This window comes from Salvia splendens, chromosome 13 (genome assembly GCF_004379255.2).
Source record: "Salvia splendens isolate huo1 chromosome 13, SspV2, whole genome shotgun sequence".
Taxonomy (NCBI): Eukaryota; Viridiplantae; Streptophyta; class Magnoliopsida; order Lamiales; family Lamiaceae; genus Salvia; species Salvia splendens.
In genome coordinates, this window is record NC_056044.1 from 30,065,618 (window position 1) to 30,137,308 (window position 71,691).

At 38.5% G+C, this 71,691-nt stretch overlaps 5 protein-coding genes, 1 long non-coding RNA gene and 1 pseudogene across 10 annotated transcripts in view; 5 read left to right on the plus strand and 2 right to left on the minus strand.

Moving 5' to 3' along the window:
- The window catches only part of LOC121760067, a 2,566-nt pseudogene extending 289 nt beyond the window's left edge, over positions 1–2,277 (plus strand).
- Positions 2,278–6,633: 4,356 nt separating this feature from the next.
- Positions 6,634–9,382, plus strand: LOC121762306 (zinc finger protein GAI-ASSOCIATED FACTOR 1-like). Of its 2 annotated transcripts, none has more exons than XM_042158141.1 (4): positions 6,634–7,205; positions 7,297–7,693; positions 7,768–7,988; positions 8,304–9,382. In XM_042158141.1, exons 1-4 carry the CDS (start codon positions 7,103–7,105, stop codon positions 8,990–8,992), a joined length of 1,410 nt encoding a protein of 469 aa, XP_042014075.1. In that variant the 5' UTR covers positions 6,634–7,102; the 3' UTR covers positions 8,993–9,382. The 2 variants fall into 2 exon arrangements, with proteins under 2 accessions (XP_042014075.1, XP_042014076.1); XM_042158142.1 differs by having other exon boundaries at positions 8,310–9,382.
- Positions 9,383–27,559: 18,177 nt separating this feature from the next.
- Positions 27,560–29,362, plus strand: LOC121762907 (scarecrow-like protein 15). The gene has a single exon (XM_042158933.1). The coding sequence runs from the start codon at positions 27,709–27,711 to the stop codon at positions 29,122–29,124; it is 1,416 nt and encodes a 471-aa protein (XP_042014867.1). The 5' UTR covers positions 27,560–27,708; the 3' UTR covers positions 29,125–29,362.
- Positions 29,363–29,970: 608 nt separating this feature from the next.
- Positions 29,971–34,915, minus strand: LOC121762728 (G-box-binding factor 1-like). Of its 4 annotated transcripts, none has more exons than XM_042158703.1 (13): positions 34,582–34,915; positions 33,221–33,372; positions 32,773–32,829; positions 32,570–32,656; positions 32,367–32,456; positions 32,041–32,213; positions 31,845–31,902; positions 31,659–31,707; positions 31,564–31,584; positions 31,382–31,461; positions 30,630–30,707; positions 30,414–30,539; positions 29,971–30,310 (listed from the first exon to the last, which is right to left on the minus strand). In XM_042158703.1, the coding sequence occupies exons 2-13, from the start codon at positions 33,278–33,280 to the stop codon at positions 30,212–30,214; spliced, it is 978 nt and encodes a 325-aa protein (XP_042014637.1). In that variant the 5' UTR covers positions 33,281–33,372; positions 34,582–34,915; the 3' UTR covers positions 29,971–30,211. The 4 variants fall into 4 exon arrangements, with proteins under 4 accessions (XP_042014637.1, XP_042014636.1, XP_042014635.1 ...); XM_042158702.1 differs by having other exon boundaries at positions 30,630–30,710; positions 34,582–34,914; XM_042158701.1 differs by having other exon boundaries at positions 31,382–31,584; positions 34,582–34,914.
- Positions 34,916–55,287: 20,372 nt separating this feature from the next.
- On the minus strand, positions 55,288–56,396 carry LOC121760074 (homeobox-leucine zipper protein ATHB-40-like). The gene is made up of 3 exons (XM_042155676.1): positions 56,255–56,396; positions 55,827–56,158; positions 55,288–55,668 (listed from the first exon to the last, which is right to left on the minus strand). Exons 1-3 carry the CDS (start codon positions 56,325–56,327, stop codon positions 55,459–55,461), a joined length of 615 nt encoding a protein of 204 aa, XP_042011610.1. The 5' UTR covers positions 56,328–56,396; the 3' UTR covers positions 55,288–55,458.
- Positions 56,397–60,577: 4,181 nt separating this feature from the next.
- LOC121760076 lies at positions 60,578–62,085 on the plus strand. Its single transcript, XR_006041817.1, has 2 exons — positions 60,578–60,940; positions 61,738–62,085. It is a non-coding gene; the product is annotated as an uncharacterized LOC121760076 (long non-coding RNA).
- A 7,574-nt stretch (positions 62,086–69,659) lies between these two features.
- The window catches only part of LOC121760073 (probable NAD(P)H dehydrogenase (quinone) FQR1-like 2), a 2,157-nt gene continuing 125 nt past the window's right edge, over positions 69,660–71,691 (plus strand). The window contains exons 1-2 of the mRNA XM_042155675.1: positions 69,660–70,305; positions 71,361–71,691. The exon at positions 71,361–71,691 is cut by the window's right edge and continues 125 nt beyond it. Of these exons, the coding sequence (XP_042011609.1) occupies positions 69,788–70,305; positions 71,361–71,589 (747 nt within the window). The 5' untranslated portion in view covers positions 69,660–69,787 and the 3' untranslated portion in view covers positions 71,590–71,691. The remainder of the gene's footprint in view (positions 70,306–71,360) is intronic.

The following is a 71,691-nucleotide window of genomic DNA, read 5'->3' on the forward strand; positions in this document are numbered from 1 at the left end:
TTTTACCTCAATTTGCTGAATTTCTGTAGCTGAAATAGGAAAGGTTTTGCAGCGCTGAAATTTCTTCAGCACTAATTTTATGCGCTTGAAGATCAATAGATTCGTTATTTTACTGCTTTAGAGAAATCTCAGCGCCATGAATGAGTCGGCAGCTTCTGGCGACTCTTCTCCTGGTAATCAAACGATCTCTCCCCAACCAACTGTGAAGAAGAAACGGAATCTGCCTGGAACTCCAGGTACGTGGACGTGGAATAGAAGCTTCGAGAGTTGATTTTGTTAATTTTTGTAAGTAATTTTGAATCATTGAGGTGAGGATTTGTGTGTGATTGGATCAGATCCTGACGCCGAGGTGATTGCCCTATCGCCGAAGACGCTGATGGCGACGAATCGATTTGTGTGCGAAGTCTGCAACAAAGGCTTCCAAAGGGATCAGAATCTGCAGCTGCATCGGAGGGGTCACAATCTGCCGTGGAAGCTGCGGCAGAGATCGAGCACGGATGTGAAGAAGCGTGTCTACGTTTGCCCCGAGCCGAGCTGCGTCCACCACGAGCCGGCGCGGGCACTAGGCGATCTGACCGGGATCAAGAAGCATTTCTGCAGGAAGCACGGCGAGAAGAAGTGGAAATGCGACAAGTGCTCCAAGAAATACGCAGTTCAATCCGACTGGAAGGCGCATTCGAAGATTTGCGGAACGAAAGAGTACAAATGTCAATGTGGAGTCGTGTTTTCGAGGTGGGGAGTGGCTTCAATTCCATGGCAACTCAAGTCTTGAAGTGGAATTGATGGCTTATTAATCTGGTTTTGATTGCAGGAGGGACAATTATATCACTCACAGGGCATTCTGTGATACTTTGGCAGATGAAGGTGCAAAAAAAGCTCCGTTGGCAGCCGAGCCTGCTGCTGATGCGGTTAAAGATCTTGAAACTGGGGTATCGTCGGCACCACCTCCACCGCAGCAGGGGCAAGCCCCTGCACCTAAAGATCCTTCTCCAGCTGCAGCTGATGTTACATCCAGCATAGTACCTGATAACAGCAGTGATGATAATAGTAATCATGGTATATTAATACAACTTGGATTTGTTTGTTGTTTTATTCTATTAGTTGTCTTTTCCTCTATACATTTGTTGATTTGGACAAAATACAATAACATTTGTTGTCTACTTGTCTTTGATCTTGAAGTTGCTTTGTCTGTTACTGGTTTCTGTTGTTATCTGCATATTATTTGGACTATGTTCAAGAACTATATAGTATTAGAGAAGTTGTTGGTTTCTGTTGTTATCTGCATATAATCTTGAAGTTGCTTGTTATCTGTTACTGCTTCTTTGTTTATTTTCTGTTTGTTTCTTGATATTGTTTAGTGACGGAGTTGCTGGATAGCACCACTGCCAATCCCAGTAGCAGCCAGATTTTGGAAGAGTCGCCTAACGCCACAAGCTTGGCCGCAAGATGCAGCAGTAGCAGTTGCTCCGGCAGTAGTGGAAGCTCAAGCAGTAATGTATTTGCCAGCCTATTCGCTTCATCCACATCTTCAGCAAGCTTGCAACCGCAAACAACTGGATTCACCAACTTATTTCAATCAATTGCTCGCCCTGATTATACCCCTGATGCCGCACCCTCTTCATCGTCCGAACCTGTAGCTCTCTGTCTGGCTGTCAATCAAGGCTCATCAATCTTCGGAAATGCAGGACAGGAGCGCAGGCAGTATCCCCCAGCGCCACCACCTGCTCTCTCAGCAACAGCATTGCTGCAGAAGGCCGCTCAGATATGCGTTGCTGCACCAAACATGTCATTGCTGAGGGGTCTTGGGATAGTTTCGTCTTCTTCATCTCCCACTTCTACCGAGGAGTGGAGTCAGCAGAAAATGGAGACAAGTGGGGGATCATTAGCTTCCGGGCTTGGGCTCGGACTAGGCTGTGATAGTGGGTCTGGTTTGAAGGAATTAATGTTGGGAACTCCATCTGTTTTCGGCCCAAAGTACACTACTCTCGACCTTCTCGGGCTGGGGATGGCTGCTAATGGTGGCTCAACGGCAGGTTATCAACTTTGATGAGTTCCGTTAATGGTGGTGTCGACGTTTCTGCAGCAGCATAAGATTTGTCTGTTTGAAGGTTTGTTGCTGCACCATATTTATCTCTCTCCACAGAAATGCTAGTAGCAGTTGTGATATGTGATTACTGATAAGTATAGTTCAAATATGTAATTTTACTACGTAGAACAGTATGTTGGATAGTCAAATATATAAATAATTAGAAGTTGAATTATTTACTTTAGTGATCACATCTGATGTGCATAAATTGTTTATCTAATAATGACTAGGTTGGGGCAATGTGAGTAGTAGAAGGTGAAGCAGATGATGTAATGAAATAATGCTAATTTAAAACCATCTTAGAGTAGGGATGAGTCAAATTTGATAGGGACAGATGAATAAAAGTTTTTAGGTGAATATTTATGTCATGATAGTGGCGTGCTTGATTGAAGCATCATCTCTCACACAACATGTTTTATTTTTTAAAACTTAATTAGGATGAGGATAATGTGATGTTGAATCCTAGTGGGTGTTTGATTGGTGTGGGTTAGAACAAATTAAGCAAATCATTTAAGGTTAGTACTGACTTGTCATTATATCATCTTGATTTGCCATAATCCCACTTGATTATCAGGATAGGTTCTGTATCTGTTTCTAGGTGTGAGAGAGAGACGTGTTTAAAGAAAATATTGATGTTCAATTAAATATATACAAATTTTATGAAAGATGTCTGATTGAATAAATAAGAAAGATATAGTGTATATTTAATCTCGGGAGAATGCCATGTTTACGAACACTTCAGTTTACTAAATATTTGCCACAATTTCGTTTCGGATCCGAAAATTTTGGTACGGCCATTTATAAAAGTGGGATCTACATAACTCACTATTTTATTACCTTTCGTCGCCATTATTTACAATGTTTGTTACTGATGTACACCTTTAGTCAGAGTGAGACACTTGTGCTATTCACAACACTATCAATCATTTTATCAATATAATAATGTCATTCACAATATGACAATTTTGTCGTGGGTGTAGAGAGTACATGTCTAGAAAAAATATAACCAAGTTAAAAACTGATAATGATAAAATTATGTTAGTTTCAATTTCTAAATTATTTGGGAGTAAAATTATGTTAGTTTCAATTTTTAAATTATTTGAGAGTAAGCTTTAGAGCATCCTCATCCATATTCCTGCCATCCAAAGAGCATGGGTGTAGGTCCGGACTCACTTTTATTAATTTTTTACTGTCTGCTTTTCTCCAAGAGAACAACACCCACAATCTATGCTCTTCCGTAAGGACACACTTAAGGGTCCCACCATTCCATTATTTAATTTAAATACTTCAATTATTAAAAACATTTCTACAATATAAAAATACATTAAAAATACTCGAACTACTATTACAAATTTAAAAAATATATAAATTACATAATTAAATCCTAAAAAATAAAAATTACAAACTTAAAATCCTAAAAAAAAAAATACATAATTAAAATCCTAAAGAATAAAAATTACATAACTACAAATTAAAAATTACATAATTAAAGGCTAAAAAATACCCCCGTGGAAGACTAGTTCTCCGGCCCTATCCCCAATGTTTGTCGGACACCTCGTATCATTGTCCGATGCGCTTCAAGTTGCTCGGGAGACATGTGAGATGTCTCGGCCATATTGAGTTGAGCCAATAGGGTCCACAACGAGTTGGTGGGGGGTTGAGGTGGCATAAAGGGAGCGGGAGCAGGAGCGGCGCGACGGCGGTTGGCCGTCGCCTGTTTCCTTCCTTGCGGCCGGCGTTGGGAACTACTCAGGCCGACGTCGGAGCTACCCAAGTTAGCTCTGGCAAGCTGGCTAGCCACCTCATCCTCGCCGGCGTCGGATAGGGATACGACCTCGACCGTTTGCTAGAGGACCTGGAGGAGGATGATACGTCTCCCTTATTCTTCAGATGCACACGCACCTCCTGCCAAGCGCTGAGGTACTTGAATGGTTTGTAATGTTGGGATTGGTAGGTCGCCATGGTGGCACTGATGATGTCGAGCTCGCTCATGCCGCTCCCTGCCGACCGCTCTTCCTGGAGGTAATACCCCTAGAACTTTTAGATTTCTTCGTTGGCTCTGAAGATGGCATTGTGCACCATACTCTCATTGCGCTCGATGGTTCCATCCGGTCTGTTTTCATTGTACCGACGAGAGACGCGCCACCAAAACCTATCCCCTCTTTGGTTCGTGCCACCCTCCGAATCTTCGGAGATAATCAAATAGCCTTTGAATAACTGATCCATCTCCACTGGAGTGTACGAGGTGCGAACATGATGACTGTCACCGCCACGGCCCTGAACACGAACACCACGAGGAGTAGGAGTAGGAGTAGGAGGAGTTTGAGTGTCGTCGCTCCCTCCTGATCCGGGTTCGGGTGCCCACCCGTATTGCCCATCGGGGGCATCTTGGTCGTCGGGTAAGGCCGGTAGCCACCCGGAATTTGAGAACTTTGGGTTTGAGGAGGGGCCGAGAATTGCATTTTCGGACTAGGGAATGGTTGTGAGCCGAACCATTCGTGGTTCCAACCGCGGGAGTCGGAGGGGTGATCGCCGGAGCCGAACATTTTTTGTAAGAGTGAAAGATTGAGAATTGATGAGAGAATTTAGATGAGAATTGTGTAGTGTAGTGAGAAATTTTTTGTGTGGAAATGAGAGTATTTATAGATGAAAATGTGAATTTTGGGGAAAAAAATTGAAAAATAAATTAAACGTGGGGAGAAAACGGATATAATTTATTGGGAAGTGGAAAAATATTTTTTTTATTTAAAAATGATTTTTTAAATTAAATTCAAATTTAAAAAAAATTGAAAATGCCAACGGCTATGCCGTTGGCCAATCCTGTCGCGCCACGTCAGCCTGCTCAGCGGCACGGACGTGCTCGATGCATCAAGCAGCGTCGTGCCAGTAGCAAGAGCGCAGCGGCGGACAGCGCATTGCCGTGCTAGTGAAACGGACGCCGTCCGTCCCGAAGATCACCAATGCATATGCTCTTCAGTTGAAAATATTGTAATAGAATTGGTAAGTTCAAAGAATTGGAGTAGACTAATTATAAGAGCTGAAATTTTTGATAAAATTGACAAGTTTAGAAGATTAAGATAAAATTGATAACATTACTAAATGTATGAATAAACTCTTATCACTAATTCTTAAGTATCACAATTTTTTAATTGTTTCAATTTACTATCGGAATTTTTTGTCATCGGTGAAGTCACGGTTCCAAATTATGCCAAATATATTGCTATGAAAAATAAATTCTATGCATTAATATTTCCTTTTATTTTTTAGTTGATGGGTACACAATACTACAATAGATACAGATTTTAAAATAAAGATACACTACTCATTGATAAAATATCAAGGTTTAATTGGTATAATTGCTAAATATTAAAATATAGTAAGTGATAAAATGAGATGGAAACTTTTCAAAATTGTTTAATTTAATTTTCAATTTTGTAGCATGGCATTAAAATACTTTGCACTAATAATGGGTTGTGGTTGTGGCCGAGGCTAAAATGTAGGGATATCAGTGTAGCCCGAAACCCGTGAGTTGACCCGAATAGTCCGCTAAATTTATAGGGTTAGGGCTGGAAATTTCTAGCCCGATAAAATTAAAACCCGATTAGCCTACATCCGATTAACCCGCAACTCGTTAGGGCCAGACCCGAAAACCCGATGGGGCTGGCACGAAACCCGATAACATTTATATTATTCTACTTTTTAAATCCTAATTCGACACTTCATTGATTAATTTTATAATATAGATAGCTAAAAAATAACTTTTAATTTTATATTAAATATACAAATTATATATTAGATTTTTATTAATATAGTAATTGATAAATAAATTAAAAACTTCAAATTCACTAAAAAAATATTTAAATTTCTAAAATATGCATTAAAATTTCACGAAATATCTCAAATATTAGTATTTGATCATGTTTATAATTGATTTTAAGCATATATATCAAATTTATCATAATTAAATATTTTACATTTTATGAATATAACTAATTTTTATAATTATTTATTGGATTGATCGCATGTTAATCTTATCGGTAGTAACCTGATTAACCCGCTGGGCTAGCCCAAAACCCGAGCTTTTAGGGTCAGGGTTGAACTTTTATAACCCGAAAGAAATCACAACTCGATTAGCCCGCACCCGATTGACCCGCAACCCAATCAGGGTTGGCCCGATACCCGACGGACCGGCCCGATTAATATCCCTACCAAAATGTCATCATCTCTCTAAAATATGATTTCCCATAAATTAGGGTGACGGGCCGACCCGATTAATAGCCCTACCAAAATGTCATCATCTCTCTAAAATATGATGTCCCATAAATTAAACAATAGTACAACGATATGATACTATTATTAGTTTGTAAGATTTACTTTTTTTTAGTATACAAAGCTTCCGACACCTCAGGTTCAGGTATTTACGTATAGAAAATGGAAAATAATAATTATAGTATAGTACTAGTAATTAGTATACTTATTCAGTTACATTAATAACATTCATTAATAATGTGTCATCAAATAATATTTTTTGAAGACCAAAAAAAAAAAAAAGACTTGTTCTCCCACTGACTCTCTCTCTCTCTCTCTCTCTCTCTCTCTCTCTCTCTCTCTCTCTCTCAAGCCGCCGACTCAAATAAGCCACCGCCCTTCCAACTCGCCGGCAGCTCTGAACCGCAGAGTTCAAATGAAAAGGTGCAACAAATTAAGCTCTGTGTACAACCTCCCCCACCCCAACTGCTTCATTTCAACACAGTAGCCGCCAATCTCTGTAACTTTTCCCATTCCAACCTCAATAATTTTGGTCAAATCTCAACACCCACCTGATTTTCTCCGTTTTTATCCACAGCCCATTTCCGCAAACTCGTAAATTATACTTCTTTACCACTCTATTTTGCCGCCATTTTACCGGGGTTTGCAAAATCGCCGCCGCCGCCTTTTTTAGGGCACGCATTTTTTCCGGTTTCTGAATCAATTTAGTTAGATAAAATTAGTAAGAGCTCAAAAAGAAGATAAAAAATGAACGACTCCACAGCCTCCGGCGACGATTCTTCCGGAATTCAAGCAGCGCCGCCGCAGAAAGCAATTGCGAAAAAGAAGCGGAATCTCCCCGGCATGCCCGGTGAGAGTTGAATTTATTCCACCTTTTCTTTATCACTGTATAGTTCAAAATATGCAATTCAATTGATTTGAGAATTATTTAATTTGATCAGATCCTGATGCTGAGGTGATCGCTTTATCGCCGAAGACGTTAATGGCGACGAACAGATTCGTCTGCGAGGTATGCAAAAAGGGGTTTCAGCGCGACCAGAATCTGCAGCTGCACCGGCGTGGCCACAATCTGCCATGGAAGCTGCGGCAGAGATCAAGCAAGGATGTGAAGAAGCGCGTCTACGTCTGCCCCGAGCCGAGCTGCGTCCACCACGAGCCGTCGCGGGCGCTTGGCGATCTCACCGGAATCAAGAAGCATTTCTGCCGGAAGCACGGCGAGAAGAAGTGGAAATGCGACAAATGCTCCAAGAAATACGCTGTTCAATCCGACTGGAAGGCGCATTCGAAGATTTGTGGAACGAAAGAGTACAAATGCGACTGTGGGACTCTGTTCAACAGGTTGAATTTGGCTTTGTTTCGAAATCGAATTGAATTTCGCCCCTTTTTCTTGATTGTGATTTTGTGGTGTGTAGGAAGGATAGCTTTATCACACACAGGGCTTTTTGTGATGCTTTAGCAGAGGAAACATCGAAGCCGGCCTCTGTTTCACCGCCATCGCCATCGCCATCGCCATCGCCATCGCCACCTTCACCGGCCTCATCGCCTCCACCGCCGTTGCCATTGCCATCGGAGCATGAAGATTCTACTCAAACTGACGTGGTATCTTTGTCCTTACCAGATAACAACAATCATGGTAGTTTGCTAAATCCTGATTTGTCCTTTTCTGTTGCCTTTGAATCTTGGATTCTGTTTTGTCTGTTTATGGTTTTTGTTGCTCTCTGCATATGGTTAGCTGTTTTTATATAGCAAGAACTAGTTATTAATGGACAGAGTAGTGGGAGATTGATTAAAAAATTAGCATACTTTATGTAAAGCAAACAAGCATTAAGATCCAAGAAGTGGAAGTGTGATTTTTCTTTATGCATAGAACCATTTATAAGGAAAAGTTATAGCTTGTTTTGCTGTTTTAGTTGATTTTTTTTTTAATTTTCATGTTAATTTCTTGAAGTCACAGAGATGCTGGAAAGTGCGAAACCTGATTCGACCAGTTGCCGAGTGTTGGAGGAGACACCCGTGATGACAAACTTGACGAGTGGCTCAAGCTGTAATGGAAGCTCTAGTAGTAATGTCTTTGCCACTCTGTTTGCTTCATCCACATCTTCTGGAAGCTTCCAATCTCAAACAGCCAGCTTCTCAAATCTATTCCGTTCAATTGCTTGTCCTGACCCTACGCCTGCTATTGCCCCGTCTTCATCTTCAGAGCCAGTAGCTCTCGGCCTTGCAGTGAATCAAGGGTCGTCAATTTTCGGAACAGCCGGGCAGGACCATATGCAGTATCCTCCAGCACCACTGCCATCTCTCTCAGCAACGGCATTGCTACAAAAGGCCGCTCAGATGGGGGCTGCAGCATCAAACACATCGTTACTGAGGGGTCTCGGAATTGCATCCTCGTCCTCGTCTCCTAGTGTTTCTCACGACGGGCCGTCATTAGCTGGTCTCGGGCTGGCCTGTGATAGTGGTTCTGGTCTCAAGGAACTAATGTTGGGAACTCCTTCGATTTTTGGGCCTAAGCATACTACCCTGGACCTTCTTGGCTTGGGGATGGCCGCCACTGGCGGCTCCACTAGTGGACTATCAGTTCTGATGAACGGTGGTCTCGACGTTGGTAGAGACTTCGGTGGCCAAGATATAAGATGAAGCTCACCAATGCTGTTGATTGTAGTGAAAAATCCTGAGTTTTAAAGTTTTAGATGAGATAAAGCCATTTTGCATTTCATTGGCCTAAGGCCTTTGATGAAAAGAATTACTATTAGTATTTCTGTTTTTCTTTTTCCAGTTTCGAATCGGAGGTGGAGTAGGCGGCCACCATACTTCGTCTCATCGGGTGATCATACGTCCAGGTACGAGCTCGGGTACCCGCCTTAGAAAATGTTCGATCTGAGATATGAACCAATTATGAGTCTAGGTTTGTTGTTGTATTAAACTCACATGCTACAAAGCTTTGTGTATATATTTTGTCACATTGAATTAGTTAGATAAACATATGTAATAATGATTGTAGCTTGTGTTTGAGGATTCCCTTTTTTATGTTTGGCTGAAAAAATCTTGTTTATTAAGCACTGGAAAGATGAGTTTAGGTGAGTGATGTTTAAACGTGACGGGGGTGGTTGGGGGGCAAATGTCAGTCAATAAATTAGGTCTTATCCAAATAAAAATGAAGTGAGAAGCATAGCAACAAAGTTTAGAGGATGATGATATCTTGTTCAATCACAAGTGAAATTTTGTGTAATGTACAATTGGATTGATTTCTAGCAAAATAATGCAATAAGACTAAGATTATAGTGGTGCGACATCATGAAAATGACATGAAACTTGTCAATATATTATTAGTATTGGTCAAAGTGTGAGGCCGGCAAGTTGCCACCAATTAAAATATGAGTTCAAAAAATATCAAATGATGGGCTTGAAAGCATGTATCTTTACGTCAGATTTATTCATAATTATATGATGGTTTATAGTATATGATTTTACACTAGGATACAACTTACATTTACACAATTATATATATGGATGATGGTTTCGGAAGAAATTTGAATCCTTGAAATCATACGAGTAAGAAAAATTATGGTTATGCAATCGAATTGTTTAAGCTCTCGAGGCTTATGCAATCATACGAGTAAAAAAAATTAAAATAAATCATACGAGTAACTAGTCACTTGTCCACTATAAACTAAGGATGTCGTTGGCTCTGATCCGTGTAGAAATCATGGTATTAAATATGCCCGGTCAATGGATTTTGACCAAATAATAAATGTGACGAGACATTTAATTTTGTGAAATTAAATGACATAGCATCGATCTACATTTTACGTAGATAAATGTAGTATATTCACTTTCACAAATCCGATTTCCGGTGAGTGAGAAATAGTGGATTAAAGTTGGGCATAATTAGCTTTTAATTAAAGCTTGGAGTTGGAGCTTAGGGAATAATTAACTAGTGTTAATTATCCCACATTGGAGGATTAACACATCTTTTAATGTGTATAAATTAAGTGACTTTATGTTACTTAATAATTATAGTGGACCAAGATGGGTGAAAGAGCCCACACGCGCGCGCCGCCGCCGCCCGTGCCCGTGCTCGTGCTCGTGCTCGCGCTCGCGGCCGCGGGCCTCGGCCTCGATCTTGGGCTTTGACTTGGACTTGGACTTGGCAATTGGTCTTTGGGCTTGGCCCAAACTATTCTTTTTGGACCACCGCCGAGTCAGCAATCCAAGTGGCTTGACACGTCGTCAAGCGAGGCACAGTCACGGCTGCCACGTGAGAAATCCACACGCTCCACATGCGAAAGGCACACGCCTGCCACACGCTCGTAACCGACGTCGGTTACGAATCTGCCATGATGAGCCTTCATGGCTCGGTTGACCCTGCATGGTGGCTTGGCCTATAAATAGGCTAGCCATACCACTGCATTAGGACACACATACAAGCATTCTCTGCATAAGCTCTCTCCCTCTCTCTGCATTGTCCTTCTGTCGAAGCTCTGCTCTCTCCTCCATCCCGTTCGCCGGAGCTCTACTGATTGCGGTGCTGCATCAATAGAGACGTAGCCGTTTTACCTTTGGGGACGACACGCCAAACCAAAGAGCACTACCGGGGCGTATCTCGTCTTGCGGGAAGAGGCCTCCTCGACACGGCTAATCATACTGGTTTAGTAGTTTCGATTCTACGTTGTAATTTTTAAGTTCAGTTCCTCCTTTTCTTTTCTTTTGGGTTGTATTACGCCCGGTTTTGTTATCTCTTGTAATCCAGAATCCAACAATCGCAAGACGAGATAACTTGCCTTTGAAGGGATTTGGACCTTTTAAACTGAACTAAAAACTTTCGAAACTTAAACCTTTGCTGGAGATGTCGACTGAATCCAACAACGCTGCTGCCACCACCACCGCCGCCATTCCCTCCACCATGGCGACCACTGGACCGGTCAACACCTCATCGATTCCCTCGATGATGCCAACCCCCGGCTTCCCAGCTGCCTCATCCACCGTCCCTTGGGTTTGGGACAACCCCTTCGGGGCGTCCACTGGTTCCACCTTTGGTGGTTCGGTTGGTTCCACTTTTAGTGGTTCCTTCGGATCCTTTAATGGATCGAGTGTTGGTGCCTTTGGGCTCAATACTGGTGTTGGATCTTCCGGGATCAACACGAATGTGGGGGGCACTATGCCCAACACGAATGTGGGGGGCACTATGCCCAACAAGAACATGGGGGGCTCTATGCCCAACCAAGTTGTTGGCTCCTTCGGGGGCAAAGGAATTGGTTCTTTCAATGGACCAAGTGCGGCACCTATGGCACCAAGAATGATGCCACCCGCCGAGAAGCCACCAAAGTTTGGAGGATCTGACTTCAAGCGGTGGTATCAAAAGATGTTGTTCTACTTGACAACATTGGGCGTCGCCAACTTCCTCACGGAGAACGAGCCGCCCGCGCCAAGCGACCAAGAGACTAGGCTCGAAGTCATGGCGGACTATGAAGCTTGGAGAAAAGGGGATTATCTATGTAAAAATTTTATTTTAAGTGCATTAGATGATAGCCTCTATAATGTATACTCCAATGTAACCACATCTAAACAAATGTGGGAAAACCTAGAAAAGAAGTATAGCATAGATAATGCTGCAGGGACGGAACAAGTTGTAGCATCCAAGTTTATGGACTACAAAATGGTCGACTCTCGACCCGTCATGGAGCAAGTCCAAGAGCTCCAAATGATCATCCACTCATTAGTGACTGAAGGGATGACCTTGCCCGATAAATTCCTAAGGTGCACGATCATTGACAAGCTCCCTCCAAGTTGGAAGGACTTCAAGAGTTATCTCAAGCACAAGCGAAAGCAGATGACCCTTGAAGACTTGATCGTGAAGTTGCGCATCGAGGCCGACGTGCGCAAAAGTGATCAAAAGGCTAAGGGATTCGCCCCAAATGAAGCCAAGGCCAATCTGTTGGAGCGGGGCGGACCCTCCAACAAACGCCCTCGCCCAAACCGTCCAAATGACAAAGGGAAGGGAAAGCAGCCTTCAAAGAAGTTTGAAGGCGACTGCTACAAGTGTGGCAAACCAGGCCACTTTGCCAAAGACTGCCGCAGCAAGAAGAAGAAGCCGGCAGCCCACGTCGTTGAGAAGGAGTTCAAGGACTGGGATGAGAACGACCTCATTGCAGTGGTCACTGAAGAGGTCAACCTTGTTAACAACAACAAGGGTGGCTGGTATATTGATACCGGCGCTACTGCACATGTTTGCGCAGATAGGAGCAAGTTTGCCTCCTACACGGCTGTTGAAGGAAGGAAAATTAACATGGGGAATCAAGCATCGTCCGAAATCCTCGGCGTTGGCAACGTGATTCTCATGATGACGTCTGGCGTCACAATCACTTTGAAGGATGTGCTGCATGTCCCGGACATCCGCAAGAACCTAGTGTCAGGATCAATACTAGTTAATAAGGGGTTTAAACTTGTATTTGAGTCTGATAGGTTTGTCTTGTATAAGTTTGGAAAATCCCTCGGAAAAGGTTATGTAACCGATGGGCTTTTCAAGCTTAGCGTAGCAACTCGCAGTGTTGCAAAGCCATTGGCTAATAATAATAAAGCATCTACTTCCTCTTATTTGACCGAGTCTTCAAATTTGTGGCATTGTAGATTGGGACATGTAAATTCAAAAGCGATTAAAAGATTAGTAAATTTAGATTTACTAAAGGCTAATGAAGTGGATAATCAAGATAAATGTGAAATTTGTCTTGAAGCAAAAATGACTAAGTTGCCGTTTCATTCGGTTGAACGAAGCACAAAACCCCTTGAATTAATTCACACGGATGTATGTGATTTAAAGATGGTGCAAACAAGAGGTGGTAAAAAGTACTTTATCACTTTCATAGATGATTGCACAAGGTATTGCTACATTTATCTTTTAAGAAGTAAAGATGAAGCAATAGAAGCGTTCAAAAATTATAAGAACGAAGTTGAGAATCAACTTGGTTGTAAAATCAAATCGATTCGAAGTGATAGAGGAGGCGAATACGTAGCCCCGTTTGAGGAATTATGCAACGAAAGTGGTATAATCCATCAAACGACTGCACCATATTCACCACAATCTAATGGTGTTGCAGAACGCAAAAATCGAACTCTAAAAGAGATGATGAATGCACTGCTACTAACTTCAGGATTACCACATAACATGTGGGGGGAAGCTGTTTTGACAGCCAACTATATCTTGAATAAGATCCCTCTCAAAGGAAAAGATGTCACTCCTTATGAGTTGTGGAAGGGAAGGAAGCCATCCTACAAATACCTCAAAGTGTGGGGGTGTTTGGCAAAGGTGATGGTTCCTCCGCCCAAAGAAGTTACAATCGGACCTAAGACGGTTGATTGCATCTTCATTGGATATGCACTTAACAGTAGTGCATATCGATTTGTTGTTCACAAGTCTGAAATATCGACTATCACAGTAGGAACAACAATTGAGTCGAGGAATGCTGTATTTCTCGAAAATACATTTCCTTGCAAAGACAAGGAAAAAATCTCAACCAATTCTGAGACAAGAATTGAAGAAGCCACTAGTTCTAAACAAGTGGAAGAAGAAGCCACTAGTTCTAAATCAGCAGATGCGGAACCTGAATCGCGCAAGCGTGCAAGGCCCGATCCAAAAGATACAGTACTAAGACGTGGTAATAGAGTCAGAACACTAAAAACTTTTGGTCCTGACTACATTGCTTTCATGTTGGATGAAGAATCAACATCGATAAAAGTAGCCTTTGCTGGCCCAGACGGGCTGCATTGGAGAGAAGCTGTTCAAAGCGAAATTGATTCAATTTTGCTAAACCACACATGGGTGTTGGTTGATTTGCCCGAAGGTGCTAAACCTTTAGGATGCAAATGGGTTCTTAAAAGAAAGTTTAAGGCCGATGGAACAGTTGATAAGTATAAAGCCCGATTAGTAGTAAAGGGTTTTAAACAAAAGGAAGGACATGACTTCTTCGATACCTATTCACCTGTAACAAGGATTACATCTATACGAGTGCTTCTCGCTATTGCTGCATTGCACAATCTTGAGATTCATCAAATGGATGTAAAGACCGCGTTTCTAAATGGTGAACTAGAAGATGAAATCTATATGGAACAACCCGAAGGGTTTGTAGTACATGGACAAGAGAAAAAGGTATGCAAGCTCGTAAAGTCCCTATATGGATTGAAACAAGCGCCATTGCAATGACACTTGAAGTTTGATAATGTGATGTTATCAAATGGGTTTAAAATCAACGAGTGCGACAAATGTGTCTACATCAAGAGCACTAATAACGGTCATGTTATAGTGTGTCTCTACGTTGATGATATGTTAATCTTGGGTAGTAACACTCAAGTAATTAACGATACAAAGGCCATGTTAAAGAGAAACTTTGACATGAAAGACATGGGTCTAGCCGATGTAATTCTTGGAATGAAGATTCTAAGAACGAATGATGGAATCATCTTAACACAATCACACTATGTTGAGAAGATATTGAATAAATTCAAAGCCTATGATGGCGCGCCGATTAAGACTCCAATTGAACTCGACGTTCACTTGAGCAAGAACAAAGGCGAGCCCGTTGCACAAGAAGAGTATGCACGGGTCATCGGGTGCATTATGTACTTGACTAATTGCACTCGACCTGACATTGCTTGTGCCGTGAACAAGTTGAGTCGTTACACGAGCAATCCAAGCAAAGAGCATTGGAGAGCTCTTGTGAGGGTTTTGAGATATTTAAAACATACTCAAAATCTTGGGCTACACTTCTCGAGATACCCCCTGGTACTTGAAGGGTACTGTGAGGCCAATTGGATATCCGATAATAGAGACCCACTTTCAACAAGTGGATATGTCTTTACTATTGGGGGTGGTGCTGTATCGTGGAAATCTACAAAACAGACCTGTATAGCCCGATCAACAATGGAATCGGAGTTCATTGCCTTGGATAAGGCTGGTGAGGAAGCCGAGTGGCTTAAGAACTTCCTTGAAGACATTCCATGTTGGTCTAAGCCAGTGCCACCAGTGCTGATCCACTGCGATAGCCAAGCAGCTATTGGAAGGGCAAACAATGGCTTCTATAACGGTAAGTCTCGACATATACGTCGACGACATAACACCGTGAGACATTTGATCACAACAGGGGTGATTACAATTGACTATGTGAAGTCAATAGATAATCTAGCGGATCCGCTAACCAAAGGGTTAAACCGTGATCAAATGAATAAGTTGCTAGAGGGAATGTGTTTGAAATCCACAAACTAAAGAACTATCATAGTGGTAACCCAACCATGATGACTGGAGATCCCAAGAACTTGGTTCAAAGGGACAACTAAGCTATGAGAGTTCATGAGAAACACTCAACTATATCTATTCCCTAGAGAGCAATAGAGTGTTGGAGAGCTTGCCTAGTGGTAAAGGCTAAGTCTATGACTTTTAATGGTTCTTAAGGATCTCAAAGAGATGGAATTCTCAAAGAGACCAAGTATGGCAAGGTACTTGACTAAGAATCACCTATGTAAGTGCGAAGTGTGGTCGCTTCATAAAAAATGCACTTATGAATCCAAAGTGGTGTCCAAGACCGCAATGGACACAAAACGTGAGAACGGATGAGGTTGAGGTGTTTAAGCGTTAACACCATTGTCTCGGTGCACGCCGTGGGGGATTAGTTCAAAGCATCGCGCTACTAAGCCGCCTGTGTATCCGATGGTGTCGACTATGGAGGGTTCAAAGTCAACAACTACCTATCCTTATGCTTATATACCTCTCGAGGGTTGAGCTTGTGTCTGCATGCATATGCATTTGGCTATTTCCACATATGTGGGGGATTGTAGAAATCATGGTGTTAAATATGCCCGATCAATGGATTTTGACCAAATAATAAATGTGACGAGACATTTAATTTTGTAAAATTAAATGACATAGCGTCGATCTACATTTTACGTAGATAAATGTAGTATATTCACTTTCACAAATCCGATTTCCGGTGAGTGAGAAATAGTGGATTAAAGTTGGGCATAATTAGCTTTTAATTAAAGCTTGAAGTTGGAGCTTAGGGAATAATTAACTAGTGTTAATTATCCCACATTGGAGGATTAACACATCTTTTAATGTGTATAAATTAAGTGACTTTATGTTACTTAATAATTATAGTGGACCAAGATGGGTGAAAGAGCCCACACGCGCGCGCCGCCGCGCCCGCCCGCCCGAGCCCGAGCCCGAGCCCGTGCCCGTGCTCGCGCTCGCGGCCGCGGGCCTCGGGCCCGGGCCCGGGCCCACGCTCGATCCCGATCTCGATCTCGATCTCGATCTCGATCTTGGGCTTGGGCTTGGACTTGGACTTGGGCTTGGATCTTGGATCTTGGCAATTGGTCTTTGGGTGGTCTTTGGGCTTGGCCCAAACTATTCTTTTTTGGACCACCGCCGAGTCAGCAATCCAAGTGGCTTGACACGTCGTCAAGCGAGGCACAGTCACGGCTGCCACGTGAGAAATCCACACGCTCCACATGCGAAAGGCACACGCCTGCCACACGCTCGTAACCGACGTCGGTTACGAATCTGCCATGATGAGCCTTCATGGCTCGGTTGACCCTGCATGGTGGCTTGGCCTATAAATAGGCTAGCCATACCACTGCATTAGGACACACATACAAGCATTCTCTGCATAAGCTCTCTCCCTCTCTCTGCATTGTCCTTCTGTCGAAGCTCTGCTCTCTCCTCCATCCCGTTCGCCGGAGCTCTACTGATTGCGGTGCTGCATCAATAGAGACGTAGCCGTTTTACCTTTGGGGACGACACGCCAAACCGAAGAGCACTACCGGGGCGTATCTCGTCTTGCGGGAAGAGGCCTCCTCGACTCGGCTAATCATACTGGTTTAGTAGTTTCGATTCTAAGTTGTAATTTTTAAGTTCAGTTCCTCCTTTTCTTTTCTTTTGGGTTGTATTACGCCCGGTTTTGTTATCTCTTGTAATCCAGAATCCAACAATCCGGAACTAGTGGTTATGGTTTCATGGAAAGTGAAATCATAACCGGCTTGACAAGTAAATTAATGGTTCCAGTTCAAAACTCGTGATGTTTGGGCGATTAGTCCTCCCTTAGTCGTAGGACGCGTGCCTCGAGTTCTTGGGTCCAACCTTTGTTCGACTCCCATTCCCTTAGAAAATGTACTTACTACTAACTGATACTCCCTCCGTCCCCAAAATATAGGTAAACTAGTATCTGGTACGAGTTTTAATGTGCAATTAATAAAGTAAGAGAGATTGAAAAAAGTAAGAAAGAGAAAGGGGAAAAGGTAGTAGAAGTAGTGTTAGTGGATTGTAGGATCCATATTATTAGTAGTGTGTAATTGGTTAAATTTTTTCATATTTAGACGTTGTCTAATTTTGAGGAACGACCCAAAATGGTAAAACTAGTCTATTATTTTTTTACGGATGGAATATTTTTTAATCTAAATTACAACGGATAAATTGATAGAATTCCGTATGTCGAAAAAGCCCATTTCGAAATATTTCAGATAGCTAGGCAGCCCAAATAAAAGCAAATAAACATTTGGTAGATTTTATAACTAGTCATCATGTGTTATCTTTAAACATGATAATGTTCAAAAGTTTTTGTAATAATATTAAACGACACAATATCTTCTTTGCCTAGCTAGATTGATAGGAATTGGGTCCACTATTTAAGAAATCAATGAAGGAATCGAATCATAGGAAAAAAAGTCCATGAATCATAGGGTATTTTTTTGGGATCGAATTAATCACATATACTACAAAAATCTAAGGATGGTAGTCTTTATGTAGTTAAAATTATACTTGGACCACCAAGTAAAAAAAATTTATAATTGACTCCCATCTATAAACAGAGTCTTACTTTTTCTTCGTCGGTACAAGTTTTAAGAAACATGAACAATCTGTGATTATTTCATTGTTAGATTATCAATATTGAACTTTGATCAGTCACGATAACATTTTGGATTGGCTTCAATCACATATTATATATATCTCAACTATAATGGATATTATACGTTTAGTAAGATCTCGATGGATGATAAATCAACTTCAAATAATTATACTTATACGTGTACATTTTAGTGTCCACATTTACTATAAGATAACATTAATTTTATTAAAGATCCATATATACTTTCTTTAATTGTCATGGCCGATTTATATCCACTGTTTTTCCACACCTAAACAATACAGTGTGTCTTTGCTTTTGAGAGTTGGCTATTAATCCTTTTTACGAATAGTATTAGTCAGAATCTCAACCCCTTATCTTTTGTATGCTTCAAGACTCTTCTTTCTTTTTTCTTTTGCCTAAGAGCACCCACAATGGGGCGCGCGATGGCACGCCCGATGACATCTATCGTCCTCGGGCGCGGACGATGGCACCATTGTGGGTGCCTGGCATCGGGCGCGCGCGATGCTCACGGCCGATACATCGTCCGCGGCGTATAGCGCGGACGATAGCCTATTGTCCGCCGCATTGTGGGCTCCGCGGACGATGGTCGCGGACGATGGCACGCAGTTTCATTTTTTTATAAATACCCTTCATTTTTAACATTTCATTTCGCGATTCCACTCTCGAAACACATTTTTTATTACTACGAAATGGATTCATCAAGTCCCAACAGTCTGATGTTCAGTGGTGAGGCGCGTCGGCCGGGTACAGAACCAGGCCGCACCCGCCAAAAAGAAGCGGACCCGGCATCGCTCGTACAAGTTGCCACCTCCGGAAGTATGTGAAGAGTACCACCCGGCCGTACAAACTACCAGCCGGATGAAACCCTCTTATTGGCGAGGTGTTGGGTGGATATATCTGAGGTTCCGATATTCGCGAACAACCCAAGGCAGATCGCGTACTGGGAGTGCATCGCCGAGCGCTACAATGAGGCGAAGCCGCCGAGAGCGTACAAGCGCCAACGGGAGCAGCTCCGCAAGCACTGGGACCAGGTGACGAAGCAAATCAACCTGTTCTCGTACACTCGGGGGGGGGGGAGGAGGTTGAAGGCCACCGAAGCTGGTGGTGGCACGAGCAGCGATTGCGGGAATCATCCGGTAGACCTCAACCGGACGTACATGGAGGACGATATTACCGGCACACCGATGTCCTCCCTGCGTTCCGTAGGCGTCAAGGCTGCGAAGGCCAAGGGGAAGGCTACGGCGACATCATCCTCGACCGCAGCAACCCCATCGCCGTTCCCGGCCCCGACCCCAAAGGCCGCCGCCTTTGGTCGTTGGCAATAGCCTCGACGGTGAGGACGTTGTTGCAGACGCACAAGGCCCTCAAGAAGTGTACGGACCCCGACGAAGCCGAATATCTCCGGGCGTTGATCGATGAGCTGCGCTGGAAGTTAGGAATTGCGTAGATTAGCCGGTTTTTAGTGTAACTTGAATCGTGTAACTTTTTCTGTAATCAATATTCGACGGTTTTTAATTACTCGTTCTTTTTTTGTTAATTTTCGTTTGCATACTATATTTGAAAACATTTAAATTAATTAAACAAAACAATAGTACAACTGATGACGTGGTGCGCCTTAGGGCGCCCCACTGCAGGTGGAGGGTATGAGGATAAAACTGATGACGTGGCGTGCCATAGGGCGCCCCACTACTAATGGTCTAATTTATTTATTTATTTTCCGTGTGTATGAACAAAACTTAGCTTCTAAGTTCATCACTTAACCATTGCTTTTGTCTCCATAATATTATACTACTATATATTTTAAATATAGTTTAAAGTTAATTGTATGCCTGTAAATTAAATTAATTAATCATCATCATCATATTATGTGAATAAAATAGCCGGCAAATCGATTTGATTAAGACCCTTTAATTTATAATTCATGAGTTAAGACACGTAGATTAACAATTTAGAGGTGTAATTAAACTCTAACAAATACAAGCCTTTGCCATGACCTATATTGGATTTCAGGCATCTGATATGGTTAAGGGGTAAAATCGTGTTCTATTATATTTTTTGGGAGGTTTTCATAGAAATTTCAAATTAACCATTTATAAATAGTAGTTTTTGTTGTTTTACAGTCAATTTCAATCGTTATTAATATATTTCGAATTTAAGACATTAAGATTTATCTATTTGTTCGGTCATTTTCATGTCACGTTTTGCATCATATTGTGAAATAGTATAGTTTTATTAACGAAAATGTTTAGGAATTGAAAATAACTTTAGTTTACGTCAGTTAATTAAAAAGTGACTTGATTTTTGGAAAATATTCGAAAAGAAAGATGTGAAGTGGCACTATGGCTGAATGAAACGACGTCGCTTTCTCCAAATTGATTTAGCAATACATGCATCGTCGTCTCCACCAGTTTAACTGCAACTTTTTTTTTTCTTACCTTTATTCAGAGCTCAAACTTTTCCAATAGTTGTAAAGAAGTTGTCAATTATGTGAAGTTGTTTTACGACTATGTATGGTCCATTAAAAGATGTAAAAACAATAAAACTACGGCACTGAATATTTCGAAACGTGGCGTGGGGCTTTTATATGCTCAAAAAGAGGTAAATAGATAGAGTCAAAACTTTATATAAAGTAAGCCAATCCATTACACTTACACGCTACTTGTAACTTGAATGAAATAATTACTAATTGAATTTAATGGCGAAAAAGATTTAGTCAATTTACCATGTCTACGATTAAGCATTGGTGTGCCCAAGGGTGCGATAACGAGACTAAACGAGGCTCTGACTCCACTGTTGTATTGCCTCACCCTCGATTGGCCTTTCTCGGGGTGATAGTGGTTGACCTCGTCGAGATGTTAGGGCTCCTTGATGACACGTATACACGGAGAGCATACACACTAAAGGCAACCAAGGAAGAACTAAAAAAAACAAAACAAAAACACGCAAAATACATTCTTATTGATATTTGTATGATCTACTGTTGTTATAAAAAAATGTAACCATTTATGTAATATTAATATGTTGAAAGAAACATTGATATGTATGACAAATTATTGTTTTATGAATAAAAGTTTAAACTAAATAAAGAATAGTTTTTACGATTTATAAAAACATTATAAAAAAGGGTATTATTATTGATATGATTGAGGAGTTTAAAAGGTTCAAGAAATCTTATACAAAGAGAAACATAATATTCCACTTTTTTCATACGTAAATTTAATGTCAATGATACATGTTTACGGTTTTAATGTTCTTAAATAAATTAATTAATAGTACTATAAACTTGTGGCATATTAAAATCAATTATCACCCTAAAGATGCTTGTTGGACAAGATTTATTAATGGAATTTCAAACTCATTACCAATGTGGAACACTAAAGCAAGTTCACGACAAATCATATTTGCATTTAATGTAAAGAAAGTAGGCCGGAATCCTTTAATAATTTATACCCTAGACATATATTTTTGACTTTTTACCAAAAAATAAAATAAAAATGCAACATACATGCAAAAGGAAAACGTTCAGGTTTGACAGCTTTATCCTTGTGTGAGTTGTCTGTTTTTGTGCTGGTGTTTGGCTTGTTTTGTCACTTCTGTAGGTTTATTGTTGGGACTCTTCTCTTGGGCGACCTTGTTTTTGTTTTTGGTTTGTATGTCGTAGTTGCTTGGGCTTTTGCTTTTCCTTGTTCTCTGTAACTTTTTCTGGCTTGCCTGGAAGGCTTGAGCATTTTTATTTATAAAAAAAATGAGTGGTATTATTAGTAAGAGTTTGGCACGTCGATGCGAGCTTCTCTAGAAATCAAATTTCACCGTCTTTTCTAAGTAAAAAATATAGAGTTTGGTATGAACGCATGTGTGTTTTCCTAATGTAATTAGGAGGAAAAAAAGTGGACAAAAACACCTTTAAAAAGGTGAATGCTTTTACAACTAAAGTTGAAGGTGGAAAACAAATTAAAGGTAGGGGTGGGGAATAGGAAGACCAATTTCCTTAGTGTATTTCCTTTTGGTATTATAATTGCAGAAGCATATATTCTTCTACTTCAGTTGCTTTCATCAGGCCTATGACATTTCCTTACCCAATTACACACATATAATTTTGTGGAATAATTGAAACTACAAGTTTTATTTTGTGAATTTCGGTTGAGTTTGAAATGATGAAAGTTTATCTTCCACTAATTTCTCAGGAAAAATGTTTTAGTTGGATGGTATTCAACGAAGATGATTAAAACAAGAATATTAAAATAAATAGGACAAATTATTGGAAAAATTAAGAATATTAGTAAAATTTTGATTCAACCCACAACTTTAAAAATTAGCTGAAAAAACATGAAGTGTGGATTTGTTCGCAACTATCCTACGTGTAATATATTATGGATGTTTTTAAACGATAACGTTATCTTATATGAATAGTCAACATTGTTTACTTCATTTGCAGTGACGTCGAAGTATTACACAACTATTATATCAGATACAATTTTACCAATAAATTTTGTTATGGGATGATTGTGAATAAGTTCAAACTTAATATTTTTTCAGCAGATTTTTAAAATTGCGGGACAAACAAGATTTGATCACCAAACTTTATTTTGTAACTTAGGTTGAGTTTTCCTACATTATTTTGTAACTTAATTGAGTTGAGTTGTACATTAATTAAGTTCGACTTTCTAATTTTGTTAAAGATGAACCGAAATTCATTCAATTTATAAAAATAATTTTATGTATATAAATAATCAATCATATGAAACTTGAAAGCATAATCTTTTTTGTATTTCCCTTTTGATCTTGTAATAAATTTGTATAGTCCACTCCAAGATGATAAAAGTTACCAACGAAACTAACAACTTTGGGGAAGATTTTGGACCATTATGGACGGCGTATAATTGAGTGGAAGAAATTTTTTTCCCAATAAAGTTGATTGTAAATCTCTAAATTGAAATGTTTTTTAAAGCCATATTATATTGTGATATAGGCATGTATATGTATATAATTATACATCTTTATACTTACAGTGGTCCTAGTGAAAGTGATAAAACCATGCAATGCACCCACCTCCTCCACTCAAATACTATCACTTTGTTTTAATAGTTGACCTAGCTAAAATCACACATTAAAAGTTCCAAACATTTTTGAAAAATAGATTCCAAATTTCATAAAAATGATGTTATGTTATCAAAATATAGCCCTTTTCTTCTCAATCAATTTGTGGTCCTCATCGTGCATGCATGTTAACATAGTGTTCCAAGCTTTATGGAATTATATATACGGAGTACATTTTAAATTTTTTAAAACGACATAATTTGAGTTATTTGGAAATTTAATTTATGCATTATGATTTATGGATTTAGATCTATTTATTTGATATGGATGAAGTAGTATTTTTTGTAAACATTTTTGAAAATGTAGCACAAAAGAATTATCGATCAATAAATTATTTTATTTATTTATTTTTTTTGTAGTAGTAGTAGTGGAATTGCCTTGTTCGAATATTAGAATCCTTATGATGATTGAGTATATATCACAAATTATATCTTCTCTCATCTTGTAAAGATGAAAATTTTGGGATGCTATCTGTCTATGCATCTTAATCAGCCAATCAATTTCTTGAATCTTAGCTTTTCCACAGATGTTTCTTCCAGGGATTTCCACGAAAATTCTTAAAGCTAAATTGTAGGAGATAACTAATTTAGAGCCATTTTTTAATAAAAAAAATTCAAATAAATACACACACGAATATATAGAGAGCGTAATTGCAATTAACGTATATAAAGTAAAATTGCGCTTTCATAGTTTTATAAAATTATTATGAATTGGGCTCTATGGGATTAGAACACAAGACCATGATTACTCAATTACGTCATTACTACTTATTAGTTACTTTATCCATCGGGGTAATTATGGTTTATAGTTTTTAGGTTAAGTAGAAGTGCATTTTTAGTTAAGATAAATATGTATATATGACTACCAATATCATTTCATAAATTGATGGTTGTAGAATATCAGTTTTATTAATGATTGAGTAAGATGACATATACTCTATGACCTAGTGTAAATTGTAGTAAAAATCATGAATTTTGGACAAATTCTGGTACGTCCCGTAAATTTAAGAATCAGCGGTAAATATCATGAATTTTTAAAATCAGTTGGTTCGTACGAAAATTGAAAAAAATGTTTAGAAATTCATGGTTTTTACTGTTGAATTTTAAAATTGTGGAGCAAACTAAATTTGAGCAAAATTCATGATTTTTCTTGCAATTTGTCCTAACTTTAGTTTATAATAAAGTATAAAGAAATTTGTATACATTGGAAATGAAATAGATGGTGACTTCACCTTCAACCCATTGTCCTAACTCCTAAATACTTTGATTCTGATCAAGAAGCATTTCTACCTTTTCTCAGTACTAGGCATGCACAAGGGTCGAAAACCGCCGGTTCAGGGTCATGAACCGGCGGTTCAAGGGTCGGGGAATGTATGAACTTGAACCGGCCAGCCTAGCTCCCGGCGGTTCCGGTTCCGGTTCAAAAAACCGGCGGGTTACGGGGCGGTTCAAAACCGCCGGTTTTCGGCTTGAACCGCCGGTTCCGGGCCGGTTCGACGGTTCGACGATTTTTTTTTTTTTTTTTTTTGCATTTTTCAACTTTTCAATTTTAATCAACTTACATTACACTTTTCAAGTTTGTTTTTTTATGAAATGTGAGTAAATAAAATTGAAAAAAATACGGATAAAGTTGCAATTTTATTGAAATTGCATGTTTACAAATTACACGTTACAAGTTACAACAATTACAAATTGAAAACATATGGCGGTCTTGAAGTCTTAAACAAAATTTAAATACAAATGAGACTACTAGTGAAGAACTAATTACAAATGGCAAGAAACGATGTTGAAGTTCTTAAACGTATAAGTGTATTATATATATACTCTTAACCGGCGAAGAAGATCTTTCTACATAACTAAATTAAGGACACCTTTAGCAATTCAACTTTAAATGTTGAGTTTCGTCTAACAATCAACAAATATAGTAGAATTGTCAAAAGTTTCCCTCATTTAGCCGTATAGAGAAATATACTTCATCGACTAGAGTATATACAAATACAATTATGTAATTGTTTTTGCATATACAAAAACATATGGCGGTTCAACCCTAAACCGGCGGGTTGTCCACGGTTTCCGTCAGAAAACCGCCGGTTTTTGACCGAAAACCGGCGGTTTCTGACCGGTTTTGCAGGCATACACACTGACCCTACGGCCTAGCCTCTGAAAAGTTGCCGGAACCGTCAGAAACCGGCTCCTGAACCGGCGGTTTACCCCTCAAACCGGCGGTTTACCCCGCGAACCGCCGGTTCCAACGGCTATACTAAACCCCTACGCGAACCCTACGAACCCCTAACCTACGAAACACTATTTAACCCTTTGAACCGGCGGTTCGAACCGCCGGTTTTGAACCTCCGGTTCAGGTTCAATATATTGCCGAACCTGAACCGGCCCTTCCGACCCTTCAACCCTTCTGCCGGTTCAACCCGCCGGTTCCGGGCCCGGTTCCGGTTCATGAACCGGCGGGCCCGAACCGGCGGTTAACCGCCGGGCCGGGTCGGTTTGTGCATGCCTACTCAGTACTATGTGATCAAGAATTTAGAGACAATTGTTTTATATGTGACATGCAAAAAGATTTATTCTCCTTCATTCGCTGATCGTTACCGAAACTAAATGAATCTTATGAAATTAATGTTTATACTATTTTCATCTTAGTTAAGAAGCTTGATAAAAAAAATTTGTCACCTATAGAAAATTGATGAATAATTAGTTATTAGCATTGATTTTGATGTCATTTGATACTTTGGCCAAGTACAAAACTGGACATTTTTTTATATATGTATTTCAGCATCAAAATGCGAAAAAAATACTGGTATATACTTAGATACTCGTGTGCACGAGTTGAAATATGTGTTTGACCTTAGGCAAAAGGCTTTTTTAACCATATAAATATAATTCTTCATATTCTATATTCTTTGAGCTATGTCATGAAGAAATCAGCATATATCCCAACAAAATTTCATTTGATCCAAAATTATATTCATAAAACCTTATATTGAAATCTAATTGACTTTTATGATGCTAAAATTAAATTTTTATAATGCAACTCTTATTTTTTTTAAAAAATAAATTGGTATAACTTTATTTATATGTAATTATATTTTTCAAATATCAAATAAATTTAAAGTTAATCAGTGGATCCCTCAGAATTACATAATATATAGATCATCCTAACATTATTTTCGTTAATTTATCTAACCTATCCCCTATATAAATTTAACCACAATGCTAAAAGTTAACTTGTTACTCCTTCCCTTGTGCATCAATACCTTACGAAAAAAATACGTAGTAATATTAATCGGAACATATATTAATCCAGCGTGGTTCACGATAAAACACAAAAATTACAAAAGCAAATCTCATATATGTTTCTCTAAATCTTTTACATCTCTTTTCAATCATTTATCCACACGCATAGTCATAACGACCAAAATTTTTTTATGATGTAGTCAAATAAAGAATTTGAATATTGGGAAATAGAAAAAAGAAAAAGAATTCAAAATGCTTTTATACCAATTCCAAGGATTCAATGTCAGTACAACGAACTAATTCATTTGCATCTAATAGTCTACCAACCTCTATAGTCTATACTAATCTCAAGAGAAAGATATGTGAAAGCACTTTCTTTGATTCCAACAATATCTATTCTCCCATTTTTCATGAAAAAATTAAACTACTGTATAAATAATTAAGACACTAACTAAAGAACAAGTGTCAAAAACGTGAAATTAAATCAAGTGAAAAGTGGCTGGAAAAATAGCTACAATAATTAGTGAAGGAAAGATGAGAATCCAACAAAGTAAAGACACCACAATAAAGCGTTTTTACTTGTAAGTCTTCGTCAACAAGCTTCAAATAAATACATAACCTTCTCACTTCTTGTTGCAAGATCTTACTCCGTAACCAGACTGAAAATGACAAATTTTCTTTTTTGATATATCTCACAAAGATGACCAATTTTACAAATAGAAAATTTTCTATTTTTAGTTTACCTCTCTCCACTTAACACATGAAACCGTGCTTTATAAAATCGCATATCACCTAAGAAATTGGCCTCCGGAATAATATTATTTTGTTTTTGGTTAAATCTTTTTTTTCAGCCCCCACTGGACCCTACCACCATGCGTCCATGCCATCCCCATGTACGCAAAGTTATATAAAGGCAACAGTTATCACCCACAAAAAGCCCTCATCTTACATTTCTCAACTCCCAATTTCAAGAAAAAATAACCTATATGAGTATTGGGAAAGAGTTTACATTTGCAAGAAAACAAGACAAGAAAAGATCAAAACCAAACCCCCTTTTGCTTTCTTCATCTTCTTTCCCTTTTGTTTCAACTTTCAAGAAATGAAACTACCCTTCCCAACAAACAACCACAGCCCTAAAACAATCGCCGCCACCATCTACGCCGCCAGCCCGCCCTACGAGCCCAAATCCGTCCTCGATCTCCGAGGAAGCCCTAGCCCGGCCGCGGAGCTGGAGGATCATGTGCTGATCACCCCACAATTGGAGGAGTGGGATTCTTTGATGAGAGAATTGGGCTTGCAAGATGACCCAAACCCTAGCCCTAACTCAAACCCTAATCTCCCCGACTTCCCTCCAGCCACCAACGCCTTCGACTCGTCTCCCTTCTTCACCACCGACTTCGGCCTCCTCTCTGGCATCCCCAACTACACTCAAAACCCTAACACGGCCGACGTCAACGACTGGAACCCTGGATTCGACTACGTGGATGAGTTGATCCAACTCGCCGAGTGCCTCGAGACGAACTCGCTCCAACTCGGCCACGTCATCGCGGCGCGCCTCGACCAACGCCTCCAATCCCCGTCAGGGAAGCCGTTGCAGCGAGCCGCCTTCTACTTCAAGGAAGCCCTCGAAACCCTACTCACCGGGTCGACTCGGTCCCCCGACCTAATCCAGACCATCAAGGCCCAGAAGACATTCTCCACCATATCGCCGATCCCGATGTTCTCGGGATTCACGGCCACCCAGGTCGTGCTCGACGCCATGGACGGCTGCGCAACAGCCGTCCACGTCGTCGACTTCGAGATCGGACTCGGCGGCCACTGGGCCTCCTTCATCAGAGAGATATCCGAAGAGCGTGGGAAGCCTGCGCTTCGGATATCCGCTCTGGTGACGGAGGACTTTTCCGCTGAGTCGACTCTGGTTAGGGAAAACCTAACTCAGTTCGCGCGCGAACTTAACGTCGTTTTCGAGATTGATTTCGTGCCAATCAGGAATTTCGAGTGTTTGTATTTCAAGTCCGTCAAGTTCCATGATGGGGAGAAGGTGGCGGTGGTTTTATCGCCGGCGACATTCCGGCGAGTGGGGACGGGGTTTCTGAGCGATCTGCGGCGGTTGGCGCCGCACGTGGTGGTGCACGTGGACGGAGAGGGGTTCGGGGCGGTGTCGTATCGGGAGGCGGTGATCGAGGGGCTGGAGTTGTACTCGACGGTGATGGAGTCGTTGGAGGCGGCGGCAAACTTGAACGGAGGAGGGGAGTGGATGAGGAAGATAGAGGAGTTTGTGGTGTATCCGAAGATAGAGGAGAGGGTGGGGAGGATTGGGGGATTGGGGTGGAGGGAGGCGATGGTGGGGGCGGGGCTGAGGAAGGTGGGGATGAGTCAGTTTGCCGAGTTTCAGGCGGAGTGTTTGGTGAGGAGAGTGCAAGTGAGAGGGTTCCACGTCAGCAAGAGACAGGGGGAGATGATGCTTTGCTGGCATGACAGGGTGCTTGTTGCCACGTCAGCGTGGATGTTTTAATTTTATTTTTGTTAATCATAAATTAGGAAGTTAATCAATCCACATGGCTTATCCTGTTTATGCTAATTATATTAATAATAGCATGTGGTATTGTGAGATTCTCTTCTCAAAAACTATTACTTTAGGCTGGCATTTTCTTTTATCCAATTTCCCTAAGCAAATCAGTAGTGTTGTGAGATTCGAAAATCTTGTAAATAAATGCATTAACATTTTATGAAATTGAGGAATTATGTGACAATGACGGAACGCCCTGAATAATCGTCCCGTTTGCCAAGTAGAGTCTTGCGAAATCTTCGCTCTTTGCCTTCAATTACATGTACACCGGCTGGTGTTTGCTACATAGACGATTAACCGTGTTCAAATTCAAATAAATGAATAACGATTATTTTGAATCACAAAGTTTTAGTATCAAATTTAAATTTTGAAGATGTATTTTAAATTACAATTTTAATGACATATCGTCGTTTAGAACATCATAAAAGGAGATCATTTTATACACGGACGGAACAACAAAGAAGAATTACTCTTTCAATTTAATAGAATATTACATTATCTAATTTCAGAAGACTGGCCATAATTTAATTAAATTTCTCAATTCAAATGATTATTATCACCCAAAAAAAATACTATATTGAACTAGTTAAATTTACGAAGAACCATTATTATTTTTGAAAGATTTAATGGGAAAAAAGAATTGAGAATAAAATTTATGATGATAGTTAGACTTTTGTAGATATTACATCTCCAAGAAGAGAAGAAAGAATTACATCGCCGTATGAGTGCTTTGATCTAGTGGTAGAATTGATAATGACCGAGACTCTCCGAGACCATTGTGACACTGTCTATAAAATTTCAGTTTATTTAACGATCCAAAAAAAAAAAGAATTACATCGTGGATGCTCAAGAAAAAGAAATAATACATTTGGTTTGAAGCAAAAAACTAGTCCAATACTAACTTAAAAAACATGGGATCCTTACACCTCTGGTATAACTAACGTAAACTAAGTATTAGTAGTACAAAACAAGAGTATTGACTGAGTACAAACTAACTTGAGAAAATTCTACACAGATTGTCAGTTTATCCCTATCAGTTACCTTCTTCGTCCCCGACACCCTCGTGCATATTGGAATTGCCATTCTCTAGTTCACTTACGGCATCGGCCCCAAACATCTTAATCAACTCGTCCTGTTCACCGCCAAAATAACAGACTCATCTCCAAGTTTCATCATCATATAACTCAAAAACGTTACACGACCTGGTAAAACAGAGCCGGGAAACGAGAATGTACCTTTATAGAGTTATTCTCTGATACAAGTTTCTCACATTCCTCAGAGAGCCTTTGCAACTCGTCTGTGAGACCACGATTCTCACCATTTAATAAGTCTACCCTGTGTTGTAGATCTTCACACTCAGCCTACCAATAAAATACAAGAGGATTTTCAGGACCACAAAAGGTTCGCCATGCAGTAGCAAAAGGCACATTGAACTAAAGAAATGGACATACCTGCTTACGTAATCTTGACCTCCGAGCAGACTCACGATTAGATTGCTTTCTCTTCTGTTTTTTTATTTCACGTTCTTCCTGCTGGAAAAGAATTCAATTTATTTTTTCTCAGTATGGATGACTAATTTTAAGGGCATTCTTTCTCTGTCATTGTTACTTTTTGTTTGAAGGATGAGAATGAGAGCCAGTTCGTGAACAACGAAAAATATAAAAACACACAGCTGTTACTTCTAAGACAAACTAGAGACAAAGTGAAGCGTATAAAACTCAAGAAAGAAAAGTAAATAACCTTAAAGCCACTATTGTAGACATAGTCCTAGTTATTACAATTTCTAAGTAGAGATCCGCTAGAATTTCTTTAGAAAAAGATTAGTGGTTAAAACAAAACATAATTTTCTTTGCTCGGGAGTAAAGATCCATATCAGGGATAGAGCTACGCTGTTCTAAATGTACTTTTATCCTGCTCATACTTCATGCTAATGAAGCAACTGGCACGGGCTTAGAAAATTAGTCAACCCAGTTACCTATGTAAGCATATAGGGGATATGTAGGATAGAAATCTCCCACCATGAAGGTGAAGTCTTTAAAGCAAATGGATGATGTCCCACAATGGTGTTTTAAGGAACAAATTATCAGAAAAGCAAGTCATAACCTACCTATATAGGACTTAACAAAGTCGCCACAACAATGTGGAAGTCAGGATAAATGAAATCAAACAAGACTAGTAGCAATTCAAAGGAAAGAATGTATACTTGAATCCACTGATCATTCATCATGCCAGATGGAGCAACACCAGCTGAATTTGGTCGCAGTTTCATGGGCCCAGAACCAGCTGCAGTAGTATTCCACAAATGCATGCCAATATTCAAGTTAGTTGCAGGGACAGATACTACAGGATTGCCAGGTACAGAATTAGGGAAATTAGTAGGGACACCATTGTTCTGCGCGTTAGCCCCTGATATAAAAGCATAATCTCATCAATCCAAAGAAATTGCAAAATAATGTTGATGGGCATTTGAGAATCCTAACCATCAGCAAGCATCTGGTTAAAGCTTCCTTTCTTGGATGCAGAGAAGTCCTAGAAAATGTGTAAAAATGTATGCTTCAATAACAAACGTTCACTACATACGCCAAAGAATTTTAATGTAGCCATTGAACTCTAGAATATATACATAGGATAGAACATCTATACTCCGTACAGGTTGAAACATTGACCTGGTTGTTGTTTTCATGGCTAGCATCTGATGAACCTTCATCACTACTGCTTTCAGCACTACTCATGGACAAATTTAACAATCAGAAACTGAACATCAAATGGTACCACATGTCTACATGCTTTTGATCATAGAAGACAAAAAATTTACAGAATATGCATAACGAATGTTGCAGCATCAAATATGCATCAGATCACCTGTGGGTACCATCGTTTCCAGAGCCAGAGGCTGTTTTCCCACCACCTCCGCTCTTCCCACCAATCATTCCATGATTGGCTGAAGGCCCCTTGGACTTTTTGCTTGACGGACGATCCTTCCCATCAGTTCCTTTCCCTTCTGATTCTGCAGTTCCATGTACAAAACCTGGTGGCTATAAGATCAACAATGAAGAAAGAGGTCATGTGATGCTTTTGAAAGACCTGAGAAATTATATTGACAAACAATATGGTAGAAAACCGTAAGAAAAAAGGTGTTAGAGTTCACTCAAATCTATTAGACACTAAGGCTGAGATATTTATATTACCATAGCCATATTAGGATGAGCATACATTCCCCCAGGAGGATATAAAGCAGGATATGGAACTGGGGTCCCATAAGGTGGCATCATAGGATGCTGAAAAAGTAAGTGAAAGAAAATAAAAGAAAAAAACATGAGGATTGCCAATCTGAAACGTAATTTTTATAAACCATGGGAATAGATGAAACTAGACATTCCAGAATCCTCACCAGGCCTCCCCACATGTAAGGATGGGTAGTCGGAGAAGCCACTGTTGAAGCAAAGAAAGGTTGAGCTGCTCCAGCACCATAAAAAGCCTGGAAAGAAGAAAATCCCAAATGCGCTTTAGAAAGAGGATGGTATTTTCTTCAATCTAACAAAAGAAAAAACTTAAACTTCATAAGAAATGAAAGACAAGACAGATATATTAGACCTGCATAGAACTTGGCCAATCAGGATACACAGGCGTTGTTGGTGTAACATGTGCTTCCTGGAATTCAACCACCAAGCACAGTGATATTAATTTAGGAAAAGTTTAGCTATTATTTATTAATAACAAAAAAGTTAAAGAGAGAGGACAAGGTTACTTGCTGCTAATGCACACCCTTTCCCCAAATTTTCAACTTTTACATAATTTTGAGAAGTTGCAATTACAACACCACTTCCAGTTTTTTTAATTGCAATATCCTTAATTACTCAGGGGTAGTAGTGCACAAACTTATCAAAAAATTGAGAATGTCATAAATGCAAAAGGTCAAAAGCGAATGTTGCATTTGCAGCAGTTTAAAAAAAGTGGTAAAACTGTAATGTTGTTTTATTTGTGGCAATAGACCCAAAAGGAATACATATACTCCATATTTAAAGGTGGGATAAATTAGGACCTGCGCTGACGATGCAGGTTTGGATGATTTTGATGGAGTGCTTTCTTCCCCAGTCTCCATTAGACCAGCAGCAAATTGTGCCCAAAATTTCTAAACCTGAGTTCTGGTGATTCTTTTACAGGATCTTGGTATTTTACAATAAAAAATAGAACCTGGAGAAATTGCATATTTGCATTAAGGTAAAAATAGTCAAAACCTTGACACAGGGAGGCAAGGCAATGAATGAAAGAAGCCAACATTCTTGATTGTAGATTTCAAGAAATAGAACAGATAAGATACCACAATGGACATCCAGCAAAGCTGCCTGAGCACCTAGTACCAAATGCATATAGATATTCTGACCTACAGTTTAGCATCTTGCAGGAACTTCATTTATTAAAAACTTGCGAGAAACTTAATAGATAGCATAACAATATTTTTAAATCTAGTTGTTGGCCATCACATGAAGCCATTAATGCATCTTAGACTTAGATGCCAAAATTCATTCACATAAATCAGTAAATATTATACTCAACAGAAGTGATCAGTCCATACATATTCTAAGTTTTCACAAGTCTTTCTTTCCTTTGGCAGATGAAGGGTAGTTTAGTAAGTTGTCCCACACTAATGCACAAAAAACTTGGATAATGACTAACACAGAAATATAGCCAACTTCTCTAAGTTTCTAACTCTCTTACATCAATACATTGTGATACATACCCTATGAGAGTATGCAATCATTCTTGCCACTACCATCACAAATCAATGTAGACTGCAAACATCGACCCCTATACATTTCTAGCTTATGGAAATATCGTTGTAGCTCAGTGAAAATTTTGTAAATATGGATAATGCAATCTAGAACCAATCTGATCAAAGCAAATAAGAAATCATTTTCTAAGTTTAAAAAAGCCTCAGAATGGCAGAATGTCAGGAAATAAGATAGTAATCACGATTAAAAGATCTTACGGATGCATAGGGAACACAAATAAGTTCACAATTGAGCTCATGAGAAGAACACAATGCAGTTGCCTATAATGATCCAAATTAATAATTCACAGTACTCAACAATGATAATAAGCTGTATGAGTAAATCGAACCCTTTGATTATGCAACATAAAGAACTGAATGATCAAACATAGTGGTAACTCCACAACTTATTGAGCAATTGCTCTAAAAAGATTGATCTCAAGCAGGCACTTCAAACTGAACTTCGTCAAAATAAAATCAAATTCCAATTAAACGCATCAAATTCAAAGCCATATTCCAATTCCCTGAACGGAAAACCCCATTCCCTTAACAGAATTCGACAGCGGACATCTAGCTAGTATGAATCTATTGAAAAAAATAGCAATAAAGAGAAACAAGACGAGGCGAGTGACCTTGAATGAGGTTGGAGGTCCAATTCGGGCGCGCGAAAAGCTCAATTTCTGTTGTTGGTTGCTGTTTTTACAAGTCTACAAAAAAAACGAAAAAAAAATACACTAGACAGACAGCTGTGAATCTCCCTGAGATCCAACGGTAGCAAAATTAAGATTCTATACCAAAACCCCCAAAAATAAGAGATGTGGAAAATTCCGAAAAAAACTCAATTGCTGCGCAATTGACGAAGCAGTGAAAAATTCAAGTATCGCGGAAGAATCGAAGAGTAATAATGGGTGGAGGTGGAGGTGGAGGTGGTGGTGGAGTACGGTTGCGGAATGGGTGGGTAGGGTAGGGTTTTGGAGGGTGACACGTGAGGGGAAGAAGAGAAATCCAAGTGGTGGAAACTGATTGGACAAACATGATGTGTTGGCGATGACTCATGCCAACCTTTTTGTTTTTTTGTTTTCCTTTTTTCAATTTGTATTCAGATATATATCAATCTATATATTCTACCGTAAGATTTTTCTCTGTATTTTACCAAAAAAAAGTCTCTCTATATATTTTAAGCAAATTATCTCTCTTATTGCATTTTTCTTTAATTCTTTATCTTTTTGTAATTTTAGAGGCAAAATAAGTAGATATCAAGTCTTATGTTTAATTTACTTACTTTTTTATAATTATAATAGCTTTCAATACAACGAAAAATTTTCCAATTCATGTTTTAATTTTCAAGTTTAAAACAATTTTCTTAAAGCGACATTTATATTTATTTTAGTTACGACTATTTATAATGATGTACTACTCTTATGTTTATAAATTCACCATTATCTCATTTTGTGAGTATATCTGTGGGGGGCAATAAATTATAAAGCCCATTCGTTTGTGTTGGTAAAGGCCCAATTCCCCCTGCCTGGATGGCCCAAGAGTGAAGCTATGGTAGCTATCTCTGAAAGATGAGAAGGATATAATGATAATTTCAGAAAATAAATTAAAAGTTTGCATAGAAGGAAAATTGAATATGAAACTTTTAAAATTTCGTGACGTGGCATTTTGGGTTTTTTTTTAATAAATTACGGTAATCTCATATGTAGGGATGTCAGTGTAGCCCGAAACCCGTGGGCTGACCCGAATAGCCCGCTAAATTTATAGGGTTAGGGCTGGAAATTTCTAGTCCGATAAAATCAAAACCCGATTAGCCCGCATCTGATTAACCCGCAACTCGTTAGGGCCAGACCCGAAAACCCGATAAAATTTATATTATTTTACTTTTTTTATCCTAATTCGGCACTTCATTGATTAATTTTATAATATAGATAGCTAAAAAATAACTTTAAATTTTATATTAAATACACAAATTATATATTAACTTTTTATTAATATAATAATTGATAAATAAATTAAAAACTTCAAATTCATTAAACAATATTTAAATTTCTAAAATATGGATTAAAATTTCACGAAATATCTCAAATATTAGTATTTGATCATGTTTATGACTAATTTTAAGCATATATCTCAATTTATCATAATTAAATAATTTACATTTTATGAATATAACTAATTTTCATCATTATTTATTGGATTGATCACATGTTAATCTTATCGGTAGTAACCCGATTAACCCGCTAGGCTAGCCTGAAACCCGAGCTTTTAGGGTCAGGGTTGAACTTCTATAACCCGAAAGAAATCACAACCCGATTAACCCGCACCCGATTGACCCACAACCCGACCAGGGTTGGCCCGAAACCCGACGGGCCGACCCAATTGACATCCCTACTCATATGTACATTTACGATTCGTAATATAAACTCAATTCGACCTATTACGTAGGCGATATGTAAGTATGGCCCCAGCGTGAAAATTAACAAATTAGATTGTTGAATTATCATTCTCATTCAACTTATCTTCTCCAATGTTTACACGCCTTTAAATAGGCTTAGGAATACAATAATTAAGGTAAAGATTTACCCTAATTTACTAGCCTAATATATGGTAAAAATATTCACATAATCAATTACAAATCTCATTGATTTATTCTTCCTTGATTTGATCTCATTTGATTTCTCTCCAACACTTCCCCTCAAGTTAAGTAAGGGGATCACCCATACTTGACTTGCCTAACACTTCATGAAAGTTCTTCGAGTCCACAACCTTGGTGAGAATATCAGCGAGTTGGTCTTCTGATCTGATGAATGGTAATTCCACAATCTTTACTTTTATGTTATCCTTGATAAAGTGACGATCCACTTCAACGTGTTTCATCCTATCATGTTGTACTAGATTCTCAGATATACTGATTGCCGCCTTATTGTCGCAAAACAATCTGCAGGGCTTCTTTGGCATTAACTCCATTTCTGTCATTAGTTTCTGTAGCCACAAGACTTCAATCAATCCACTTTTGATACCTCGAAATTCTGCCTCAGCACTTGAGAGAGCTACCACCTTCTGTTTTTTACTTCGCCAAGTGACTTGATTACCCCTAACAAAAGTGAAGTACCCTGCAGTTGGCTTTCTATCATTTGGATTTCAGGCACAATCAGCATCAATGAATCCATGTATGTCCATATGTCCATGCTTCTCGAACATAACTCCATGACCAGGTGCCCCTTTCAAGTATCGAACAATCCGCAGAGCTACTTTCCAATGGGCTACTTGTGCCTTGTGCATAAACTGACTTACAACACCAACTGCGTAAGCAATGTTAGGCCTGGTGTGGGATAAATAGATCAACTTCCCGACTAGGCGTTGATATCTTGCATGCTGAGTGGGTTCCACCCCTTTTACTATCTACAATTCGTGATTTTGAGCCATTGGTGTATCGGCTGGCTTACAGTCCAACATCCCAGTTTCTGCCAGCAAGTCAAGAACATACTTTCTTTGATTAATAAAGATGCCCTTCGGTGACCTTAGTACTTCAATTCCCAGAAAATACTTCAACAGAGAACATGACTCTGATTGTGCTCATCTTGGCAACTGGAGAAAATGTCTCAACATAATCGACCCCATACGTCTAAGTGTATCCTTTTGCTACCAGTCTTGCCTTATACCGTTCAATTGACCCATATGGTCTTCTTTTGATGGTAAAGACCTACCTGCACCCACTGTTCGCACACCTTCTGGTTTCAAACTCACTTTCTGTTAGGGTTTGTATACTAGAAATCACCTTTCGAGTGATTGAATACTGTAAAACTCTAATGATTATTTACCAAGTAAATGCAACAGATTATTTTTGTCATAATGTTGTTATGTTTTACATTTAATGGATGTTTATTGCATATTTAAATGTATAAGCGAACGTAACAAAGTCTAAGTCTTTGTTTTAGTAGACCGGTTGTGGACCACGTCCAATTTAAGGTAACACGGTCAGTTCTGAACAAAGAAAACTAAGAATTTCACAACCTAGGTAGGCCTAGACTACCTATCGTGAAAGGTTGCAATGTCAGTCCGATTATTTCTAAGCCTTATTGAAATAAGATGACGTTGGTGTGGTATAGCACTGAATTAGATCTAAACGGCAAGACGAGTCTTTATTCTATCTACTGAAAGACGAGATCTTGATAATTAATTTCTTAATCAATGTACGTTAGCATTGAGCATACGATATTGGGTACTACTACTTTGACTTACCAAAGGTGCGGGTTTTTCATCAACCAACGATCCAAGTATATTGGGTAGTGGTGATCATTATCTAGCGGTGCTAGGATTGCTATTATGTTGAATCGTGCGCGAAGAGAGCCTCGTTTGATAACATCCACAAGAGGAGCTCGAAACATGGTTTTATTATTCGGAACCTAGCTAGTTGGAGTTAGATTACTCTATGAATAATAAATAAGAATTTCTTGCTAAGTCCACTCTTGGAGATTAAAATATGTTAATTAATTAAGTCCATAGCAGACATTGATTAATTAATGGAAATGAATGTAACACACTAAAAAGAAACCCGGAATACTTGTAATTTCAGATTTGGAAAGGCAGTGCAATATTACTTCTGTAGTGGCTGCTTGTAATATTCCAATATAAGCTTGTATTAAATTGTGGGCTCAATTTAATTAGTGAAAAGCTAATTGGGTGAGGCCATGTCCAAATTCTTCCTTAGAGCATCCGCAGCGGTGGCGAAAGACGCCACCGCCGTCCGCGCCGTTGGCAAGGCGCATGAACGCCGCCGCTGCAGCCGCGCCGCTGGCACGGCGCTGCTCGATGTATCGAGCACGTCCGTGCCAGCGGACGCACACGTGGCGCGCTCCCATTCGTCAACGGCATAGCCGTTGTGTTTAAACTTTTTTTTTATTTTTTTTTAAAAATCGGTATTTAATTATAAATAATGCTAAAAAATAAAAAAAAAATATTTTCCAAATCCCAAAAATATGGCCGTTTTTTTCCCGTTTTTTCTGAATTTTTTTTATTTTTTTTATTTTTTTTTTCCCCAAAATCATCTATAAATACACACATTCATCATCCATTTATCACATCAAATCATCTCTCATTCATCTCTCATTCATAATTCTCATACAAACTATCAACACATTCATCCCCCACTCAAAATCTCAAATGGATTTCACCCATATTATGGCGGAATTCGGCAACGAGTAGTGTCATTTTTAATTTTTAGGATTTTAATTATGTAATTTTTAATTTTTAGGATTTTAATTATGTAATTTTAATTTTTAGGATTTTAATTATGCAATGTTTAATTTTATTTGTCATTTGTAATATTTATTGTGGGTTTTAAATGAATTTTAATATTATGGAAATGTTTTTGTGTAATTGAATTTTATATTAATTGTGCTCGTCCTTGCGGAAGAGCACAGTTGTGGGTGTTGTGCTCTTGCCAGAGAGCAGGCATGAATAGTACCGCCCGAGCCCACAACCGTGCCGCTGGCAAGAGCACGGTTGTGGATGCTCTTAGATCCCTGACTGGGCCCAATATGTGACTTAATATAAATAGGAGAATAAAGGAGACAGAATTAACACTTTTTCCACATTATAATTTTCGTCCCCCTCATCTTTGAGAAAGGATCGAAAATTGCTCTCCTTCCGTGAGCAGATTTTTGTCTTCATTATTTAAGTCCTAGAACACTGGTGAGATTTGCCCACACAAATATCAGTCTACAGTTTGGGACACCAGTCAGAAGATCCGAGGTCAAATTCTCAAGATCTTCACGTGGAGATGACGCAAGCCATCTTCGATTCTTAAGTGAATCAACGAGGTAAATTGGCTAACTCCGTAGTACGCATGTTTTAGGGATTATTTGTACTAAAACGTGTTTAGAATTCAAGTTATGAGCAGGATACATGTGATCATTGCGCGAATAGAATTTATCTAAATAATCTGCTAAATAGATCAGAATTATGTGATCCGTTAGAACGTACGCTTCCCCTGCCAACCCCTTCAATTGGTATCAGAGCCATCCTTTGGCTCTGATTGTTTGGATTTAAATTTCGTGAAATTCATGTATGCATGTGTTATTTGATTACGAAGCATGTTCTTGTTGTTTTTGTTTAATTTTTATGCATGTTGAACTCAAGAACAATCAAATCAAAGAACTTGAATTTTTTTTATTGTACGAGACGTGCGATCCGTCGGTGCTCGAGCCGAGATAGATCGCACCACGCGCGATCGAAACAGGGATGTCGAGACAGTGGGAGCGTGGGAGCTGCGATCACGGGGCGACCAAGACGCTGAGACGTCCCCAGGTCCGAACCCAAGGCGGAAGTTGGCCGAGACGAGGCTCCAGCCGGTGGCCGAGAGCCACGCGCCTTCGTGCGCACAGCTGGCCAAGGCAGTGGGAGCTTTGGGTCTCGGTGTGGCAAGACTGGCGACAAGCGGCTGGCGCTGTGCTGGCTGAGAAGGGTCGCGCCAATAGGGCGTGCCCCTGGCCGAGAGCAGCTGCGCCACCCAACGTCCTGCTGGCCGAGAATCTGCGACGCACCGAGACATAGTCAGCGGTTGGCCAAGAGCGGCGACGCCTGTGCGCGTCTCACTGGCCGAGAACTGCCGAGACCCCGACGAGCCGGTGTGCGAGCCACACTGCCGAGAGCAAACACGACTCTGTGTGCTGCTGGCTGATACGCAATGTGCGTCGGATTTTCGTCGTTCATCGTTCGTGAGAACCTCGTGGGATGAGATAACGATGAAAGATTATTTTATTAAAAGATATCATTAAAATATTATTATTTAATGGAAATAAAATCTTTTTAGAAGATTTACCTAGATTTTAGGAATATTTTTATTATTATCTATATCTATGGAAATAAATAATATTATTTTATTCTTAGATGATATGGATGAGAATAATTTAATAGTTTCCTAATATTTATATATCTAGAATCATAATAAGGATAGATATGTATGAATACATTAAATAACAAATCTTCTCTTCCTAATCTTGAACATGGAAATAATTTGAATTTAGTTTTTCATGTCTTATTAAGAATTAAATAACTTATTTATTTTAGATATATCTTTTAGTAGACATGAATAAGAATTAAATTCTAGAATAATAATTTCCTAATGGAAGATACCAATAAAATAAAAGATTTAATATCCAGCATATTAAATACCAACAGAATTTAATTAAGCCTTAAACTGCCTCAAGGCTAAGGATAATTAAAGAAAAACCATAACCTAAAATATCTAAGCTATAATTACGAACTCAACGTTTGTATATGGTCTCCATCAATTGGTCTGCAATTCATGAAGCCTTTTTCTAATATTATCGCCACCTGCTCTGTGGGGACAATAATCCTAAGAAATAGTGGGAGCGTGGGAGCTGCGATCACGGGGAGACCAAGACGCCGAGACATCCCCAGGCCCGAACCCAAGGCGGAAGTTGGCCGAGACGAGGCTCCAGCCGGTGGCCGAGAGCCACACGCCTTCGTGCGCGCAGCTGGCCAAGGCAGTGGGAGCTTTGGGTCTCGGTAAATTGGCTAACTCCGTAGTACGCATGTTTTAGGGATTATTTGTACTAAAACTTGTTTAGAATTCAAGTTATGAGCATGATACATGTGATAATTGTGCGAATACAATTTATCTAAATAATCTGCTAAATAGATCAGAATTATGTGATCCGTTAGAACGCACGCTTCCGCTGCCAACCCCTTCACTTCCCATGTCTTGCTTTTCATTAGAACCTTCATTTCTACTAACACCGCCTTCCTCCAATGCGTTATTTTCATTGCTTCCTCAGCAGTCTGTGGAATCTCTTCTTCCTCATACATGGCAGTTGTGAATGCTCTAGCCATTTCTGTAAGGTTGGCTTTGGCAAGGTTTGCCATTGAGTATCTACTTTTGGTCCCTAATTTCTTAGGACTGTATCTGTTGGGCGGAACTCTATGAGGGCTCCATGGAGGAAGGATATACCGGCCAATATCACCATCAATTGCGGTGATCTCATCTACACTAGAATCGTCAGAAGCAATATTTGTACTCTCAAGATCGGGTCTAGCTTAGACATTATTGCATGAGGTGCCGAGTTCGAGCCCTCTTGACATCAGTTGTAATTTCCTCCTATCTATTGTATAGGAGTTTTTTGTAATTTTCTCCCTTATATAGGAGTTAATTTTTTTTTTAAAAGATCGGGTCTAGGATTTACCTCGGATATCACTGGAGAAGAATTAGACTGAGACGTGGTTGACTGAGGAGGTTCTACAGTGGACGTGACCTGCTCGGCGGTGGCACTAGCTTGTTCTGTTGGTTCCGCCTCGGAGTTACTTGGCTGAGGTGCCGACCAGATTTGGGGTCCACATATACTCACTTCCCTCATGCTAATACTCTCCCCCTGACCCCGAAGTTGGTCGTGATAAAAGTACTCACTCTCAAGGAAGTTAAAGTTTATTGTAGTAATTATCTTCATAGAAGATGGATCATAACACCTATATCATTTCTGATTAATTCAATACCCAAGAAAAAACACATTTTACGGCACATGCAGAAAATTTGGTTCTCTCGTGTTTTGGAATATGCACATAGACGGACCACCCAAAAATTTTAAGCGGAAGGGTGAGAGGTTCAGGAATTTTTGCTAGTTTAGAAAGTACTTGAAGGGGTGTTTGCATGTCGAGAATTTTTGTAGGGAGATGGTTAACAAGATATACGGAGGTGGCTAAAGCTTCAGGCCAGAGAAACTTTGGGACGTTTGAGTAAAAAAATAAGGCTCAGAGTTCACAATACACATTAAAAGCACATAGAGTTCACGTACTTGATCAAGCTAGACAGGCAATGGATCAAGCTAGCTACTATCCGGTTGTTGGTATGCAAACAGAGAGACTCAGGACCTTCAAGACCTTAACTCACAATACTATTAGACTAGTAAAGGGAAGTAAGGGTCGAATCCCACAGAGACAGATGCGAGTTTAGTTGTATTCGAGACATTTGGGAGGTTGGTTGCGGCCGCGCTTTTGAGTGGGTTAAGTTTAAATTAAGGAAAAGGGAATTGATCAACTGACTACACTAAACTGATCAAGCTAGACTAGACAGGCTCGTAACTAGGGAACAGGTAACTTGATCAACTAAACTAAGGACGGAAAGGTAAAAGTAATTTGGGACCACTGACACAAAATATACGCACTACTAAAAAGCTATAAACAACGAAAAGGTGACAGAGACTGCAATCCTAACAAACTACTACCTTCTTCTTCGCTAAGCAGCTAAATAAGAACAACCAAAGCAGATCTAAACAGAGCAACAACCATAAAATCAGAAATCAGACAAATCGAACACAGATCCATATGAAATTGACGTAAAGAAAACAGATCTAAAGTATCTAACCTATTCTCATGCAAGTTGACGAACTAAAATGTAAATCTACCTACGAGAAAACATAAACAAGGCGGAACTAAAACAAACGAAAGCAATTAAAGCAGAGAACATCAGATCCAAAACAACTTGAATTAAAAACTCCATTTCATAAACGATTTTCAGTAAACGTAACTAAAACAGACCAGACAAAGATTTAAAGATCGATTAACGACGGAAAGGTAACTAGAGTAGCAACTAGAAGAAAAACATTTAAACTACTAAGCTACGGAAACGATGAACTGAAAATAGAAAAGAAATTGTTTTGACCTCTCGGGGTGTAAGAAAAGCTCAAACTACGAAGACTTCTAGGCAGATCCAGGTCTCTCCTTCCTTGACGAGGAAGAAGAGATGAAAGTAGAGGTGGAAACGGCGACTCCAACTACTAACCTCTTACTCCATGCTATGAAAATAAGGTGAAAATGAGGTGACTGAAGGTGATGATGGATCAAACTCTCTTCTTGTGTGCACTCTCTCCATATTTATAGGATGATGTTGGGCCCAAATCCCTAGGGTAAGCCCATCCTGTCTTGACATTTATACCCTTGAGATGACATCTTTTCTTCTCTCTCATGTGACTCATCACTTCATATGGTGAACTTCACTTGATCAATTTTTCGGCTAGGCAGGCTTCACTGCTTGTGCGCAACTGATCAACTTAGCTTCATTTCTGGCCATTTTTTCACTCTTTTCCCGAGTTGATCAAGTTGTTCCTGCACTTGCCGCTTCTACACTTTATAGCCCTTGCACACTCAAATTCACCACCCTTTTCGCACATTATCAGCCTTGTTAGTGTAATAATTCCTACAAAACCATACTTGTAACGAGCCCTATCACATGATCACCCGTAATAGGTGCAGGGCCCCACACATCAGCATGAACGAGAGAAAAAATATTCTTAACACGCGTATCACTGGATTTAAAAGACTATCTATGATTTTTAGCCAAAGCACAAGACTCACAGGAAATGTCTTTAAACTGGGAAATATCGGAAAAAGCAATTTAAAATAACCCGCAGAGGGATGACCCATTCTTCGGTGCCATAGCCAAGCATCTCTGTCAACAGATCTGTGAGCAAGCATCGCGGCGCCACCTTGGTGAGCTATCTCATCCACGTAATAGAGACCTTGACGCTCAGTGCCACGCCCAATTATCCCACTCGTCCTAATATCCTGTAAAACACATAAATTTTGGTGCATTAATAGAGTACAATTTAGCTCCTTAGTCACATGACTAATAGAAATTAACTTGTGAGACAACTTGGGCACATAGAGACAATTCGACAATTTCAAATCTTGGGAAATTTCAATTGTTCCACTTACATTTACGGAGGTCAATTCTCCATCAGCCGTCTGTATTTGGCATTTAGTAGCATCACTAAAAGTTGAAAAATCCTTCCTATCATACGTCATAGTATCTGTGGCCCCACAATAAAAAATCCACCCACTTTCAACATTGAGGCTTTAAAAAAAATTCTACAATCTTGGGGTCATTTTTCGCACCTTTTACTTCTATAGAACCTAATTGCACACTATTTCCAGCATGGGGTATAAAATGTAATTTTTCAGATTTCGAAGGACATGTAGGCAAAGCATGGGGTAACAACCTGCAATTTTCTAGAACTTTGGGAATCAAATGAACATTCAAAAATATGATTAGGGCTTTTGAACCCTAATCCTTTACCTCCATGACTCCCGCCGCCTCCATGACTCTCGCTGCCACCTCTCTGAAAATCGGCGAATGTCGCCTCTCCGACCGCTGCCCCTTGCCGTCCTCGAGCGTCGGTGACCTCCTGGTTGCCCGCTCCGGTTGCTGGAAATAAACCCCCTCATCCGTCGTTCACCTCAATTTCCAATCTTGCCTTGGCTTTTTTATTCTCGTCCCACCATTCTAGGAATCCGAAGAGAAGGAAGCACGATTCCTTTGTGTGTTTTTGTTTTCCACAATGAGAACACCAAAGCTTCAATTTGTCTTTTTGAACGGGCGGTTGTGGGTGGTGGATAGCGCTCCAGGGCGTTGAGGCGGAGTTATCATCTGTTGCTGGTTTCAGGCTTCAAAACCGAGGCCGATCCCGTCCGATGATGAGGTAGAATTGTTGGTTGCGCCGGTTGGATTTGTGGTCGTTGCCAGCATGAGTTTGAGCCGAGCGGCTTCCCTCTTGATCGATCTGTATGCGACCTCCGATGAGGGCCAAGGAGTCTCCTTGAGTATGTCTCGTTTGACCGGGTCGTATCGTGGGTATCGTGAGTGGAGGCCGGTTAGGAACTTGAACAATTGTCGCGTTCAGATATACTGTCGGAACTGCCCGATTCCCTTGTCGCAGCAGTCGAAGGGTTGATGTTGGCATCGATCCACATCGATCCATGTCCTGTGTAAGTGTCGCCAATATGTTTTGAGATCTTGTTCTCCTTGTATGATTTGTCCTTCTTTCTCTTCTAGGTCGTACAACAGGTAGGGATCGGAGGAGTTTTCAAAAGTCACAACCAAGCTTTCCCACAAAGCTTGGGCAGTTTGGTGATGGGCGAAGTCGATCATGATTTTAGGTTAGATGTTATCTAATATCCACGAGAAAACGGTGAAGTTCATTTCCTCTCAGTCGGTGTATTCAGCCTCCCCTGTTTTTGGTGGTGGTGGTTTGCCGATGATGTGTTTGAGCACCCTTCTACTTCCGATCTGGATTTTCATCAATCGGGCCAATATCGGATAATTCTTTCCGTTGAGCCTGACTGCAACTGTAACACTCTTGTTCACTTTCAACTTGGAATCGTCTGTTCTTGGTTTGATCTCATTGTCTGCCATTGTTTAATGGCCGAGAGAACTGTATAGTTTTTTGGGCTATGATAATTTTCTGAGCCTTATTTTGATGCCATGTTGAATTATCATTCTCATTCAACTTATCTTCTCCAATGTTTACACGCCTTTAAATAGGCTTAGGAATACAATAATTAAGGTAAATATTTACCCTAATTTACTAGCCTAATATACGGTAAAAATATTCAGAGAATCAAGTACAAATCTCCTTGATTTATTCTTCCTTGATTTGATCTCATATAATAGTACAAACTATTATTGACATTACTTTAATAAATTACATAAAATTAACTTAATGGGTGTGGTTGAATCGCATGAATCACGTTCATCTTTCACCAAATGATTAGGGGATTAATCTCTGCCTTTGGGTATGAAGTAACTTGGGCCAGCTATCTCATCTTTGAGATGTCTAAAAATTATATTCCTATTATTTAGTTTGAATATGAAGATTAGCATTCTATTCACCCTTTTAGTATAACAGCACAAGGGTCTCTTATTAATTTTTACACTGGGTCCATACTTTAGATCATCTCTTCATTGGATTAAATTGAGCTGAGATTATCATAAGTTAATAAAAACCATCAATGCCATGTCACAATTTCTTGTTTTAAGATTTTATTTAAATTTCCTAGTTTAGACATATCAAATGCCATAGTAAGTTATTATGTCCGACAAATAATTATTTTGACAAGTGAAATTCTAAAAATGTTATATTCCTATGGAGTATAATTACTAGGGAACTTTTTCTCCTGATAATAAGAGTTATATATATATATATATATATATATATATATATATATATATATATATATATATATATATATTCATTTCCTTTTTTATATTTTGTTCTATTGTTCTTTTTAATCTCAGCCCCACGATTTTGTCATCCGACGGTTAGATTTCTTAACGATGGTTATCGAGAGATTTGGAAGGGCTATGCATATCGAAGTGTTTGAGGATGTTTGAAGAATAAGATTGGCGTTTTTAATTTTTTAGTGTATGTAATACAACAATCATTCTCCTTTTTATAGTGAGGAGTACAATGTATTTTAGGAAGTAGATAAATCTATTCTAGGACAATGAATGGAATATCAATTATGTATCTCTTCCCTCTAATGCCTCCTTTGATTTTGGTAATGTAATCTTCAATGATTCCTTCAATCTTTCCTTTGAGTTTTGGTAAGTTTGACAAGATTGATGTCACGTGTCATTTAATAATGCAGATATATATATATATATATATATATATATATATATATATAGAGGGTTGTATTATATATCAAACTAGTTTAAAACACTAAACGCCAAACACATCATTACATAATAACGCGGAGTTCATTACAACTTTATTTGTAGTTCATTATATGGAATTCTGAGATTTAAAAACAATGACATCATCATGCATAGTTTAGAAATCTGAAGTTCATTATAAGTTTATTATATGTTCATTATAATGAACTACATGTTATCATATAATGATGTTGTTCGGCGTTTAAGGTTTAGGAGTGGTTTGATATTGATCACAGTGTATAGTAGTGATCTAGGGCAAGTGCCCATTAAGTACATAACTAGAGAACAAATTCCGGCCACACATCTTAATACTCCAAATTAATCATATGGATTTGGGGTGTTTTACGCTCTCTGAGGCTTTCTATCAAACCGGTGGCAGTGGCAGGTTTGTTCCGTAATCTGACCTCCGTTGAGAGGACTTTTCAGTAAAAATCACACACTAATTATTTTTCATTTCTAAATTCTAATAATCATTTCGTTAATTTTATTAAATCAAAGATTATTTACGTTACAAATAGTCCACATAAATTGGTGATTAACCATAGGATTCTAAATAAACTAATGAAAAAAACTCTAAATAGTTTTAATTGATAATTAAGAGCTATAAAGGATTAATTTTATTTACTGTAAACCATGAATTATCAGTAAAATTTGATATTCATAAACTTCAAAATTAAACCAAGCATCACTTTCTCACCAATACACGATTGCTAGAGCAAGCATTATTCAACACGAACTCAGCAGTGCTAGTAATTAACAACTGATAAATTAAACCAAATAATACTCCTAATCAACATTATTTCTTTCTCTACAGCCAACTCAGAGGAGTAGACTTTTATCCTGCGCCGCCGTTCAACGTCATATTTTTCTGCATTGATCATAACTACTAATCCTATTTAACAAATTACTACTCCGCGTTTCATTTTACTGAAAAAATTATTCGTTTGCTTTTAGCTAATTGCTGAAGTTCACTCAATTTTAATTTTACAGGAATAGTTACAATAATTATTTTATCAAAATGCATGAAATTCGGCATATGAAAAACATTTTTGAAATGAAGAATATTATTCACAAATTATCTAAAAACATCTCCGTGGTTATATTAATGTTTCTTTGAGTTTTTTTGCTATAATGATGTATTTTGTTAACACCAGTGAAGTAAAAACATGGGTATAGTGATGTATTTTGTTAACATCAGTGAAGTAAAAACATGGGTATAGTGATGTATTTTGTTAACATCAGTGAAGTAAAAACATGGGTATAGTGATGTGTTCCAGGGTTAAAGTGATGTTTCTATCATATTTTGCTATAGTGATGTATTTTGTTAACATCAGAATTAAAAACATTGTTATAGTGATATCAAGGGTCTTTATTTGAGGAAAATATTTTTGAAGTTGGGTATGATGTCCATTAAATTTCGGTGCATAAAGTAGTTAAAATATCCAATAGAATTTGATTGACACAAAATGAAACGGTAGATTTTGGTAGAAGAGAGTGAGTGGTAGTGTGAAAATAAGAGTGGACAAATTAGTTAGATTAGGTCACGACGTCTATTATTACTTTTTAAACTCTGCATATTCATCAGCTGCAGTGCAGGTGGCGGCAGAGAAACCACAACTTTAGATCCAAAGTGGATTCCAATTCACATTTGGAAATTGGAATTGGTAGATTTAATCTGGAAGCGGCGAAGCGGTTGTAGCTATAAGAGTGTCCACTATAAGGTGGACACGCCCAATAGCCCCGCCCCAGTTTTTTGTTCATAGCCCCAAAATTCTATTTCCGCCACTATAGTGGACAACTCCAATACCCCCAAAATTTTATAATCAATTTTCATTTTTAATCAAGTGTAATTTAAATAATCGCAGTGTAAATAACTAGAATACGAGGTAATTAGGCCGAATATTCATTGTATTGCATACTGGTAAAATTATACAACGAATAATGAAAATAAAATACAACTACAAAACTCCGGCACCGTCTACTCGGTGTCGGAGTCGGCTTCCTCGTCTTCCTCTTCTTCTCCTCCTCTTCTTCCTCTCTCGCTGCTGCCGGCCGCGGTATCCCCAGGCGCATTATCAACCAACCCCAGTCGACTCTCAAGCCGATTGATGAGCCTCTTGTAGACGTTCCTGACGTACGGGTCAGTTTCCCCTGCGTATGACCTGCATACGTCTTGCAGTTGTTGCATCAACGTTACGTCCATGCTATTGGCCAATACCTCGTGGGGTTGCACCGTGGGCTGTGGGATTGGGGCAGACTGGGGGATGCGCGATCCGGACGTGGCCGCCGTTTGGCAGGAAGCACTTTTACCTCCTCTGGCTCTGCGGATAGAGGACTGTTGTCCCATGGGCCGTCGTCGCCTAATGTGAGTCGCGGCTGGCTCTTCGACTTGCTCGTCGGACTGCTCGAACTCGTGCGAGCCGCTCCCACTGCTGTATTCCCCGGCAAGGTTGTGCCTTGTGCGCTTCGGGCCACCGGCTGTTTCCACCTCGTTCGCCACGATCGACCTGAATTTCGGACAATCCGCGAGGACAAGATACTCCTCCCACAAGGTGAACTTCGGCTCGCCCGTCTTGCGGTATTGGCCCTCCGACAGGGTCTTCACATCTTCAGCGCTTCTGCCACTCTCGGCGTGGCGAAGGTTGTTCTCGTACGCGAACAGCTTGGTAGCCCGCAGAATCCTACCGAACTTTTTTCGAATCTATTCTGGGTCGCGCTTCTCGGCGCCGTCGGGCTTCAATTCCTCGTATGCCATCATGACGCACCTCCAAAAGCTCCCCGACTCCTGATCGGTACCCACCACGGGGTCCGAAGTGATAGCATCCCACGCCTTCGCCACGGCAATGCTCTCGTCTTTGCTGTATGGCCTGCCGCGGCTGGACCCCTCGGGCTGATCACCGCTATCGCCGGGGCCACTGCCCTCGCTACTCGCAATGCCGGGGGAGCTGCCCGAGTGTCCACCGACGTTGCCGGTGCCACGGCTGCCGCATCCGCCCCTAGGGCCTCTGCCCCTACCGCCACCAGAGCCCCGGCTGCCGCCACCTCCTCGGGTCGGAACAGGTGTTTCCACCCGCGCTACCGGCGTATCTGGGATGCCGGTACTGAGCAGACCCAACATAGTATCAAATGCGTCTTGATCTGCTTCGGTGATCGGAGATTGGCTGGCTTGAAAAGGGGAACCCGGCCGCGCCAGGTGAAGCGCGTCTAGGTTGGGTCGGCAATCTCCAAAAGCGGAACGACTCAAATTCCGTTGTAAAGCGGGCGGCGTTGGTGAGGATCTCCACGACTGAGATGGAGGAATGGGTGGACTCGATGCCCACGGTGGGGGAGATTGATTCCAACTCCAAGACTGTGACGGAACCGCATATCCGCCAAATCCCGACGGCTGAGAAGCATATCCGCCAAAACCCGACGGCTGAGATGGATTGCTGTCATATCCCGATTCCTCAGTGTCGGGTGATTCGTCGTCTCCTCGGTGCATTTTGTAGAGAGTGTTTTTGTAGAAAGTGGGTGTATGGATGTTGTGAAAATGGGAGTGGGGGAGGAGGGAGAGTGGTATTTATAGATATGAAAAACGAAAAAAAAAATATCGAACAATGCGGCTATAGCCGCGGCGGATTTCCGCCACTATAATAGCTGCGGCTATAGCTGCGCCTATACCATGCACGCCGCGTCCTCGCCCCACTCGCGGCGAAGCCTCGTCCGCCGCCCTCCACCCCTTCCGCCGCGTCCACCCTCGCGGCGGACACCCCATCCACTATAAGCGCCGCGCCTTCCGCCCCGCCATCGCCCCGCTCGCGGCGACCGCCGCGTCCACCTTATAGTGGACGCTCTAAGATTAATTTGGATTATTAAGATGTGTGGCTGAGATTTGTTCTCTAGTTATACACTTAATATTAATTATACTTTGATTATCTCTATATATTATATATATATTTTGATGTATTGTCAATAAAAGTGGAGTATAATTATACTTTTTTGTTATAAAACGATAAATAGGACCATAGTACTCCAGAATATATTAAACACAATATGCGATTGTGCTGTTTTGTTGTATAGATCCAAATGTATTCAAATCAATGTGTTCGTGTTTTTATAAATTTTTAACTTATTTAATTTTATATTTCAATTAATTAATTGACAATGTAAAATTAGTGATAATAAAATATAATAGGCCTTGCATTGCAAGAAATTCAACACTAGATATTGTTGTCATTAGTTGTCTAAAAACATAACACTCCATCCGTTCCGCGGTTATTGAGTCATTTCATTTTCTGCACTCATTTTGGAGTAATAAATAGTTAAAATGTAGAGAGAATAAAGTAAGTAACATAATAAGGTAGATAAGAGTCTTATCTACATTATTCTCTCATTTACTTTACTTTTTCTCCACTCTAACTATTTATTACTCCCTCCGTCCGCCATTAGGAGTCTCATTTGAGTTCGCCACGGATTTTACGAAATGTAAAGGAAAATGGGTGAGAAAAGATAGTGGAATATGCGGCTCATTTTTATATATTAGTTTTATAATAGAATGTGAGTGGAATGAGTTAGTAGAATGTGATGTTTATCTACAATTTATAGTAAAAGTGAACCGGGAGGACTCCTAATGGCAGACGGACTAAAATGGTAAACCGGGACTCCTAATGGCCGACGGAGGGAGTATCATTTTTCCAAAACGAGTGCAGAAAAAGAAATGGCTCAACTACCGCTGAACGGAGGGAGTATATATTTATCATTAAAAATATAAGCTATGATATTGTTCCTTATTTTAGTTAGTACTCGAAAAAGAAATTGGATTGTCCATCGGTCGTGCATCGCACATGGGTAGATAGTATATTGTTTGAAATTTGATTTTTAAAACTGAATTTATAACAATTGTAAATATAGTACTGTTAATTTACATTTGTTGTTCATTTTAATGACCAAATTTAAATATCGACAAGATGTGGTGATATGTATTGCCGAATTGAAATCTCGACATGATGTGGTGATATGTATTGCTGAATTTAAATCTCGTCAAGTTCAATAACTAGTATTGCCGAATTTAAATCTCGACAAGTTGAAGTAACACGTATTGCCGAATTTAAATCTTAACTAGTTGTATCGAATTGATGAAGAAGAAAAATCTAATTTAAATGAAAAAAATCAACAATAATTAATTACTAATTGATAATGTGACATTAGTGCAGAAGAAAATAAAATTGGTTGTGGATTGCACGGGGTTATATCTAGTGCTAACTCCGTGCGACGCACAACCTATTTTATTTTCTTTGCACTAATTTCACACAGTCAATTAAATAATTGAATTGAAACAAATATTGAATTTAAAGAATCAGAAATGTATATGATAACAATTTGTTAGACACATAAAAATATATTAGATAGATAAAAAATAAACAAGTTAAATATTGAATCAGTTTAATCATGTACATACAGGGAAGCGTTATTCTCATATTCATCCCTTATATCCTTTATTCTTTTTAATATGGGCCGTTAGATCTCATTCATCAACGGTCCAGATGATCTGTATTATTACACTATAATGGTGCATTATTAGTTGGTGTGCATTATTCAACTGAAAATCTGCATTATTACACTATAATGATGCATTATTAGTCGGTGTGCATTATTCAACTGAAAATCTGCATTATTAAATGACACGTGGCACCAATCTAACCGTCGGATGACAAAATTGTGGGGCTGAGATTAAAAGAACAAAGAACAAAGAACAAAAGATACAAAAAAGAAATGAATACATCCCTATGCATATATATCTATATATATGTGGAAATTTATGTTTGCAAATTAGAAAATCTCAATTAAAACTCAAGAATGATCTAATCAATACAATAGTTCAAAGAAATTAAAGTTATTAAAAATTTGAAAACCGTAAAATATCATTTTCGCCCCTCGATATCCCGTGGCCTAAGAGCATCTGCAACGGTGGACGGAAGGCATCCGTCCGTCCATGCCGCTGGCAAGGACGAGCTCCGCCGCCGTTGCGCTCGCGCCGCTGGCACGGCGCTGCTCGATGCATCGAGCACGTCCGTGCCAGCGAGCAGCTGACGTGACGGCACGCGATTGGGCAACGACATAGCCGTTGCCTTTGAATATTTTTTAATTAAAAATCAGTTTTTAATTTAAAAAAGCGATTAAAAAAATCCACTTTCCCAAAAAAATATATCCGTTTTTTACCGTTTTCCATCATTTTTTAATTTTTTTTTTATTTTTTCCCCCCAAAAATACACATTTTCATCTATAAATACCCCACTTTCACACCCAAAAATTCACCCCACACTACACAATTCTCATCTACACTCTCTAATTTCCATTCTCATTCTCATCTTCATTCTCTCATATCCATTCTCAATCTTTCTTCCACTCCTACAACATAACAATGTCCGGCCAAGGCGATGACCCCTCGCCCTCCCACGGTTGGAACCCCGAATGGTTCGGTTCACAACCGTTTCCTAGTCCGGAAACGGAATATTCAGCCCCTCCTCAAACCCAAAGTTCAGGCGTTCCGGGTGGCTACCGGCCATACCCAATCGACGACCACGGTGCCCCCGAAGGGCGATACGGGTGGACACCGGAGCCTAGGCCGACCGCCCCCTCCCAAACTCCGACTCCTACTCGCGGTGTCCGCACACCGTACACTCCGGCGGAGATGGATAAATTGTTCACGGCGTACTTAGAAATCTCTGAAGATCCGGTGGTTGGCACGAACCAATCCGACGATCACTTTTGGTGGCGCATCGCTCGTCGGTACAATGAAAACCGGCCGCCGGGAACAATCGAGCGCAACGTGAGTATGGTGCGCAACGCCATGTACCGAGCCAACGATGAAATTGACAAGTTCAATGGCTATTTCCTCCAGGAAGAGCGGAATGCGGGGAGCGGCCGGAGTGAGGTCGACATCATCACTGCCGCGTTGAGCACCTACCAATCCATGAACTACAAGTCGTTCAAGTACCTCAACGTTTGGCAGGAGACGTGGACGCACCCGAAGTATATGGGAGGCGTAACATCCTCCTCTAGTGGCTCCTCCAAACGGTCAAGGTCTGTATCCCTATTCGACGCCGGCTCCGAAGAAGTGGTTAGCCAACTCGCCGGAGCTAACTTGGGTAGCCCCGACGCCGGCCCGGGCGGTTCCCAACGCCGATCGCAAGGAAGGAAGAAGGCAGCGGCCAACCGCCGTCGAGCCGCGACTGCAACCGCCGATGTTCCAGTTCCTGCTCCTGTTCCCGTTCCATATACGCCACCTCCACCCCCCACCAACTCGTTGTGGCAGCTTTTGGCCCAACTCAATATGGCTGATAGGTCCACTATGACCCCCTCGCAACTTCGATCGCACGAGACCATGATATTGGGCCTCCAAAGACAATTGAGGGTAGTGCCGCCGGATGAATAGTCGTCCACGGGGGTATTCTTAGCTTTTAATTATGTAATTTTTAATTTTTAGGAGTTTAATTATGTAATTTTTATTTTTAGGTATTTTTAGTATTTTAATTATGTAATTTTTAATTTTTAGGATTTTAATTATGTCTTTTTTATTTTATTTGTAATTTGTAATATTTATTGTGGTTTTTTAATGAATTTTAATTTTATGAAAATGTTTTTGTTTAATTGAATTTTAAATTGAATTGTGCTCGTCCTTGCGGAAGAGCACAGCTGTGGGTGTTATGCTCTTGCCAGAGAGAAGACAGAAAAAGTGGGGTCGGGCCCACAACCGTGCTCGCTGGCAAGAATACGGTTGTGGGTGCTCTAAGTCGTACTGATTTCTCCCAAACTGAGATTAATATAAATAAATCAGAGAGAGCCATAATACTAAACCAAGTGGGGCTTTGGAAATCAATTTACATTGCACTAATCTTGGCTGCTGGTCAGCAATAAACACAACACAACTACCGATAAATGGAGAAGTAATTTACATACATATTACACTAATCGTGATTATCTACATTAGATGGGACCCTAATTAATTAACATCAACCAGCTACATATAATAAACATGATCCTCCCACTGAAAAGCGTTGCCGCAAAAAACGCTCTCTAAACCCTCCATCCCAAATTCACCACCGCCAACAAAGCCCTGCTCCATCGACTGACCCGACGAGCCCGCCGGGCTGTCACTGCTCCTCACCCTCTCCCGCAGCCTCCCGATCTCCGTCTCCGCTTCACTCAGCAGCTCCTTCATTCTCAACACCTGCATCCACCAATCATCCAATTATATAACCAGACAATATCAAATTAATATGCCGATGACGATCCTAAATGGAGTGATGCATCCAATATATAAACAAATAATAATATCAGACTAATGTACCGTCGACGATACTAATTAATAAGAGAGAAGTGACCGACCTCAGTCTGAAGGCGGCATTTCTCTACAAGAGTGGAGTCGTGGTGGGACCGGAGCTTGGAGAACTCCTCCTCGAGCTTCTTGGTCTTCCACCGGGCGCGGCGGTTCTGGAACCACACCGCCACCTGGCGTGGGTCCAGCCCCAGCTCCGCCGCGAGCTTCTCCTTCCTCTCCGTCTCCAGCTTGTGCTCGCTGCCGAAGCTCAGCTCGAGCATGCTCAGCTGCTCCTCGCTCAGCTTCCTCTTCCTCATCATCACATCTCCGTCGTTGTCGTTGTCGCCGCCTTTCCCTTTCCTCCGCCTCCGCCGTGTCTTTGCCTTCTCCACCACCACCCCTACACAGAGGTCAAACATTTTTTTAAAAAAAATTCAAATTACTATAATTAAACATTGGGGTTTCTAATTAATAATGATTACAAGTGGCTGGCTACCTTGATCTGGGGCAAACTGGCTGGTTATTCCGACAGGATAGTATTCAGACATGTCACTAAATTCATGGCTCATTCTAACTCTGACTGATTGGTTAGACTTTAAAATTCAAGGAAGAAAGAGAGAGAGTTCTTTTTTTCTTGTTTTTTTTTGCTAAGCATGTTGCTCACTCTTCATCTTGCATTTATACTACTCAAATCGTCTAATTGGGCATCCTCTTTACTCGAATTTACGAGAATGCCCCTCTTTATCATTAAGACAAACTAATCTACGAGTGATTTCTTTGGCACTTCCTTTGATGGCATAATCTACGAGTCTATTACCATTACAAATAAATATAAGAGGCAAAAGATCATAATTTTTGGTTAAAATTATTGGGATTTGTTCACAAACGCAGAAAAATTTCAGTCACCAGGACTAATATATTGTAGATGAATTTAACCAAATGATTTTGTTTTATTTATAAATAGAAGAAATCATATAACTCATGGATAGTGATATATCTGCGACAAATCTCAACTTGTTTTTCCAACTTATTTTTTAGGTTGCGAGACAAAATAGATTTTAACCAAAATTTATACTCCCGTTTGCCTCTCAAATACAATTTCATCAAAAAAGTTCGTCGTCGGATGACTGTAAACATATCTAAATTTCATAATTTTTTCGACTAATTTTTAAAGTTTCGGTAAGCGACAAACCAAAATTTGATCAAATATCATAATTTCTCTTGCAATTTACTCCAATTATAATTATACAAACGTGAATTTTGTGCGAGACCAGCTCTCACGCGTTGGATATTAGTGTTCATATTATGGATTTAAACTTGGATTTGGATAAAGATATTATCCAACGATAAGTACTACGTACAAATGTTTTATAATAAATACATAATAATAACATTACTATTTGTTTCTATAAAAACTAGTTGCGCCTTTGTTGAAGAATCCCATTATAGTACGTTTCGCCATATTTGGAGAACACATTGAATGAAGGCAATAGAATGGGATTGGCCATCATGTGAATAAAAGTTATCCACTCAAATCAAAGTATGCTACTTTCTTTTATAAATTAAAATATTTTTGTGTATCATTTAATTACTAGTATCATTCTTTAAATCTTACTTCGGTTATTTAATTTCAATTAATTAAAACAATATTGTGTTTTTTTTAATTAATTTGCTACTTGAATTTGTCTTTATAAGCATACTAGCTAGTTTCTTAAACACTTTTTTCATTAACACGTGTATTTTTCGATTAATTTCTCTCACCAACCAACAAGACCCAACTAAGATACCTCAAATTAGGCCAAGTGGATGACAACGAACAATTTAGTGTATGAAAACTTAATTTTTGTGACTCAACGTTATTTGTCATCTTATGCCCAACGGCCCCAACATCTTTGGATAAAGTGGGGATTCTAACTAACCTAAGTACTCCATCAAATTAATTACTCTCTCTGTCCACTATTAAGTGACATAAATTTATTCCATTTGAATTTTAAAAAATGTATCAAAAATTGGGTACAAAAAGTTAATTCAATGTGAATCCTATTTTGTATGGAGTATTATTTTTTATAATAAAATGTAAGTGCAACAAGTTAGTGAAATGTGAAATTTATTACTAAAAGTAGTAAAAATAAATGAGACATTTAATCATGGACAGATGAAAAAAAGAAATTTGAGGCACTTAATCGTGGACGGAGGGACTACTATTCTACACTAAACAATTATATATCTATCCAAATATAGATATTGTTCTCCGTGGATGAACTGGCGAGGTAATCAATTTCGAATTTGAGACCTTTAACCACTCTAATATTAGGTAACATTCATACAACCGTTAGACCTACTTAATTTCAATTTTTGTAAAGCGCACGGAATAAAATAAGAGGAATTCATTTTCTCCCTATCTTTTTTCTTGACGATGAAAGCCCACGGAGTACATATAAATACTGTCTTAAAGAAAATTCGAGAATAAGTCAGAAGCATTTCTTACTTCACTTGCCTTTTCATAACACATCAAATAATACGACAATCAAAAAATTGATGAAAACTCAGCAATCATTTAATAAATAAATGAAGGAAATGAGATTGCTTGTGACATGTTTATAGACACTTTGCATTTCATTTTGAGTTGTTTAATCTCTAACTGTTTGTTAACGTAATATATCATGAAAAACGATTTATTGCTAATAGTAATAGCAAATGAATAAGAATTTCAGTTTAGCTCTCGTAAATAAAAGAATACATAATCCCAAAAGGCATAACATTTTTTTTTTTTTGCCATTGCAACATTCCCAAATTTTTGACCAATAAAACTAGGTTGTTTAAATAGTAAAACTTACGGTTCACGCCCGTCAAACTTTTGCAAAAATATTCTAAGATTTTAATACAAAAATAAATTAATATTGTGTTTTAATTTTGGCATATGTTGCACCTTCCTATAGTTAATATTGGAGTCGTGATAATAGTTAGTGGGCATAATATAACGTTATTTCCTCTTAAACAAAAAACACCTCATTTGAGTTGGTAGGATTGGAATAAAGTATAATACTATTAAATTTGCTTTTTGTAAGAAAAAACAAAAACAAAAAGGAATCGAGCAAAAGACTCGAGCTCAACAAGACTTGGCTAACGATAATAGGACGAAAAATCAATGCGTAAGCTCTGACGTCACCAGTTATACCTAATCACGCTTAATCATGCCCATATAAATATAATTAACATATCCTTTGTTAACACATTTATATAATATAGAGATAATTGTCTTGTTGCATATCCTTTGCTAACACATTTAAATATCTTTTACACATGCGTGTTTGACCAAATAGTTTTTTTTTTAATTTTATTTTCCATCAATTGATTTTGCAAACTATTTGTGTGTGTGTGAGAGAGAGAGAGAATATATATATATATATATATATATATATATATTTCATATGGTGCCACTATTCTTTTAATCCAAATATTACTGTTTTTGTATTGTATATGATATATTGTTTTAAAAGTAAACTCGACTTTTAAAGTAAGTCAAATCATATTTCTAATACTCATGTTGCTTTCTTTGGATAAGTTACACAAGATAAGCTGTTTGAAATGATGTTTATTAGTAGTATATTTTTTATATTCAGCGATACACAATAAAATTGTTATATTGGTTATAATTAAAAGAAATTTATTGCAGCTTTTTTGGTTTTTATGTTTTTTTTCTTAATAAAAGGAATCCCAAACTCCACTCGGAGTTTTATTGGACGAGCATTAAATTTAAACACTAACAAAACCAAAAGCAAATAAATCCCTTTCTCTAACTCGAGGTAGCTTTGTTGATACGACCTAGCTATAGGTTGTGTGCTTATTAAATAAAGTACTAAGTGTGCATGAAAAAGAAAACAAAGAAGGATATACTCGAGTATAATTCTTTGTTATACTTATATTTCATACAATACTTACATTGTTGCATCTTGTACAACTCCGAGCATGTTAAAATCGTATAACCATGCACCAAACGTGGTCTTAGTTTCTTACACAACTAGTACTATAAATTTCATTCATGCAACAGTACTTTAATAAATTGAACTGTTGCACGAATGCAAGAAGACGACCCCACCCGTACGATGTCACTAATTCTACCCCGTGTTGAAATTGAATGCAACAAACAAATCTTTCAAACTCTCAATGGGAATTTCAAACTAGTCCAATTAATGAAATTTTAAAAGTGATGTAGACTTACAAACATCGCATAATGTAGTAATTAGACACATGATCATGATATACAAGAAAAAGGGGGCATGCAGTTTTCCATGTAAGCAAGTAAACTGTTTTGTTTCATAGAAATGAATAAGATGTATGGATGCAATATTTTAGCTTTTGATTTTATGTAACATATATATTGCGTGTTTGTTATAAGTAAATTCCACATGCATGGTAGGCGCTATTTGCTTCTTCAAATGAAAGTATTCGCTTATACTCTTCGAGAAGAATCCTAATTTTGGAAATAACTTTGGAATATAGTAGGCCCAGAATTCAGTTCATGAATCCTGAAATTGTAGGTAATAAAGGGTAAGTGTGAGTGAGTTAGGGAAAGAGATATGTGACATTGTCTAAAATCTAAATGGCATTTTTCAAAAAAATGGAAATTTTGTACCATATTCAGCCCCTCTAGACTGGATAGTGAACCTTCAACCAAATAGTGGTGGATAATTTTCATTAGATATATGAATATTAAAAAAGAAATGAAACAAAGAATCAATAGATTCAAACTTCAAAAAGTCCTATGGCCCGTTTGTTTGTCATGATTCTAACATGAAAGTAATCTGATTTATGGAATTCTAAAATCCTTTGTTTGTTTCAATAATAAGAAAATAAGGAATGTAATTTGATTCCTAAAATTAGGAAAAGTTAGTGGAAATTTTGGGATTCTGATTCCCTAAAGCTGTTATTCTTTTTCCCTGATTTGATGATTTTAAAAGATACGGACAAAATACACAAAAAATATGTTCTCTCTAACTTCTACACGTTTAATTCTTCCGATTTCTCTTCTCCAAATCAAATCTGGCGATTCTTTTACTCCATATTTTTGCTTAATTATCTTCTTTATATCTCATCTCTGCCAATTTCTCTTCTCATATCTCACTACCGAGTTCTCTTCTTCATTTCGATCTTTCAATTTCGTGATTAACTCCATTAAAAGGTAAGATGCTTGATTCAAATCAACAAATTTATAATTTGTTTATCAGTGTAGTTTATGTTATCCTTTCTTCAACCAAAGTTTTTCATGAATTTTATTTCTGTTTTTCAATTTAAACAAGTTTATAAAATTCTACAGTTTTGTACTATTAGGAGTCTTTTTTTTTTCGTTTTCTAATTTTGATGTATGTGATTTGTTCGTGTAATTTCCAGCATCTGATTAGTTCTTGCAATTGATCTGTTTGTGTGATTCTAATAAAATAGAGGCACCAAAACCAACTATGAAGAATGCTAAAGAATTTGTGTGATGAATAAAATGGAATTTTGGTAAAATTTGAGTCCTATAACAATATTAGGGTATCCCCATGTGTGTATTTGTACGCTACAATATTTTACTGCTATTGTGAGATGACAAAATTATGTTTGCATCTTAGTTGTCCTGTTACATATCATCCTCTTCCCATCTATCTAATTTCACACTATTCATGTTAAGTTCATTAACAACACATCATATTACCAAATTTGACATATGCTACAGAACTGCTTAGCATTAGCTAAATTCATAAGGAAATACTCAATCAATCAAGACTGCAAGCTGCGAATAAATGTAGATAAAATGTAGATAAAACAGAATATCACCTCACAAATGTAGATAAGACAGAATATCACCTCACAGAATATTTGTCTTCTGATATCAGTACCTTTTTCATATGAAATATGTTGCAATACCTTTGAGAATCTAATAGTATGATGTTGGTGTTCAATTATTATGTTTACTTATACTTTCTCTGGTCGTCTTAGAAAGATAACTCAGATAGAGCTGTTGTACCAAATTTCGAAGCTCCGATAGATATGGTCGAGGACTTAGATAGAGAGCAAAATATCGATCAAGTAGATGAAGAATTTGGTGAAGATGGTGTACCTTCAATAGTTACATCTCGGAGTGAAGGAACTTCAAAAGTACAAGAGCGTAAAAGGATGATGAGAAGTACAGATGGTTTGATATCAAGTTTGGAGCGCATGACTAATAGAATTAATAGGATGAAATTAGTATTTTTTTTGCCATTCTTAACTTTTATATATTTTGTTATGGAATGTTTAAGAATCATTCATTGCTTATTTTCATATCTATTCTAATATTTGATATTATATTTTATAAGTATATTTTATTGATTTATTAGATTATTGTTAAATAGAAATTATAAATTCATATTTATAATAATTGATTGTTACACTTCTTAATTTAATATTTAAAATAAGTATAAAATTTAAAATCTTGACAAGTTTCCAAACACTGGAATGTTAAGTATCAGGAATCATTTTCCCAGTATTCATTTTCCATGTCAACTTTACTTTCCTGACAAACAAACGGGGCCTATAAGTTGGGATAATGCACCTACTCTTTTTGATAAGAGAGAAAAATATTTATATTACATGTGAGTTTGCAATCATCAAAGATCAGTAAATACAACAAGAGTGTCTATTGTAACAAAATAAAATGAAAAAAAAAAACAAAAACAAAACCAAAACAACAACACAAACAGAACATCTAACCAAGTATCTAGAAGTTCAGGATGGTCTCCGTAACTAAAATGTAGTATACGCAGTATATATACAAATATTCAAATTATTTGAATATATACTATACTTAGCTACTTCAACTATATTCTAGTAGTGGTAAATATCTTATCTCAGTGTCATGTGTCAGAACTAATTTTCCATTAACTCAATTAAAAACTTGTAAATATGATTAGATATGTATAGCACGAATCTATCACTATATCTTACTCAACCTGAACGTAATTACTTAAGTAAAGATATCAAGAATCATTTACAATTAGGCCATAAATCTTTAAAAGTTATAATACTTTCAACAGACATTATATTGTGTAGCATGACATGTAAATGAACTTTTTTCCATTATTACTAGTCGATAAATAAAATAAATTTTGGGGTATGATATTTGGTAGATGACATGTGGGCTCAATACAATTCTTTGTGACTAGGTCGACATTTTACCGACTATTTCTCATGTCGTAAATGACTTTATTTTTCTCTTTATTTATTTATTTCCATTTTTAGCAATATAGCTAGCTATATTTATGGAAAGCATCATAATCAAAGTGGGATAAGACTGCATTATTTCTAGGGATTTACTACGAGGAGAAGAGCAGATGAATGTAGTCAAAGGTGCCAATTCTTTATTTAGTGTATAGCTTTTGTTTTACACTAGAAGTTGGAGCTAAGAAAACTTAAACCTATAGTAATATTTGGACTATATCTTAAGATGGAGCAAATATAAAGATGGCATTTTCTTTAACAATTAAACCATTTTTTAAAATCTTATATCATCTCAGGCACGGCAACAGCAGTGTGGAAGTTTCCTCCATTGTGATGGCTCCTTGTGCGCACTGATAACATGGTCATTTCCTTGAAAAACAAGCTGAGATTTATCGTAATTTATTCCACACTGGGGTGAGGGAATCATCCTTTTAATTTAAGTCTAGATGACTAATACTCTCTATGTTCGCTACTATGAGTCTCATTTCTTGGCGGTACGAGTTTTAAGAAATGTGAAGAAAAGTGTGGAAAAAAGTTAGTGGAATATAGGTCTCATTTGAATATTAGTTTTAAATGAAATGTGAGTAGAATGAGTTAGTAGAATGTGAAACCCTATTACCTTTTATAGTAAAATGAAACGTGACTCCTATTCGTGGACGGACTAAAATGCAAAAACGGGACTCATATTCGCGGACAGAGGGAGTATATGTTAATTTTCAATTTATGCTCAGATTAGACATTTATTGAGGTTATACGAAAATATATATATAAATAAATAAATGAAAATTATAAATCATTGAAAAAAAATTCAACTAAAACCCACAAATGGTCATTTTAGGTATTTAAAGTGGTTATTTAAAAAATAACGGGTAAGTACTTTACTTAATTGTATTTTTTTCTAGTTGTAATATAGTATATAAATATTGAAAGTAAAAATAAACTACTTATAATTAGAAAGTGAAATTGACAAAACTCTTCAATAATTCACTCTTTAAAACGAAGCTTCCTCTTTTAATCAATATCTTAGCAACTAATCTAAGAGAGATTATCCAAAATCTGACAAATTAGGCAACTAATCGCCCATCTTTTCCCATTGAAAATGCAAAAAGGAGAGCCTAGATGATTCCTTTTTGCTTTTGATTGGGCATGACTTGTTTCTCAATGGACTTAATTTGGATTTATTCAACTCTTAATCCGTGATTAACTAAAGTAATAAATATTTAATCCACTGTTATGTTTATCCCGACAGCCTTAGCTCTTGCTTCCCATCTCCCAACTTACCGGCTACATGCTTAACAGCTAATCACATCCCAGATTCCGAGGTTTAATTAAAGATGATTAGTGGCTAATCACATTGAATCTTCCCGAATATTCCTGAATTGTTTATGCTTATCTAATTGTTATTTTCATCTTTTTAATGCACATTGATTGAGCATAGTGTCATTAACTTTATTAATTATTTTATAATACTGGTGTATTAGTACTAATCGCAATTGGGACTTGGGAGTGGTCCTGCATCATTTATATTACACGTGGTCATCATTATTTCTTATTTAAACCAATTTGTACTTGTTGTGATTGGATAAGACTAATTATCTTGTCACTAATCTTGGTATTATATATAGCGACTTCAAATAATCATAACTAGTAACATGAGGTGCTATTTTGTATGATATGATAAATTTAAAAAAAGAATTGAGTATTTAAAGGATTAATCAATACTGCATGTATATCAAAGTAAATAATGAATTAACTTAGATTATTTTATTAATTAATCATATTACTCAAACTAAATGTCTTTTCTCTAGAGATAGATGATTGATTTTCCAATGTTTTAGCAATAATTATTTGTGGACCATATATATATAGTGGATACGCAGGATATATGGTTACTATAAAAAGTTAATTATTCCTTATTTAGTGACAGATTTGATAATATTTTGTTTACTCTAAATTCCTTGATTAGATAGAGATTCACTTATGAAGTAAAATATAATCAATAAAAGTGGCTTCCATATCCATACTATATATGTTGTTGATTATAAACAAAATCAATGCTACTTTTGTGTTAGTTTTCTCATTTTGAAGCAACTGAAAAGTATTTAATGTAACCAAAATACCTATAATATTTGGAAAAGAACACTACCTTCAATAATACTAGTATTATCTTAAGAGTTAGGACAATGATTATATATTCAAATGTGTCACGTACAAAATGACACGCATATAGGCGTCACCATAAATAAATACTGCTGAAACTGTGGTTATGGAAAATCAAGTTATTGAAAATCTGATTAATTTTCATCTTATTGTGACTAATTCAGATATTATATGATCAATATTAGACATAATAGTTCCATGTTTCCCGCTTCCCTTACCATAGAAATTCACATTTTTCGATGTTTTAAATTAAAAATTACCACCACTTTTATAATTCAATATATAACCCTCAATTTACGCCTTAAGTTAGGGATCAGCCTAGGTAATTATTTTATGCCAAGAGCTCCAATAAAGCTCTTACTTTAAGGTTGAGGTTCTAACTCTAGTGATATAATATAATTAATAATCCTACATATTGTAATTAATAGTCAAAGTATTTCGTCAACTTATTAACATAGTGTTGAAGTAGCGATTGTGGACTCTGTAAATTTTAATATAAAATTAGTAAATAGAAAAGAGATATTGAGAAAAAATAACTGAGCATGTTTGTCAATAGAAAATGCGACTTACCTCAAAAAATTATTAAAATTAGAAAGCTAAAATATAAAAAATTAGAACTATTATTTATGGACGAACATAATATATATATCTAATAAAAACTACTACTGTTCTGAAATGTGTAATTGTTATGTAAATATTATCAATTGCAAGCAAAATCTCTTAATAATTAGTATAAATTTATTAATTCAAAATTTGGTTCCAAAAATATAACATTAAATCGTCCTAACATAGAGTTTGATATTCTAATTAAGAACAATTATAAATTAATAAAGAAAAACTTATGATAGACACGACACAACACAACACAATTAAGACTATTTAGCCATTACAATCACTACATTATATGTTGATTGCACAAAGGGTGGGGTATGAATGATTACTTAATCTTGATTAATGAATGCTATTTGATATCAAAATCAGACACGCAACAAAATTTCCAAGTCAAATTATAGAAAGTTGTACGAAGGCACATGAACACCACTAATTGTGTTTTTGTGTGTGTGTGATATAGATATAAATAGAGACAAGTGGTCAAGAATCTTTCAGGTGTCTTGAGATCCAACCATTGATGAAGATATGGGATAATATAAGGTGGATTTGCAGGGAATCTCTCTAATAATCCTATAAATACCCTACTTACTATGACAGTGTTTGCTTTTGTCCATGGCAATATTTTCTTAATATGTTACAAAATTCTTAATTAAAAACATGGTGACTAGCAAAGTAGTTTTACAAAATAAAAACAAACAATAAAAATTACTCCTACAAAATAATCATATACTAAAGTGAACGCTATAGTCAAAATCATATAGAAATAAAGTATTGGACAAACACAAAAAAAGGACAACAAACATCACAACCTTTCTTATAAAAACTCTAAATTGAAAGAAAAGTACCAAATGCGACATTCATAAAACACATAGCCAAGCAAATTAAAAGTAAGAAATCACTACAAAAACAAAACACATAAACAACCAACTATATAAGTATATAAATATAAACTACTAAATCATAACACTAAAGTGCATTATTCGACATTTCTCACCATGATATAGGAGACTCTACATCCTAATCCTTTTTCTCCTAATCTTTTTTCATTAATATGAGAGTATGACAAATAAATAAATAATTCAATGTTTTGTAATACTTATATGTGCCATCCGCATCATAAATATCACAATTCACCTACCACCTTGAGAATATAAAGACTAAACTTATCGGGTGAGAATTAGTTATTAATTTAAACCATATATCAAGATATTTGGAACCATTAAAGTCACTTTAATTTTTTTGATTCAATCTAAAAAAGGAAAACAAGTCCCAAGATTTCCCACCACTTCCATTATCACATTCCCCCAAATAATTAAGAAACTCACTTTCAAGTTAAGAGCATCCGCAATGGTAGATTTCCCGGCGGACGTCCGACCGGCGTGTCGGATGTCTATGCGGGACGTCTGCCATTAGGCATGGGAGGGATGGACGGATGCGGACGTCCGCTGCGGACACCGCCGATCCACCGCTTTCCGGCGACGTCCGTCGGGACGTCCGCATTGCGGTGCCACGACGGACGTCCAGATTTTTAAATTTTTTTAAAAAAACTCTATATATACGGCTCGTTGAATTTCATTTCATTCGTAACACTTGTTTTAACGAGTTTCTCTCTCTCTACGTTTCTATTAGTATATCCAAAATGGCTAGTGGTGGTGGTAGTGGTAGTGGTGCGGATGATACTGGTGGGGGTGCTGATGACTTACGCAGGCCGTTACGTCCAGAGAGATAAATCGCCTGATACAAGCGGTCTTGCAGCAGCAGCAGCAGCCGGCGGTACCTCGACCCATCCATCGCCGAGCTGTAGTACCCCGGGACCACATCGCTGCACACCGTCGGTTGTATGAGGACTACTTCGCTCTGGAGCCGCGGTTTGGGGATAACATATTCCGGCGACGTTTTAAGATGCATCGGCCGCTATTTATGCGTATCGTGAGCGTCTTAGAGCGTCGATACGAGTATTTCAGGTTCAGGGAGGATGCGGTTGGTAAACCCGGTCATACGCCCATACCGAAGTGCACTGCCGCAATCAGGCAGCTGAAGTACGGAGGTGCGGCCGACATGTTCGATGAGTACCTCCACATCGACGAGACGACTGCCTGCGATTGCCTGAAGTATTTTTGTGAGGGCGTTAGGGAGATATTCGGGGATGAGTATCTTCGGAAGCCTACCCCCGAAGACTGTCAGGCTCTGATGGATATGCACGGGAGTCAGCATGGGTTTCCGGGAATGTTGGGCAGCATAGATTGTATGCATTGGGAGTAGAAGAACTGCCCCGTCGCCTGGAAAAGGTGTACACTACCTACTTCAAAAGCAAGAATCTCACGATTGTCCTTGAAGCGGTAGCAGACTACCGGCTGTGGATTTGGCATGCGTATTTTGGAGTAGCCGGATCGAACAACGACATCAACGTCCTCTAGTCGTCGCCCCTTTTCAACAAGCAGTGCATGGGCGTTGGTCCGGCCGTCAATTTCGTCGCCAACGGCAACCAGCACAATATGTGCTACTATTTGGCGGATGGGATATACCCAATGTGGCACGTCTTTGTGAAGACGATGAGATGCCCATCAGGTGAAAAGAAGGTCTATTTTGCGGGACGTCAGGAGGCAGCACGCAAGAATGTGGAGCGGGCATTTGGTGTGCTCCAGGCTCGATGGGCGGCAGTGAAGGGTCCATCACAGCTGTAGTATATTGACAACATCGCTGATGTCATATATGCATGTATTATCATGCACAACATGATTGTCGAAGATGAAGGTCCAACACTGACTGATTGGGCCAATGATGATGTTGATACTGCCGGTCCAAGCCATGGCGTGGCCACCGCCAATGTACATATGGGGATACCCCATGGAGAGGCCGGTCCGTGCATTTGCCGACATGCGCTAACGACAAGCTCATATTCGACTCCAGAACGATATAATTGAAGAGCTATGGACGAAGAGAGATGCACGTTGATATTTATAATGTAATATGTTTAATTTTTTTTTGTTGAACTGTACTTTTTTTTAATTAATCAAATTATCATTTTAATTAATCAAATTATCATTGCACTTTCTCCGTCCGTATTCGTGTCGAAATTTTAATTCCGTAAATTGTTTAATTTGGTGAATTTGTGTTTTTTTTTATTGTGGATGTCCACCGGGATGTCCTTGGGGAGGTTCGTCATTGTGCAGTGGGATGTCATTATGACGTGGCAGTGCAGTGGGAGGTCCTTATGACGTGACATGAGGTGTTTTTGAGAAGTCCGTCGGGATATCCGCACCACTGTGGATGCTCTAAACACTTTTGAAGTTGGGCCGATAATCTGAATAATGAGACTACATTTGGTTAAAGTTAAATGGGCTGCACGCAATTTCATTTTGGTGGGTATTAAAACAAACTTTTAGTCTTGTTGAATAAATTGTGTTATTAAGAGGCCCAAATGGTGTATTTTTGCCAACATGATGAATGAAATCTTAGTAGATGTTTATTAATTAGGTCTCACAAAATAATAAAGTCTTCTTCTTTGCTCTTTTTTCTTTTGTACTTTTTCAATTAATGTCTTTCGTAAGGGGGAAATGCGTTGCAGTGATGAAATTCCCTATTAAAAAATTAGATTATTTTTGCACATCGGTTACTCGAAAATATTAATGGGATCAAATTACTAAATAACATAAAATTAGTCAAATTTTGGTATATTCCATTAATTTAAAAATGAGACTATTTTTGTTAATATTCTAAAATAGTAAACTGAAATTATTTTTTATCGACGGCTGGAGTGAAGTACTGTTATTCTATTTAGATTAGTTTTTCAATTAAATGAAGTCATATCAATAATCGACTTGGGATATAATCATATAAGGTATAATAAAATAAGAAAAGAAACAAAAAAAATCATGTATTATTCCAAATAAAGAATAGTGGCTTTATTGACCGAGATAGTTGGTAGGACAAAACGCCACCGTTTAGTCAGCTCCGCCTCACTTCGCCCCCATCTCCACTCCGCCGCCGCCGCCTCTTCCATTTCCTTGATTTCTCGATGGGAAAAGGCGGGGGCTGTGTCCCTAGCAAGAAAAAGTTCCCCAATCACAGCACCGCCGCCGAGGACGACCATGAACTCCCCGAGTCCACCCCCACCGAAATCGCCGCCGACGAATCCGCGATCCCTCCGCGGAATCTGAGGCTCTTCATAGTCTACTACTCGATGTACGGCCACGTGGAGGGCCTCGCGCGCCGAATGAAGCAGGGCGCCGACTCCGTCGCCGGCGTCGAGGCCGAGCTCTACAGAGTCCCGGAGACCTTGACCGACGACGTCCTCGCCAAAATGCAGGCCCCGCCCAAGGACGATTCAATCCCCGCGATCGGATCGCCCGCCGATTTGGCGGCCGCCGATGGATTTTTGTTCGGTTTCCCCACGAGATACGGCTCAATGGCGGCGCAGATGAAGGCGTTCTTCGATTCGACCGCTCAATTGTGGAAGGAGCAGAAGCTGGCTGGGAAGCCAGCTGGATTCTTTGTCAGCACCGGGACTCAAGGGGGCGGACAAGAGACCACTGCGTAAGCTTCAATTTTACTCTTAATTTTTTCTTGAATTCATTTATTATGATAATGTGGCTTGTTTCAATGATGTTGAAACATGAATTGGAAGATAGTTTGTTGGAGAGGGATCGAATTGCTTGTGTTTGATGCTTTGGATTTTTCAAATTGATGTGGAAATGCGTATGCAATTGTTTTGTTTTACTTATGTATACTGCTATTTTGAAAATGTTGCCTTGCTCTAACAAAATGCAGATTAATGGTGGTGTTTGATTCATTAGATCTTCGTTCACTTGTAGTTACTGAATTCTTGGATGGAACTTTTGGAATGACTTCTTGTATCTGTGTTTGTGAAATTTTGGAACAATAGTACTCACTAGCATCTGACTGAAAATCGACTGAGAGATTCCTCTAATTTGTTAACTTGTGGAGTATTTTTGGATGGAACTTTTAAAGGAGACTTCTTGTATACGTGTTCATGAAACTACGGACTCAAATCTGTGCAAAGTCTGCTATAATTAACTGGATTAGCAGTATCGTAAGTTGCTTTCCAAAACTGTGCACTCTGGCAACGCGACCGCTGTAAACGTAATGATGTCCCTTCATTAAATTCTAAAACATGGAAGAAGGTCTGACTGGCACTTGGCTTGATACTAGAATAGATTTTGTTGCTTCCACAGACGATGGAAAGTCTGGGATCTTATAAGAAATATCTGAAGTCCTCGTCATTGCATATAGAATTTTGGTATTGTTCTTCATTTCTTAACTACTTTTAGTGCATTTATAAGCTGACTGTAAGGCCTGTATTAGATTTCTCTTTCACGTCATTGTTTGATTGCATTTCTGTTTGCTTATTTGATTCTAGTATTGATTTAACCTGGAAATTAAGTTGATTGACAGTGAAATTGTTGGGTGGGGACTGAGGGTGATTCAGTTGAGTTTTTGGTCATGTACCTCTATTTAGTTTCTTGTTATAGTTTTATAGAAAATCTGTGTTCAGTTTGTATAACAAAATATCCTAAGACTTCATAGAGAAACAAGAAAGTTTGCTTGATGGCGGCTGTCCAAATTTGCAGGTGGACAGCGATCACCCAATTAGCTCATCACGGGATGCTATTTGTTCCTATTGGATACACATTTGGTGCAGGCATGTTCAGAATGGATTCCATTAGAGGGGGTACTCCATATGGAGCTGGGGTTTTCGCAGGTGATGGCACAAGGGAGCCAAGTGAAACGGAGCTGGCTCTCGCAGAGCACCAAGGCAACTACATGGCTGGCATAGTTAAGCGGCTAGCTTATCCCTGACAACATCAAAATTCATTCCTTGAGTGTCTTGTTTCATGATAGGTATTGCCCATTCAATTCTTGATTATGAACTACGAAGTTCCTGCCTGATTATCCATTGTT

Excerpts from the sequence above, each read along its gene's own strand:
- LOC121762306 (XM_042158141.1), top strand. The coding sequence starts at position 7,103 with ATGAACGACTCCACAGCCTCCGGCGACGATTCTTCCGGAATTCAAGCA. Across the intron at positions 7,206-7,296 it reads GAATCTCCCCGGCATGCCCG|ATCCTGATGCTGAGGTGATC; the intron begins GTGAGAGTTGAA and ends TAATTTGATCAG. Across the intron at positions 7,989-8,303 it reads ACCAGATAACAACAATCATG|TCACAGAGATGCTGGAAAGT; the intron begins GTAGTTTGCTAA and ends AATTTCTTGAAG.
- LOC121762907 (XM_042158933.1), top strand. The coding sequence starts at position 27,709 with ATGAAACTACCCTTCCCAACAAACAACCACAGCCCTAAAACAATCGCC.
- LOC121762728 (XM_042158700.1), bottom strand. The coding sequence starts at position 33,280 with ATGGAGACTGGGGAAGAAAGCACTCCATCAAAATCATCCAAACCTGCA. Across the intron at positions 32,214-32,366 it reads CTCATCCTAATATGGCTATG|CCACCAGGTTTTGTACATGG; the intron begins GTAATATAAATA and ends TTGATCTTATAG. Across the intron at positions 30,311-30,413 it reads CAGAGAATAACTCTATAAAG|GACGAGTTGATTAAGATGTT; the intron begins GTACATTCTCGT and ends GGCGGTGAACAG.
- LOC121760074 (XM_042155676.1), bottom strand. The coding sequence starts at position 56,327 with ATGAGCCATGAATTTAGTGACATGTCTGAATACTATCCTGTCGGAATA. Across the intron at positions 56,159-56,254 it reads CCAGTTTGCCCCAGATCAAG|GGGTGGTGGTGGAGAAGGCA; the intron begins GTAGCCAGCCAC and ends ACCTCTGTGTAG. Across the intron at positions 55,669-55,826 it reads AATGCCGCCTTCAGACTGAG|GTGTTGAGAATGAAGGAGCT; the intron begins GTCGGTCACTTC and ends TGGTGGATGCAG.